Source organism: Talpa occidentalis, unplaced genomic scaffold (genome assembly GCF_014898055.3).
Source record: "Talpa occidentalis isolate TD23 unplaced genomic scaffold, MPIMG_talOcc4v2.1 talOcc4.17, whole genome shotgun sequence".
NCBI classification, from domain to species: domain Eukaryota; kingdom Metazoa; phylum Chordata; class Mammalia; order Eulipotyphla; family Talpidae; genus Talpa; species Talpa occidentalis.
In genome coordinates this window covers 24,666,585-24,738,500 of record NW_023601754.1, presented here as the reverse complement: position 1 = coordinate 24,738,500, position 71,916 = coordinate 24,666,585, and the positions used below count along the sequence as shown (strand labels likewise).

Below are 71,916 nucleotides of genomic sequence, written 5' to 3'. Positions count from 1 at the left end.
TTCCAGAAAAGAAAGCTAAGAGCTCTCCTCTTTCCTAAGAACCACTGATACTGTCCACAGGGGTAGGAGGAAGGCTGAAAAATGGGAGGTTTTGGGGGGGATGGCGGTAATATTTATTTCTTCCAATATGTCCATTGCTTCTTTTTTCCATCTTAATAACAGAGGTTAGACTCCTCCCAATAATCATTTGAGAATGTATCATAACATCTCAGCTAAATTCCAAGTGAGCCAGTTTGTAGCCAGATCCCTGCAGTGCCCAGAGGCCACAGGGCAAGGTCATTTTGTTGGACCTGTGGACGTTCCCCCTCCCCCAACCCCAGTGAGGTTGGCTCCAGCCTCGGCTCTCCAGAGCCCATAGACCCACAAGCCTACCTTGACATGAGTGCAGGCTGGGCTGGGCTTTCCCCCCTCTTATATCTGGCTCTAGGATTCTAAATGGACCAATCAAGTGTGAGCTAAGTGGGCCAATCAGGTCCCAGCTCTCTTAATTATTGGTAGTTAATTGTTTGGATTGAAAATGGAAAATGAGCTGATTGGTGCCAAACACTCCAGTCAGATGCATAGGACTGAAAACAATCAGGCTTGTAGGTTGGGGGAGCTTAAGGAGATATAAGGCAGAGCAAGAGCCAACTTGATTCATTCTGTTCCTGGAGCCTGAAGAGAGAAGGATTTGTTAGACCACCTTTGAAGAATAAGGAGTAGGTAGCTGGCCATTGAAGAGGAAAACTTTGTTAGACTTACTTTGAAGAAGAAGGAATCAGCAGATAATCTCTGATGAGAGAGCAGCAGTTGACCTCTGTAGGATCTAATAAAACTCTCTAGACCTCTAGGCAACTTCAAGATCTTCAGACTTCCATGGACCTTTGCAGAGACTCAGTCACTGCACCTGCTCCAGCCCTGCCTCTGACATCAGCGGCAAGGAGCACCGTCAGACACAGCCCAATGTCTCAAATAGCTGAGCACAGCCTCTGGATCTCTGGCACCGCCTCCTGGTGCCATTGAGTCCATTACTGTCTGGTTTTGTGTCCTGCCCAACCTTCAGACATCTTCTGGGCACTGCTGCAGTGACACATCATCTTCCATGAGCAGCTTTTGTTTGGGACGTCTCGGCACTGCGGACACTATGTGGGGTGAGACAGCTACCATCCATGGCCTTAGAAACTCTTTATTCCCCATTTGTTAAATAAACCCCATTGTTGCTGTTCCATCAGTCTGAGTGGTCTTGCGATGTGTGAGTGGGTGAGAACCCACTGACCATGACCGGTCCCCCACAGTAGCACTGTCCCTTAGTACTGACATGGCACTGTTTCAGCACACTTTCAAGTTTCAGTAGTGTTTCAAGTTCTCTAAAGCAGGTGCATTGTCAGGTAATTCTGACCCAATTGGTCAGCATTTCCTACTGCTGTGTTTCCTTCTGGACATAAAATAATCTTGTATTCCAATTACTCAGCATTCAAAAAAGATAAACACATGCAATTTGCAGCAACATGGATGGCACTGGAAGGGATCATGCTCAGCGAAATAAGCCAAAAAGAAAAAGAAAAATACCGGATGGTCTCACTCATAGCAGGAATCTAGAAAACTTAAATAAGGGACCAGGAAATGAATATAAGAAAGTGAAAATCAAAATCAACAAAAAACTATGAACCAGAGACACTTGTTGGGGGGGGCGGGAGGGGAAGGATTGGGGTCAGAATGGGCGTTTGCAATTGTATGGGGAATATAAAAATAAAATTTAATATTTAAAAAAAAAAAAAAAAAAAAAAAAAAAAAATCTTGTATTCCAGCACCCACCACTGGGCATTGAGGCTGGGATGTGGGATGGGCTCAGCAGGTCTGCCCCCTCTAAAACCACGACAAACCAAAACAGAGCAAAAACACAGAAAACCTCAAAATCCTTTGGAATTTGCTCATCAGAGAGATAGTAGAGGGGAGAAATGCTTGTTTTATTGCATTGGATTTCTGTAGGGCCAGGGAGACTGTAAAAGAAGAAAGCACCAGAGTCTTTGTGGTTAGTATGAAAGGCAGCATCTGGCAGAGGAAATGCTCTCTGATAGGACATGGGTGCAAATGCTTCTTGACAATTCTAATCAAGGAGCATTCTCGTTAGCATTCAAGATGGCTTGGATGATAAATTATATGAATAATTTTGGTTCTTTGTCAGGACTTGGATAATATCTTCCCGCGACACATCTGTAGCTGTGCATACTTAATTACTAACTAAAGAACAGACAGGAGGCATGAAGCGCAGGCACAGCCTTATGCTAGAGAACTGACACACACACTCGATGGGGCATATGATACAGAAACAATGAGAGCACAAGCTTCCCAGCCAGGGCCCTCCTGGGGCCTTTGGACGATCAAGGACACAGCCTGTAACTTAACTTGAAAGTTTGGATCCGTGCAGGATTAATGCAGGGGCTGGGGCTGGGTCTCTGCTGTAGTCACACTTTCTGGCCAGGCTCTCTTCAGACCAATTTTGCATCCCTGAATTCAGACAATACATGAGGACCATGACAAGTTTTGAGCACTTATAATGTGCCCAATTTTATTCAAGTACATCCTAAGTATCACTGTGTGGCCAACTTCAAGGGCAAGCACTTAGAAAAATAATTTCCTTAAAACTCTATCTTGTATGAGGGGTGAATCTCATTGGGTGGAGGGGGTGGGTCTTTATTATATATCTTGGAATTTATCCCTTGAAAAGCCATAATGTGTTGATATTCTGGCCCTAATAAAAATCAGTCACCACACACTATCCCTCCTTATTGTGACACTTGTCTGTTCTCATCCTGTCAGGTTAATATTTTTCTCCTCTTAATATCCTATTCCTTCTTAGCTGTTAATATCAACAGTAAGTTATGAGATTGCGTTTGTTAGCTCCTTCTTGAGGAAACTGAGTCTCAAAGATGTTGGTCAGCTATAGATGGTCACACAGAAGAACTAGACTTTGATTTCTAGTCTATCAGCATGTTCCTTTATGACCGTCTAAGTTTCTGAAGGAGCCCATCTCGATCAGCTCATGTCAAAAGCCACCTCATTCTCCTTGAGACTGTTCCTGGCAGGCTGCTCTTGGCTACTGTTCCCTACTATCGGCTTAACAGTCACTGAGAGCATGCAGGTGTGCACAGACACTCACACACCTGCCCTGAAAATACGTGGTGTGTATGCTGTGGTCACACATTTTTCTCAAAGTTTCTGCACATTGTTTCTGCAGCACATACCTGCATCGACAGGCAGAAGCAGCCACAGTGGCGGGGGGGGGGCAATGCTGCCCAGATGCAGGAGGCGGTTTTGTTCAATATCAGACATTGGTGTCAGCTTCGGTGTCCCAGCAGAACAGATGCTGGCTTCTCACTCCTATTTCTCCAGGAAAGGGCCAGGATGCAGCCTGTATTCACAGCCCTGCTCCAGAGAAACATGAGCCAGTCAATATACCCTGTCAAGGGATGACACTCCTGAGATCCTCAGAATCAGTACCCTCCCATGAGCTTTGGCCATGAGTAATGCCTGTGTGTGTGTGTGTGTGTGTGTGTGTGTGTGTGTGTGTAGGGTGTGGAAGAGAAGAAAATGAAAGAAAGTGCAGCCCATTTTGGTAATGCTTGGGTATAGCTCTACAATTGGTCAATATGGATTGATGTGCAAACCTTTCTAAGAGATACTAAGTGGAAACTCAAAATTTGAATGTGATATACATGTTCATTTCTGGAAAAAACATGATTTAAGTAAATTTGATTCAAACATCTATCCCATGAATAGTAGGAGATCTTCCCACATTCCTATGGAGTCTGAGGGGAAAGCTGACCTGCATTTTCCCTTTTCTCCTCTGTGTCTGTGTTCAGGATTCTGGCTGAGTTATTACCATACCGTTTATCTCCTGTGACATCTCTCCTCCCAACCCTTCAAGTGTCCTGGATGGTGCTGTTACAGGGCAGGGAGAGTGGCTCCCCAAAACCCCCAGGGCTGCCTGCTCTAAATAGGTTCTGCCAGCCACCGCATCAAGACAAAACATAGAAGATCTTTAATGGAAAGGAACTTTAATACAATTAGTGTGTAATACAGAAGAGACAGAGAATATTTTCCAAAGCAAGCACCTGAAATTACCCATCCCCTCATGAAAAGTCCACCCGAACAGGATTGGCCCAGAGCAAGGCCCAAAAGCCTGACACGAATCTAAAGCATCTTCTGGTGGGGACCCATAGAAAAGGCCAGAAACAGTCAGACAAATCTGGAAGAAAAAGAGCAAAATCAAAATCAAGATAAACGCTGCCATTGTTATAACCTCCCCATGGGTTTCTCACCTACATCTGTTCCAATCAGTTCAGGACCAAGAAGCAAGTGCAACTTCTTCACACATCTCTGGCTCCATGTGCCTCCTCCAGCTCTCTTCCTGTTCTCCATCCTGCTCCCTTCCTTCCTCAGTGTCCTCTCCAGCTTCTTCTCCTCCCTGCTCAGCTGCACCGTCTTTTGGTTGGGGCAGGGAACCTGGAAACTCCCCTTTTCCTGGGGACCACCTTGTTACAGAACTAGTCACTTTCCTTGTCCTCCACACCAGTCAGGCAAGGCAGAGACTGACTTGGTCAGAGAGGGCTAGAAGCTGCCTGGGATCTGCAGAGACGGTGGGGCCCTGCTCTAGGTGCAACTGCCTCAGTAGCAAAGACATGCCTGGGCGGAGAGGAGGCCTTGCTCGGGAGAGATCAGTGGGTGGGTGGGGACTCTGAGAGCTGGGGAGAATGGGCATACATAATAAGAACAGTCCCCATTTTGGAGAATGCCTTCCAGGACCAGAGGGAGACAGGGGTTCAGGATACTGGGGCACAGGCCCTGACTTCAGAGGCCCTGAGCAGCAGCTCAGCTTGCACTGTCAGCAGTGCTGAAGAGTCACGGCTCCTGAGCAGAAGGTCCTGCGACTAGGCCTATGCATTGCTGAAGCCAGGCTATGTGGACGACAGTACAGGAAAGAGAGATGGGTCAAAAAGCCAATTTTTTAGCCTGGTGGGAGGAAGAAGGACTTGGACTCAGGAAGCAGAAAGGAAGGTGAAATGGGTGTGCAGGCTGGAGTGTTGTGAACTTGGGAGAGGAGACTGGGCAGAGGGTGGGGTCCTGAGAACCCTGTAGTCTCCGGAGCGAGAGAATAGCTGAAATGTTAGAAGTTGATCCAGAGAGGCTCAAGCAGGATCGCCTGCAATGAGAAAGACTGAGGATAGGTCTTTGCTGTGGCTTCTTGACATTGAGATGCAGGCACCAGCTTACTGGAGAGTTCCAGCCTCCAGGGAAGAGAAAACCAGCCATCGAGGCTGGCCACCTGTGCTGATCACTGGACTGGAAGAGCATATGAGCTGCATGGGGCCTCAGCTGGGAGACCCCCTCAGCTGGAAGAGGAGACAGTGCACCACTGAGGGAAGGGGGTCGGAGCCAGTGCTAGGGAAGGCAATCAAGACCACTTGTTGACCCGGTGCTGGGCCTGGACAATTAGAACCTACTGGGGTTGATTAGAACCTCCCTTTCCCTCTTTCCTCCTCCCAAAAGCTGCCCCAGGACATATCCCTGAAATAAAATGTGTTGCTAAGAACATCTGAATGGTGCACATGATAAACTCAGTTATAGCCTCTACATAAACTTTTAAGATTGTGCTTTTCTTGGGCTGCACAAGTTCATTTCGTTAATAAAACTGCCACCTACCAATATGGAGTGGTCTTCCTTTTTCTTTGGTCTCTCCTTGGTATCCTTGGTGAGGAGGGGAGGGAGCAGTTTTGGATTACATCTGGGGGTGGGGGGTGGGGTGGAGCTGGGTGGAGGGTGTTCTGGGCAGAGGAGACTCTGAGCAGAGTGAGCAGATATGCCAAGGTGTTCTGGGGGTCCCAGCTCTGGCTTCAAATGCCCAGCACGGTGTGGCTGGTTTTCTTCTAAAGTGTGAGGGGAACCTCAATTAGCCCTCAAGTGTAGAGCCCCAGGACCTGGGCTCTGCATTGGATCCATGTGTCCTGGTCTGAGTTTCTCACCCCTGTCAGGTGTGGTGGACACCTGTGCTCCACGTTTGTCGGTTATCATCATCATTAATTTATCAAGAGGTCTCCAAAGAAAGTGAAGAGTGTTCTGTGCATGAAAGTTGTTAAGTGTTCAGGGCATCTGCAAGGACATGCCAGTGTGCAACCAGAGGTGTAGGAAGCAGGATCTGGTACTGGGAGCCAGTTTTCCAGCTTCCCTGTAATTGTTTCTGACTCTATCAAGGACACACACACCTGAAATCTCAAGTCAAATAAGGGGATGTGTGAATGCTGTGGTCCCCGGCGTGTGGACAGAAAGGTTATCTGTTGATTAAATAAGGTTCACGGAACTCCTAATTCTTGTGCCAGTGAGGGAAGGAGCATATAATGTCATAAGGCCCTACAAAGCACAGGCATTGCAACCAGGTTATTTAATTTAGGAAGCCAGCATGCTGGGTGCTTTAACCAGCCTGGCTGTGTGATCTTGGCCAGGTTGCATCGCCTTTCTGAACCTCAGTTGTCCTCATGTTTAAAACAGGGTTTTATATGAATAAAAAAGGTAGTGGGTATTTACAAAGTGGTTAGAACATAAAGCCTATTAATTAAATATCAGTTGCTAAATATTTATTACATGTGTCAGTAGGTACTTCCTCAGGGCCATATATTTAAATTACATGTGTTCATATATTGATATAAACTTCAATTTTGCAACAAATAGGACCACCTTAGAGTGCTGCTTGCTTGGTGAGAAAACCTAGTTTATTCTCTATTTGAAGGAAGAATCAGCCTTCTGAGATGGATCCGACTCCTCCACAAATATCTCCCTAATATGGTTATCCCAAGTCAGGAGGTTTTACATGTTTGTCAAACCTTCTATTTCACTTGCAACCTCAACGTGAATGAACAAGTTTGGGGACATTTTATGCCTGGGCTCAACAGGATTTAATGTTTAAGTCTGCTCAATGTTAGGGTGTCCGGCTGCCGCCCTGGTGGGGCCTGGGTAGGCTGAGGTTGGGGGCAGGTACTCAGACAGAATGCGCGGGCCCGGGCCCCACCTTTTACACTTGGTTGTGAGCTCTGTGGGGAGCACAGTGGTCTTAAGTGCTGGCCGCTCTGAGCAATCATTTCCACACCAGCTTGGCTGCGAAGGAAGGTTTATGAGCGTGAGCTTTCCTGAACGGATAGCTGGGGAAGCCGGCCAGGCCCATGCAGCATCCTCAGCTGCTGACGCCCATCTCTGCGGAGACAGTTAGGGTTAGATCTGCTGTCCTAGAGGAACGAGATCTATTGTCCCAGTGGAATGTGCAGATAAAGGGGAAGCTCATTCCCTTATCTTACAGGTCAGAATATAGAGATCCAGGGAAGAGATTTCTCAAGGTCTGACTTATCTACCCATAAATATCGTGTGAGCAGTTCAGGCAGTAATGGGCTCTGCAGTGTAATTTTTGTGATTTTGTATGAAAAGTTACTTTATTGCCAATGGGAAATTTTCTCCTGGGTTCTTGGAAATGAAGAAGGTCAAATGGCTACGATTTAAAGGAAACCTGAAAGTAGTTCAACAGCTCATAAGGAAGGAAGAGGCCAGGTGGGTATGTGGCCGTGTCCAGGAGCCCAGCCCTTTCTGTCTTCCAGCTGGTCTTCCAGGAGGGGATTCAGGCACAGAGCTAACTAAGTTGGTATTTTTATATTACTCTATTGGTCTGATTTTTCTGCAGAAGCTGAGAATCTAGAATTTTAGGTGAAACACTCAGGTGTGGACAACTCAGTGGACCAAGTAATTCACATCAGCCGTAGCCTGCCAGTCTCCACACCTGGCTCGAACACGCAACCGGCCAGCGGAACAGCATGTCTCTCTGGCGAGTTTCAGGAAGCAAGCAGCAATCACTAAGGCCTCGTGCTGCTTGTCCAGCACGCACAGCCTCCTCCAGCAAGGAGAAGACAGATGATCCCCTATTCCCTCTACATCATTGTCTTATGTCATCAAAGATGACACTTTGCCCATTGATTTTGAAAGCAGAACTTTCAATCATTCTTAAGAACTCAAAGTCTCAGGGTGAGACTGGAAAAGCATGCTTCACTGTCTGTAACGGCACAATATTGTAGAAAAACCTTGCCTTCAACACTCCTTCAGCCCCTTGTACCTTTCCATGATGCCCAGGCTTTGCTCCTGGGCCCTTGCGGGTACAGGTGGAAGTGCTCCAGGGGGATGGGTGGAAACTCAGGTAGAACACTGGACCCTGCTGTGTCCCACTTGATTTTGAGCTGTGCTAAGAATAGTTTGCCAGAGCCAGCGCTGTCCAGAATTCAAACTGGATTTCATGTCCTTGCGTCAGAGGGTTGAGGCTGGTGCTGGAATGGCAGCCACTTCTGTGCTAGTGAGAAAGAGTAATTACCAGAGAATATGCCCTTTGAAAACTGAGGTCCAGCTTACCTGTAGGTCAAGTGCATGTCCCGATCAGTTCTGACACATGTACGTCACCGTAGACTATTCACATCCTCCCAGAATATGTCTGCAGGCATCTTCCCAGGCATTCCTACTACCATCTTGCTTTTATTACATCTTCATTTAAATGAAATCATACAGCATGCTTTGTGTGTGTGTCTTTCTTTCTCTTAGCATATTTTTGAGATTCAGGTTGTACATATAAGTTGTCTGTTCCTTATAAGCCCTGGATGAATTCCATTCTATGAAAACATCCCATTTTATTCATTTGTCAATAGACATTTTAATTTTTTTCAAATTGTATTATTGTGAAGAAAGCTTCTGTGAACACTCTTGTAAAAGACTTTTCTTTTTACACTTGATATTAGCCAAAAGGCTGAGAATCGATAAAAAGCTTTTCTTTTTGAGAATACATATTTTCATTTATCTTGGCTAACTACTTGGAGTAAATTTTCTGGGCCACAGGGTACATGTAAATTTAACATTTTAGGAAACTGCTGAGCAATTTCTAAGTGGTTGCACTATTTTCTCCACATCGCCTAGTATACGAGAGTCTGGCGGCTCCTCATACTCTCAATGGTTACTTCCCTTTCATTCCAGTGATCTCGTAGTGGTCGCTCACTGTGGTTTTTAGAACATGCATTTTTAAAAATAGATTTTTAACTTTTAGGGAAGTTTTAAGTTCACAGCAAAATTGAGTGAAAGCTATAGATTATCACATACATTTGCTGGTCCAAGGTTTCCCTGCTATCAGCATCTGGCGCCGGAGAGGTGCATTAGCTGTAGTCACTGAAACTACATGGACACATTTTTCTTTGAAAGATTTATTTATTTATGCATACAAGAGCAGGGGTGTAAGCCAGAGGTGCGGGGGGTAGGGGTGGTGGGTGAGAGGATTTACCAGAGAGAGTGGGGAGCAGAACAGGCAGATGGACTGAAATACACTGCTGAGGGGAGCAGCGGGCAGGACAGGAGAGGTCTGCTGAGCCATGTGGGTCAGCTCCCTGGCTGGCTGGGGATCAAATTCTTGCAGTAGTGGCTGGCAATAGTTTGATAGTGCTGTCTTTAACCCCTGCACCACCAGAGAGGCCCCAAGGAAACATTTTTATCAGGTCCAAGTTTTCTTTAGCTTTACTCTTTGTGTGGTGCACACTATGGATTTGGACAAAGGTGTAATGTTATATAGCCACCATTATAATAGCATACATGCCAAATTCACTGTTCTTTGCCAAAATTCTTTGTTCTTTGCCTATTGATTACTCTCCCACCCCCAAACTCCTGATAATCACTTATCCTTTTACTGTCTCTATCATTTTACCTTTTCCAGAATGTGACATAGTTGGAATCATACAACCTTTCAGATTGGCTTTTTTCCTAAGTAATAGGCACTTAAGTTTTCTCCATGCCTTTTCATGGCTTGATAACTCATTCCTTTTTAATGCTGAATCATGTCCCATCATCTGAATGTAATACAATTTATTTATTCATTATCTTTCTGGGGACAACTTGGGTGCTCCAAGGTTGAGAAGTTATGAGTGAAGCTGTCATAAATATTTTTGTGCAGATTTTGTGTGGACATAGTTTTCTTTTGGGTAAATCCCAAGAGTGTGATTGCTGTATCATATAGCATGTTTAATTTTTTAAGAAACCACAAACTGTCACCAAAAGTGGCTATATCATTTTATATTTGCCAGCAGTGAATGTGGGTTGGTGTCGCTTTATATTTTCACCAGCATTTGGTGTTTGTGTTTTGGATTTTAGTCATTCTAACAAATGTATGGAATGGTATCTTGCTTTAATTTGTAATTCTCTGATATAGGATATGGGATATCTGCTTATGTGCTAATTTACCAATTTCATATCTCCTTTTTGTTGAGGTGAATAGGTCTTTTGCCTAGTTGGTTTTTTTCTTATTGTTGAATTTTTAGAGTACTTTGTATATTTGGGATAGCTGTCGTTTATTAGATATATCTTTGCAAATATTTTCTCACAGTTGTAGCTTGTATTCTCATTTTCTCGACATCTTTTGCAGAGAAGTTTTAACTTTAATGAATCCAGATTATCATTTTTTCCTTTCATGGATTGTACCCAAAAAGTCATCACTATAACCAAGCTCATTTAGGTTTTCTTCTGCATTATATTCTAGCAATTTTATAGTTTTGTATTTTACATTTAGGTCAGTGTTTCAGTTTTATTGAAGAGTGTAACTCTGTCTAGATTCATTTTTTTACGTGTGGATACCCAGTTGTTCCAATACTGTTTTTTGAAGAGACTATCTTTGTTTCAATTTATTGCATTTGCTTCTCACCAGAGATCAGTTGACTATATATATTTGGGTCTATTTCTGGGCTTTCTGTTCAGTTCTGTCTGCTCTATTGATCTATTCTTTTACCACTGCCACACATAGCTTTACAATACATCTCGATGTTGGGTAGTGTCAGTCTTTCAATTTTGTTCTTCTCTTTCAATATTGCACTGGGCATTCTGGATCTTTTGCCTCTCTCGTTTACTTCTTTCTTAAAATGGAAGCTTAGATGATTGATTTTAGATCACTCTTCTTTTCCAATATATATATATTCAATTTATATATTTCACCCTAAGCACTGCTGTTATTGCATTTCACAAATTTTGATAAATTGTGTTTTCAAATCACTCTTCTAATATATGCATACAATCTATAAATTTCACTCTAAGTACTGCTGTCATTACATTTCATGAACTTTAATAAATCATGTTTTCATTTTAATGTAGCTCAGAATATTTTAAATTTTGTGTTTGTATTTCTTCCATTGCTTCTGTATTACTTTGAAGTGTGTAGTTTAATTTCCAAATATTCAGGGAAATTTCCAATGATATTTCCGTATTGATTTCTAGTTGAATTCCATTGTAAGATATCCCATTTCTGGGCCTTCCCGGTGGCACCCTGGCTTGAGCACAGCACTGTGAAGCTGTCCGCAGCCTCTGCAGTGCTGGTTCGGTTGCCAGCCGGCCAGGAAGAATCCCACATGGCGCGGCAGATCATTCCTGTCTCACCTGCTGCTCCCCTCAGCAGTGTATTTCGGTCCTGCTGCCTGTTCGGCTCCCTGCTCTGTCTCTGGTGAATTCTCTCACCCTCCCGTGCCTCTGGCTTGTACCCAAGTGCTTGTATAAATAAATAAATCTTAAAAAATATATATCGCATTTCATTGAGGACACATTGCATGACTTTTATACTTTTAAATGTGCTTTATGCTCAGAATATGGTGAGTATTATTTTGATGACTATCCCATGTCAGTATCAGAATTATGTGTAGTTTGGTTGAAATAATCTATAGATTACATGTAGTTGATTATGATGCTGGTTGATTCAACTAGTTATTACTGATTTTCTATCTGCTGCATCTGTCCTTTTCTGATAGAGGGGTGTTGAACTGGACTAATAATTTCCTCTTTGTAGTTCTATTAGTTTATGCCCCATATATTTTGACACTCCATTGTTGGGCAAATATTCAGTGGGGATTGTTAAGTCTTCATGACAAATTGCACCTTTGTCATTGTGTAATGACCCTCTTTATTTCTGATAACTGTCATTGGTCTGAAGTCTGTTCTTTCTGGAATTAGCAGCTGCTTTTGCTTTCTTTTGGCTAGTGCTAGTATCCATTTCTTTGTTTTAGTCAATCATTTATTGATCAACACTTTACATATTTTGACTTATTTTACCAGAAAAGGGGTATATCATCAGAGTAAGGAATCTTCTTGATATGTGTCAATTGATAAAATAAAATTTAGATATTAAGCAATCACTAGATAATACATGTATATATCAAAGAATGATTATAATTTTTAGCCAATCTAGCAAAGTTGTCAAAGGAATAAATGAAAACAGTTTTTACATTTTTATTGATTTAGTTTGAAAGATAAAATAGTTTTAATTTATATTTCAATGCCATTTACATGAAAAATATTAAAGGGACTAAAAAGAAATTGCTTTGTATACCAAAAGTATGATATTGCGTTATTTCTTTTGACTGGCTTAGACCTCAAATAGTTTTCTATACTTAAATTTTTTATACTTTAAAAAGAGTACTTTTATTTAATCATTTCAATTTTATCATGACAGGTGCCAGAGAAAAGTTTAAAATTTTTCAAGTAAGACTGCCTTCCTAATGCATTTGTTGCACTCTGTAATTATAGATTCTGTTGTGCAGATTACTTTAAAGGCAATAAATCTTCTCTATGGCATAAGGTACCCATGACAAATAAATATATGCTCTTTTAGGTCTTTACAAGGAAGAGAATTCAGACTCAGTTGACACAATAATCACTTCCTACCATGCTCTGAGGCCAACAGTCCACTCAAATTGTGGATATAGTTCCTCAGATGCGTTTTAACACAATAGATTTCGATGTACATTTTCAAGAAAATCCTGAAAATTCCATTACACTTTTCAGAGGGGCGAGAACACAGACACATTGAAACCAAATAGGAAATAGTTGCACCACGAATGAATGTTCCTTTTGTAACATGTTCATTTTTTAAAGTTCTTTAATATTTATTGAGGTAATGTTGGTTTACAACACTGAATGTAATTTAAAGGTATATGTTCCCTCTTCATATATATGTTACCAGGACAAAAATACACATAATCCTCCATTTTTAGTCCACTGAGACTCCTCCTGCTTAGCTCACCTCCACCCTCCCCTCTGGTAACTTCAGTTTTCAGCCACATTTCAAGGGTTTGTTTTGGTTTCGTTCTATTTGTTCCCTTGTTTTGTTTTAATTCATATATGAATAAAATGATCCTATATTTCTCCTTCTTACTTATTCTGATTAGCATAATCTCCATGTTGTTGCAAATGGCAAGATTTCATCATTTTTATAGCTGAGTATTTGTCCATTGTGTGTGTGTTTTTCACAACTTCTTTATCCACTCATCTGTTTTTGGACACTTGAGTTGTTTCCATAACTTGGCTATTGTAAATTGTGCTGCAAAGAACATAAGAATGCATATATCCCTTCAAATTAAGGATTTTGTATTCTTTGGATAGATACCTAGGAGTGGAATTACTGGATTATGGCAAATCTATTTTTTAATGTTTTCAGAAAATTCCATAATGGAAAACAAATTTTCGTTAAAAAAACCACTTTATTTGAGGTGTTTTTGTCAAATAAAAAACTGTATGTAAAGCCTGCAACTTAATGACTTTGAAGATAAGTACATGCCCATGAAATTATTACCAAAAATATGTCATATGTCATAAACATATCCATCCCCCCTAAAAGCTTCTGCCTGCCTTTTTATTTATTATTATTTCTTTGTATTAAGAAGACAAAATCTCCCTTCTTTGTATATGTTTAAGAACATTATACACACTTTAAACTGTAGGCGCTATGTCTATATTATAAGAGGAACTCCATGGCTTGGTAGTGCAGCAGAGACAGCCAACCCTAGCAGAGGTCAGGTTTCACACACCAGTGTAGTTCAGCTTTTGAAACTTATACCAGTTTTAAAATATACCAATCAGGTTTGAAACCCATGGACCCTGAAAGCCATAAAAGCCAGAGAGCAGGTGGATTTGGATACACACTCATCAGACACTCTCATCTGGGAAGACCTTCTTTTCAGATCAGATCATTGATTGCCACGCTTGCCTCTGGCATGACCATCACCACCTCATGACTGGCACTGCTTTCCTATGTCCAGTACCTCTGACTACTGTCTGCTACTGATCTCTGTCTGGCCCCTGTAAGAGCTATCTGCTTCTGATCTGTGCCCTAACATTACCTGCTCACCAGCACCATCGGCCTATGCCTGGTGCTTCTAAGAATTGTCCACTACTGCCTGATCCTCAGCATCCTCAGCATCACCTGCTGACTAGCACTGCTGGCCTGTGCCTGTGCCACCTCTAGAGTTGTCTACTGTTGCTGTTGCCTCTCACACTACCCAACCCAGCCTCCAGACTGCTGCTGCTGGCTGCTGTAGAGCTGTCTTAGCAGGACCACTTGTAATTACATACAGCTGCATGAATCATGTCCTGTTCCACCACTTATTGGTGTACTGCCAGCTCTAGGCCCTCATTGAAAGGGCAATGCTATCTTTCACAAGCAACTTTTGGTTTGGACTACAGGACACTGTGGACACTATCTGGGGTGAGACAGAGGGCCAAGTGGCCTTAGACGCTCTTTTGTTTTTCCCAATTTCCCCCTTGTAAATAAACTCTGTTGTTGTTACAGTGAGTTTGAGTCATGTCTTGCAATTATAAGTGCATGAATAATGACCTATGAACTGTGGCTTTCCCTAGATTTGCACAGTTCAGTATGTGTCTTTATAGTTCAAATGGGTATCTTCTAGATGACATGTAATTGAGTCTTTTGTTTGTTTTTGGTACAGTTTTTTAATCAGTATATTTAGACTACTGGCATTTAAAGTGATTATTGATACAGCTAGGTTAATGTCTACCATATTTGTTAGTTTTTATTTGTTGCTCATTTTCTTTGCTCCCATTTTTGTCTTTTTCTTCCTTCTGTGATGTAATTTTGGTTGCCCATTTTATAATTTAATTCCCTCTCTTTTCTTAGCATGTCAGTTTTTTTCTTTTTTCAGCATCTTTTGTTTATTCTGGAATTAATAATATACATTTAAAACTAATTCAAGTGCACTTTCAAATAACATTATATCAAATTCAGAGGTAGTGTAAGTTCCTTATAATAGCAAAATATTCCTAGTTCTTATACTGTTCCTTGTGTCATTGCTGTCATTTATTTCATGTATGTATAAAAATAATCATATAGCTGGAAACATAGACAGATGAACAAACTAATTGAACACACTGTTGCTATTATTATTTTTAAAAAACATATTATTAGATAGATCTAATAAAAATAAGAAAGTTTTTATTTCCCTTTGCTTATTCCTTCCTGGTAGCCTCCTTTCTTTTATGTAGATCTGAGTTTTTTAATCTATGAGATTTTTATTTTCTTTAAAGAATTGCTAGTATTTTTATAAGGCAGGTCTACTATCTTAAACTTCACTTGTTTGAGAAAGTCTTTACTTTTTCACCTCTGAAGGATAATTTCATAAGGTAAAGAATCTAAGGTAGTAGTTTTCTATGACAATCTTAAATATTTCACTGTGCTTTTGTATTTGTATAGTTTCTGAGTGGAGTAAAATGTAGCAAACCTTATCTTTGGTCCCCTATAGGTAAGCTACTTTCCCCCTTCTGGCTTCTTTCAATATATTTTTCATTATATTTAATTTTCTACAGTTTCAATATATTTATTTTCAGTTTTTGTTTGTTTGCTATGGCATTTGTCCCATGTGGTATTCTCTGAGCCTCCTGGATTTGTGGTTTGTGTCTAACATTAAAGAAATTCTCAGTTATTACTTCAAATATTTCTTCTGTTAATTTCTTTCTTCTGATATTCCCATTACATAATGTTATGCCTTTTGTAGTTATCCCATGGTTATTGTATCTTCTGTATTTGTATCTGTTCTTTTCTTTTCACTCTTTTGTTCCCTTTGCTTTTTCATTTTGAATGATCCTATTGACATGTCCTCACGCTCAGAGAGTCTATCCTCAGCCATGTGCAGGCTACTAATGAGCCCCTCAAAGCCATTCTTCATTTCTGTTATACTGTTTTTGATCTCAACTGCTTCTTTTTTATTCTTTCTTAGAAATTCCATTCCTGCTTATGTTGCCTTCTGCTTTTGCATGTTGTCTATTTTATCCATGAGAGCCTTTACTGTATCAATCATAAGTATTTTAAATTCCTGAGCTAATATTTTAACACCACTGCCATATCTGACTCCGATTCTGATGTTTGCTGTCTCTTCAAATTGTGTCTTTTCAAGAGATAACAAATGCTAGAGTGGTTGTGGATAAAAGGGAACTCTAGTGCACTGTTGGTGAAACTGCAAATTGGTAGAGCCACCATAGGAAACAGTGTGGAGGACTTTAACAAAATTCAAAATAGAACTTCCATGTGACCCAGTAATTCCACTCTGGGACTATATCCAAAGGAAACAAAGACAGGAACTTAAAAATACATCTTTACCCACATGATCATAGCATGATCATGGAATATTATTCAGCAAAAAAAAATTAGGAAATCTTATCATTTGCAACATGACTAGACTTTGAAGGCATATACAAGTGAAATAAGTCACACAGAGAAAGACAATGCTATGTGATCTAACTTGTGTCTGGAATTTGAAAAGACAGACTCATAGAAAAAAAGATCAGATTCATGGCTACTAGAGGAAGACAGTGCAGAAAGGAAGAATTGAAGGCAGTTGGTCAAAAGTAACATGTCCAGATATAAGCTAAATAACTACTAGGAATATAATGTACAACATGATGGCGGTAACGAATACTACACAGAAACGTTATTAATAGAGTAAATCCTAAGAGTTCTCACAACAAGGAAATTTTTCCTTTATTATTTCTTCTTATTTTCTTTTTATTGTATCTATAAGAGAAGGTGAATATTAGATAAACCTATTATGGTAATTATTTCCCAATGTGTATAAATCAAGCCATCAAGCTGTTCTTCAAACTGATGTATATGGTGTGCATCAATTATTTCTCAACAAAATTGAAAAAGAAAACTATGCTTTTTGCCTGTACATTTTTCTTGGTAGTCAGACATGGCTGCCTCATAATCAGTAGTCATGGTAAAGAGTTCTATTTCAGCCTTTAGTAATAAGGTGTTAAGATGTGGAGGAAGTGAAGTCATATTATTATCAGGTCTCAGTGTTTTCATGCGCATGTGACATTAGATTGTTAAATTCACAAGAACTTTTCAATTGTTCCTCTCCCCCTTCACTAAGTAGAACAAGGAAGTTTCAAGAGAGTGGAGTTGAGTGTTCTTCTCCTTTTCCATGGAAGGTGAGAGTTGGCTGGTGTTGATATTTCCTTTCTTCCAGATTGTCTTGGCTCTGAAAAAAAACAGTAGTTGAGGCACTGGTGAGTGAGTTTATTTGTTGTTAGGGCTTGTTAAGGAGAATGAAATACTCTGGCATTTCTCAAAATGTGCCATTTGGAAAAATGTGGGGATTTTTCTTCCATATTCACTGTGGGACACTGTTTGAGTTTTGGGAGGTAAAACTCACAAAAGTGTGTTGGTCTTTTGGAATGGGTTCCTGGAGTTTTTAACTCTCAGACTTGTTTGCTCTGAGCCTCTGAGTATTTGTTAACTACATAAATATAGTTCTAATCAGTTGTAATTATCTGTATTTGCCTGTCTGTCTCTCCAGTTTTGGAAGGATATTTTGCCCTATTACCTCACTTTTCTAGTGTATTTAAGAACTTTTTCGTTTATTTAGCTTTTTACTTGGTAGGCTGGAAAGCCACTTTCTAGCTTTCTTACATGTTGGGCTAGCAACTAGAAGCTCAAAAATGCATTTTTCAAAATTACTTTACAAAATTTTACCTATAAAACTTTGGGCAAAAGTAGTAAGTAGTAGTAGTTTATTGAATTAAAATGGGAGATAATTCAAAATTTACTTTTGAAAAAAGACAAAGCATCTTATGTTAATTTATTTTTCTGATATTTATGAGTTGGTCATTTGAAGGTTGAAATTCAACTGTGAAGATAACTCAGTGTTAGTTATTTACAGAGGGGGTAAAATTAGCACATTGGAAAGGAAATGACACAAATCCCTTGGAGAATGTTATTCTTATTCAATGAAGAATATGGCAGGCCAGAAAATTCCCTTGAAAAAATATTCCTGGGAGGGGGATAGAGGAAGTGTCCTGTTTACCTTCTGTTTTCACTCAACAAAATGCAGAGGCCCTTGGCTTATGGTTCCTCAGCAAAGGAAATATAGGAGAATTTAAGAAAAAAAATTCTTGCAACAAAAGAAAGAACATGATTAGAGGAGTGAAATATCACCTTGAAGATGAATGGATAAATGATAGCCTTTGGTGAAACACCATATGGGAAAGATTCTCTGTCACATGATCTATTTGGAAAAGCCACTGATTATTTAATGGCTTATTATTTATGTTCCAGCAGCTTTAGCCTCTTGAATATCAGCAATCAATCCATCCAGTTTTATATATTTATTTTTCTATTTTTAAGTTCTTTTTCTCCAGAATCTATTTCACTCAGAGGCGTGGAGTTGGGTTTGTTCAGTTTTTCACTGATTGCCTCTATACTTTCTGGTTGTGATGGCTCTTTATGAAGACTGGCATTTTTTGATGGGTGGTTCTAGGCTATCATATCTCTTTCAGTTAGTTTGTTAAGTTGAAAAACAAGTTATAGACCCTTCTGTATAACTGTCATTGTTTCCTTAAACAGAGAATAATGTTCTCCCAAACTACACAACTGTGATATTTTTTTCTGATCATGCCTTCTATCCCAAGGAAACCAGATGTCAGAAGCTGAACTCTGTTTTCAGGGACAGGCTAATGCTAATAAACCTAGAAGAGTTTCACTAGGAAGAACCTAGAGCATAGCTCTGGGTCTATTTACAGTCCTCGTGGATATGTTCTTCAGACCACACAAGGAGGCTCCTGAGCTTAGCATTGCCTGCTAAGCTACAATGTTCCACTCAGAACACTCCACAGCTTTCTTCGCAAATCAAACCTGCACTTATTTGCTTTTCCTGACAACATAATCCTTTCCTATAAATCAGAATTTCATCTAGCATCATTTTCCTAAAGAATTCCTTTCACATTTCTTACAGTTCAGGTTTGCCATCAGAGGACTAATTCCTCCAGCTTTTGTATATCTGAAAACATCTATTCTGTGTTTATTTTTAAAGAATACTTTTGCTGAATAAAGAATTCTTGGTTGAAAGTTTGGTATTTTCCTCCTTCAGAATTTAAAGATGTCTTCTGACGTTCATTATTTCTGATGAGTCATCATTCTTATCATTTCCCCTTATCGATAATACAACTATTTTCACTGACTATTTTGTTATCAGAAGTTTGAAAATATGAACTTAGTGTGATTGTCTTTACCTTTCACTTTCCTAGGTTTTGTTGATTTTCTTGGCTCTGTGTGAGGTATAGTATCAAATTTGGAAAACAAACTATTTCTCATTACCTTCTGAAACTGTATATATTTTATATCATTTGATTTTTTTAAATAAAAAATGTGGTTATAGATGATCTACTTAGCTTTTCTGTTCCTTCTTTATTATTTTTCCTTCTGTGTCACTGATTCATTTCTATCAATTTACTATAGGTCTAATACTTTTATCTTCTGCTTGTGTCTATTATTTCTTTAAGTTCATTGAGTAGATGTTTAAAACCTTAGGCCAACATAATTGTGCTATCATTTATATGAAATAAGTGCATCCACATTTTAAGTGTTTAATTTGATGAATTCTGTCAGATATATAAGGTTGTGTATCCATTAATCAAATCAGAAGAGAGAATGCTGTCATCACTTCAGAAAGTTCCCTCAGTCCACAATGAAGTCAACCCTCTGAACAATGCAGCCATTTTCTCAATTAATGTAAATTTCACAATCAGGTAGTAAAAATCTTCCAGTGTTTTCCCCAAAATAATTTTTGACATTCTTAGTCTTTTGTGTATTCATGAAAACTCAGAATGACTTCTTTAATTTTGTGTTGAAAAATCCTAATGAGGTTTTCACTAGTATTTCATTGCATCCATATTGTTTTGGGCAAGAGCTGATTAACAATATTGACTCTTGTTTTCTGTAAACATGATATATCTCTATATCTATCTGTTTAAAACTTCTTTTTTTTCTTAATAATATCTTCAGTTTTTAATATATAAATATTGTACATATTTAAATATATTTAATCTAAATATTTCACAGTTTTGAATGCAATTAAATATGCTTTCACATTTTCTCTGTTCATGTATTTAAGAACAACTTTAGTGAGATCATACAATTCATCTAATTTAAATGTACAAGTCAATGTTTTCTTAGCATATTTAGAGTGCAGAAACATTGCCACAATCAATTTTAGAATATTTTTATCACTCACAAAAGAAACCCTGCATCCATTAATACTCACTTCCTAGTTCCGCCTCTCCTATGTATATCACATAAAGGGAATCAAACAATATCTGGTCTTTTATAGGTGATGTTGTTCATGCAGCCTACTGTTTTCAAGGCTTATCAATGCAGTATCATTACTGCATTGATTTTTATTGAATAATATTCCAATGTATGGGAATATTGTATTTTATTTATTCATTCAACACTTGATAGAGATTGGATTATATCCATGAATAATGCTGCTATGAACATTTGTGTGGATACATATTTTCATTCTCTGGTAAATACCTAGGAGTGGACTTTCTGGGTCATATGGTAAATATATTTAACTTCTTAAGGAACTTTCAGATTGGTTCCCAGAATTGTTACACCATTTAACATTCACAACAGTGGAGTATGAGAGTTTAAAGTTTTTATATCCTTATAAATACTTGTTCTTATCTGGCTTTCTGATTAGTGTCATTCTAATGGGTATAAAGTAACATCACCTTGTGTTGTATTTCTCATTTTCATTGATTCATTTTTCTCTGATGGCTAGTGATATTAAACACATTTTCCTGTGCCTCAATAGGCATTTACATATCTTTGGGAAAATGTGTGTTCATATTCTTTACTCATTTTTAAATTGGGTTATCTGTCTTTTTATTGAGTTTTAAGAATTCTTTATAAGTTCTAGATTTAAGTCACTTATATATATGACTTGCAAGTACTTTATCACATTCTGTAGATTTTCTTTCCACTTTCTTGATGGTGTCTTTTGAGTCACATCAGTTTTGAAATTCGATGCAATCTAATTTATTGGTGTTTTCTTTTGTTGCTTTTTTCAGGCACAAGAAACCATTGCTTAATTCAATGCTTAATTCAAGATCATGAAGATTCATAGATTTGATTTTTACATTTAGATCTTTAATTCTTTTTGAGTTAATGTTTGTATGTCGTATGAGGTATGGATCCAGCCTCATTATTTTACCTCTAGAAATGCAGTTTTCAGGCCTCCCTGGTGGCGCGAGGGGCTAAAATGCAACCAAAGAAGCTTGCTGCAGCCACTGGAGCATGAGTTCAATCCCTGGCCAGGGGGCTACCCACATGGCGCAGCAAACCTCTCCTGACTCTCCCGCTGCTCCTCTCAGCAGTGTATTTCAGTCGATCTGCCTGTTCTGTCCCCTACGCTCTCTAGTGAATCCTCTCACCACCCCCCCCATACCTCTGGCTTATACCCCAGTTCTTGTATGTATAAATAAATAAATCTTAAAAAATAAAATGAAATACTATTAAAAAAGAAATTCAGTTTTCTCAGTAACTGAATTTGTTTAAGAGACTATTCTTTCTCTATTGAATTGTCTTTACACCTTTGTCAAAAATCAATTTATAGTAAATGTGAGATACCGCTGCTTTTAAAACTTCAATTTCCAATTATTTGCTTTAAGTATATATAAATACAATTTTTTATATTGATTTTCCTTTTTTACAGTTTTATTGAAAAATAATTGACAGTTCATTGTATAAGTTTAAGACAAACAACATGATGGTTTGATTTATACATATTATGAAATAATTGCCACAACAGGTACAGTTAACATCTATCTTCTGATATAGATACAATTAAAAAAAAGAAAAGAGAAAAGAAAAATACCTCCTTGTGATGAAAACTTTAGATATTTACTCCCTTTACAATTTTCCTTTACATTATACTGCAGGGTTAGCTATAGTCATTGTGTTGCACAATACATCCCTAGTTTTAAGACTTATCTTATAACTGGAAGTGTATAACTTTTGACCACCTTTCTCCAATTCTCCCTCCTCCTACCCTCTGCCTCTATTAAGCACAAATAAGTTACTTTTTCTCAATTTGTTTGTTTGTGTTTTTTAGATTCCACATACAGTTTTTTTTTTTTTTTTAATAGAGGCATGTTTTTATTTATTTATTTGTTTGTTTTGTTTATACATGCACTGGGTACAGTCAGAAGTGCGGGAGGGTGAGAGAATTCACCAGAGCCAGAGCGGGGAGCAGAGCAGGCAGAAGGACTGAAGTACACTGCTGAGGGGAGCAGGAGAGGTCTGCGCACCATGTGGGACCCTCCTCCGGTGGCTGGGGAGCAGCCGGGGATCGAACCGGCGCCACAGAGGCCGCGGGCAGCATCGCAACCCAGCGCTCAACCGCTGTGCCACCGGGGAGGCCCCACATACAGTTTATATCATACATTATTTTTCTTTCTCTGATTGACTTATTTCACTTAGCATAATAACTTTAACTCCATCCAGGTTTTTGCAAGCAGTATAATTTCATATTTTTTTTGGCTGAATTGGAGAGATAGAGAGATAGATAGATAGATAGATCACGATACTGAAGATCGTTAGTTTATATTTTAATAATTATTATGTGTTGTGTGCCTCACATCTTAGTTTTTATTCTCAGAAAAGTGCTATGAAGTATTACTCAATGTTTTGCAGCTGAAGAGTGGAAGCTCTGAGAGTAAACTGCATTTCATATTTTCTGTCTTCATGAACTCCACACACACTTTCATTCTCCACCTGCTTTGTGACCCTTGGAGGCTGATTCCTGTCAACTGCAGTGGCCAGTGGGAGCCATGTCAGTGGACTGAAGTGTGGGAAGGGAGAAAAGTCGAAGTATTTCTGTTCCTTCAGTATTTTGCACCATATCACTAACAGTGGCTAGTGCATGCTTCTAACTTTCACAGGCCCCAGTAACTCTTTCCTCTCCTCTTCCTTTAAGCCTGTATAACTAATGTTTTCCTCATGTTCCCAGGTTTTGACTGCCTAGAGGTGACAATCACTTATTAGCTCCCTTAACCCCATCTGAGTCTCTCATCTCTGTTAATCACTGCATGGTAGTCTGATCCTTTGAACCATCTGAGCTGCACACCTGCATGACAGATTCCTAACAGAACTGAGAAGCAAAGTGTCCAAAATTAGTTAATTAAATCTAATTGTGGCTGAGCAACTTTGTCCCTAAGGACTGGTATGGATGAGCAAATCAGTAGGAAGACAGGGCAGAAAGAAGGTTTCATTCTCTCATTCAGTGGGCACTGAGATAAGGTATTGACCCCAGCAGCACTGAGCCTGTCTTGGGTCTAGGAGGAATATGCAGTGGGGTTAGACTAGGTGTCTGAAAACCCTGCTTCTTTTCCTAGCTTTTTATGGCAAGTTGTCAAGTAACCTCACATTCTTCCTTCCCTGGGCTCAGTGAGTTCTTAATAAGGAAATTATTTTGAAGAGTATAAAGCCAAGCAAGTATATAAGGTAGCTTTGTTTTCATGATTATTAGTAGTGAAAGCTACAGGCTGTGGGGTTAACTATTCTGTCAGTTTCAGTCCTTAGCTTGGAATGGGATGAGAAAAATTAAGGGGAGTGGAGGTTTTCCACCTCCTTCTCCTTCAGGGCTGCCCACTTAGGTGCCATGCTGGGTTGGGGGAGGGGGAGAAATCAACTTGATGTGGCCTCACATGGCCCTCATTTAAGACTTGTTCTAGTCCTGCTGGGCAGAGAGGAGATTTCTAGCTTTTAAGAAGAGGAGGAATTAAATCCACAGTAGCAATGAGCTTACCTTGGCATTTTTTCATGATTTTCTGCAGCGTTAAAAACTTTTGCCAATGTTTGCATTTAATAGCTTCTGCCTTGGTGAAATTATTGAGGTTCCCAACTGTGATTTCAATGGTTCTTAGAGTAGTGGGGCATTTGTAAATTGCAGCCAGAAATTAATAGCAGCCTATGAAAAAGAGAAAAATTAATTGAACAGGAACTAGTGAGTGAAGATCTAAGTGAAGGAAAGGGGAAAATATGTCTGTATGAATAGATAACAGATATGTATACACTTTTACATTTATTTTTCACTTTGATGGTTTTGTTTATTTTATATAGCAGAAAACCTGATAAAAATTTAATTATCTTGTTTGCTTTCCATCGTAGTGATTCTTTCATGAAGAAATGAGAGGAATCTCTTTCACACCAAGGGTCCCTTTGTCTCTCCAACCACTCTAGGAGTTGGTTGGATTTTTTTGTATTTTAGTAACTGAGTAAAGGTTGAAACTCAAGTGTTCACGAATAGAGATCAAGTGTTCTTCCCCCCATGCTTGTGACTGGGGTCAGAAATTTGGAATTTATTATAAAATTTTCAATTTTAAAAGTTGGAAAGAAAGTTTTTGTTAAAAGCACATGCTTTGCAAACCCAGCACAGAACATTAGGTTAACCCTAATAAACTCTCATTTTGTGGGTCCATATGTTGTCATATTATCTTCAGTCTGAGATAATAAAGTTTTGTGTGGTGCTGTTACAGGACAGGGAGAGGAGCACCCCAGACCCCGCAAACCTGCCTGCTCTACATGGGTTCTGCCATCCGCCGCATTAACACAAAACACATGAGACTTTAATGGGAAGGAACTTTAATACAATTAGGAAACAATACAGGAAAGGCAAAGAATCTAGTTTCTAAATGAAGCACCCAAAGTTACCCGTGCCCTTGTGGGTAAAAGTCCATCCAAATGGGATTGGCCCAGAACAAGGCCCCAAAGCCTGCCACAAGTCTAAAGCATCTTCCAGTGGGGACCCACAGAAAAGGGTCAGAAACAACCAGACAAGCCCGGAAGGAAAAGAGCAAAATCAACATCAAGATAAAAGCTGCCATTGTCACCTCTCCACGGGTCTCATCCACATCTGTGTCACCCAGCCCACGTCCAAAAGACAAGCGCAGTTTCTTCACGCGTCTCTAGGTTCCATGCACCTCCTCCAGATCTCCTTCGGCGACATCCTGCTTCCTTCCTCAGTCTCCACTGCAGCTTCTTCTCTCCCTGCTCAGCTCCACCCTCCCTTGGGTGGGGCAGGAAACCTGGAAACCCTTTCCTGTGGACCACCCTGTTACAGTGCCACATTTTTTAAAGTGAGCTATAACACACACATAGTGCTGGGTGTCTGGTACAGCAATACTAAGAATGTAGGTGCTTGAATTTTGTGTTTTCTCACACCTATGTCTGCATAATCACTGCCTAGATGGGGATATAGAGCATTGAGCACATAGAGGTCCCCTGTGCCCTCTGTCTACAAATTCTCACTCTCCTATGAAAGGGATCTTAAGGGAGGAAATGGCCTAGTTGAGGAGAGGGCCTGCGAAGTTCCCTTAGAAGAGGAGAGAGGGTTTGGGGAATTTGGGATGGTTGATGAAGACCTGTGCTGCCTTGCACATACCCTGGGATTTGGGGGAGGGACATAGTGTTCCTAGGGGAAATTCCCAGATATTGGGTACCCTCAATCTGGAACAATCTTGAGGCTCTGGGGCAGGCTAGTGTGAAAAGACCAGGAGGACAGTCTTGGACCTAACTCCAGAGTCCACGGCTGTGCAGGGAGCCTGGAAACTGAGCATCTCTGGGGACTGAAGACATTTGAGGGCAGGGACTATGCAGGAATCCAGGGTTCCTGCAGACCCCAGGGGCAGGGAGAAGCCCCCAGGGCACTCTGGAGGGAGGTGCTATAGTTAACACCAACAATGGTTGGTGAGGAAGTGGGTGGGGAGGTGATAACTGTGCCAGATTCATTTAGTTAGGATAAAGCAGACATGCTATGATCTGTCTCTTGCTCTGCATATCAAAGAACAAAATCATATGTGTTTTATTTATTTTGTTTGAATTTTTGTTGGCAGAGCCCAGACTGCCAGGCTGTGCGCCAGGCTGGATTGGCTGAAGTTCTGGTTCAACCGGAGTCCAGCCTGGGGAGGGCTGAACAAATGAGGTAAAATTTCTGCCTCTTCTCAGCCCATCACTGCGTTGCTTCCAGTGTTCATTTTCCCCACAGGTCTTAGAAGCTTTTGTTCTAATGCACAAAGGGAAGGCCTTGGGGAGGGGAGGCCTGGCAGGGGTTTCAAACCCATTTGTGGAGAGGACTAAGGGTTGCAACTTTTTTCTAATCTTGGAAGGAATTGGCACCCTCTGTAGTGTGAAGAGATGCAAATGCCTTTTCCCCTGTGAAGTCAGTGATGGCAATAGAGGCCCAATTTTCACCTGGTGACGGCTTGCTCTGTATTAATGATGCTTTGGAACTGTCTTCTGAACCTCCTCAGGCTACAGGTTGGCCTCTGTGAGCCTCACAGATGAAAGCTGCTTTGTTTAGGGGAGTGCTAATGGCTCCTGTTCTCACCCTGGCTGCTGTCCGCTTCCCTACATTCTCAAGGAGGAAATTTATAGTCTGTTCTTTCTCTCAAGGGGACTGAGCAGGCAGGGTGTCTCCCCTGCTCTCTACAGGGCCCTGAGAGCTCTCTTGGCCTGGCCAGGCTGCACTGGTCCCTCTCAGGCAGGCTCCCGGGAACTTCACTTCTCTGTCACTGGCATCCCATGAGGCTGCAGCGGCCTTGTTTAAATGAGGGCAGAAGGCTGAGAGCCCATTCCCAGATCCCGTAGCACAGACATCCTATGCCCCTGGCTTTGACTGTCAGACTCGGTCTGTCTTCCTGCAGCTGTAGTAGGAACAGGATTCTTGAGGGAAATGGAAATCTCATTCTAGTGGCCATTGAAGTTAGACAAGAATAGAAAAAAAAAAAAAAAAACTGAAAAGGAGGCACCACGAGACCAGAAACCTGGCTGACATAAAGAGGTGGGGGTAGAACAGATTAACATAGCCAATGACACAGCTATGGGAACTAGGATCCTTAGGCAATGACTACACTGTTGCGGAAACTACACAGTTGCGGAAACTAGTATCCTTAGGCGCAGATTACTATCCTTAAGCATGGACGCCTAGATTACAAAGCACAGCATCCAAGCAGGTATCAGACTGCTGTCTAGAGCACAGGACCCAGGGTAAAGACATGGAGATTGAGACCATTGTGGAATCTCTAGTCCCTTTCAAATTCTTCACAGGTATCCAAAATTAGCAACCAACTGAGGACTCCCAAGGAGTGACCCTGCCCAAAGAGAAGACGACTCTATCAGTTCAGTCTCTGCACAGACTCAGGCAGCAGTCCAACTGCCTACCTGTGCCTATGCAGGTGATTCCTCTCACCAACCCTCTCCCTCTGCAGAGCAGCAGCCTCCTGCCTGCCCGTGACCTGTCCCATGCTGGGGTTTCTCCTCACTGACCTCCCTCAGCGGAGGCAGCTCCCCTCAAGGCTGCCCGCCTGCGACCATGCAGGCCTCTCCAGAGCACATCTGTTCCTTCGGGGCAGCTCTTCCTGCCCGTTGGTGTCTCTGCAAGTGTCCTTCATTCTTCTGTCCCTTTCCCTAATAAGCCTGCCCTTTAAATATAACTAACATCTCTGTCTCGTGGAGAAACTTGCCTGGCAAACTGGCTGCAGGCCGCTGAAACGGGAGCTCTGGTGAACACCTTTCCCAGAGTGAACCCAACGACCCTGCACTCCAAACCCCCAGACTCCAAAAACCACAACAGCTGTGATTGTCCTGGGGTCACAGTGTGAACTTTCCCCTTTATATCCCGGATTGAATCCTCAGCACAGTCCAGGGAGGAAAGTGACCTTATTTCTCTTAACAGATGAGAAAACCATGATTAGAGGATCTAAATAACTTGCTTAATAATTCCAAGCTCAGATTTTGAACCCGTGTCCCTCTGGTTCCTGAATCCACATGCTTTCCAGGTCGCCCGGAGCCATCAACACAAAAGTGTGCGAGGGCTGGCGACATTATCTGTGGCATCCAGGGCAAGACAAAGTGCAGGGCCCTTTGTTCAAAAATGTAGATATTTTTGTTGTCAAAAATGACAATACAGCATTAAACTAAGCATGGGGCCCTAGGAATCTGCACAGGTCACCCTGGAAGCTGGCCCTGGGTGAAGGACCTGTGTATGACCCTACACATACTGTTAGGGGGAAAAGGATGTCCCAAAGCTAATTCCATATAGGCTTTGTGGACTCCACCCCCACCCCAGGTCAAAGCCAAAGACACTGGGAACTCCGAATCCCATCACCACCAAAGGGAAGGTGGCTGGGACCTGAGGGTGGGGTTAAGCAGCCAGGTGGATATAAAAGGCAGACACGTGGGTTTTGGGGGAAATCCCCATTTTTTGGCTCTCCGCCAGCTCACAGCGTCCTGCCAGCTCTGAGAGTGACTTTGGGTTTCCAGGTCGTCGGATTGGGTAGGACGCATTAAATACTTTATTTCCCTATTTTCTCCCTGAGCTGTACATTTTCCTTATTTCCTTTTCTCTTGTAAATAAAGCTTTTATTAACCTTTTGTGTGTGTCTGTAGTAGAGTATTCATAAGTCCCTTTAAAGTGCGCGGGTGAGGACCCACAGCCAGGAACTCATTTAATATTGGGGTTGCTCTATAACAGCTTGGCGCCCAACGTGGGGCATTTTGAGTAAGCAACATATGGAACCGCAGAGCATGCTCTGGAGGAATCTGTAGGTGAAGCCTATAACAATACCATGAGCAAAACTGCCCTTCCCAGGGGAGCAGGCAAAATTCAACTTGGCAGACTTTGCCATTAAAAATGCAAGTCCTGGGCCTCCCCGGTGGCGCAGCGGTTGAGCGCTGGGTTGCGAAGCTGCCCGCGGCCTCTGTGTTCGATCCCGGCTGCTCCCGGCCACCGGAGGAGGGTCCCACATGGCGCGCAGACCTCTCCTGCCGCCCGCTGCTCCCCTCAGCAGTGTCCCTCGGTCCTTCTGCCTGCTCTGCTCCCCGCTCTGGCTCTGGTGAATTCTCTCACCCTCCCGCGCTTCTGACTGTACCCAGTGCATGTATAAACCAAACAAACAAATAGCATGCCTCTATAAAAAAAAAAAAAAAAATGCAAGTCCTGGGGGCCTCCCTGGTGGTGGAGGGGTTAAGTTTCAGCACAGCTCTAGCCTGAAATGTGTTCCCTGCCAGGGAGCTGACCCATAAGGCGCAGCAGACCTCTTCTGCCTTGCCCGCTGCTCCCCGCAGCAGTGTATTTCAGCACATCTGCCTGTTCTGCTCTCCACTCTGTCTCTGGTGAATCCTCTCACCCCCACCCCCCACCTCTGGTCTATACTCCAGCTCTTCTACGCAAAAATAAAATAAAATAAAAAAAAAATGTACATCCTGTCCTATCAGATCTCAATTTTCAAAAGATTCCAATAGAAATTTGAGTTTTGATGGGAAGTTGCCTAATATTTAACTGATAATTGGCCTACCTAATCTCCACATGCCTCTTCTTTCTTGATAATAGAATCACAATTTCTTCAAGGAACAAGAAATATACTCAGCAAAAAAAAAAAGTTTTTGCAGACTTCACTGTGGTGAGAATGATCATGTGACACTATCTTGACCAATGAGATGTAAGCAGAGATCTGCTGGGAACTTCTGGGAATGTTTTGCTATCTTGAGGGAGGCACCACTTCTTCCTTCTAGATGCTCCACTTTCCTTCTGTCTTCTTGACTGAGGAGGAACTGCCAAGGAGGGCCTATGATGATGTTTTGAGAATGAAAATACAAGCTGAGGGTGTCTTCTGGGGTCCAATCTGGACTCCAGATAATTGCAGGCACCATGCCAGCCCTGAATGGCTTCCCCTGGATTTCTTATCACACCAGAAAAATAAACCCCATGGAGTTAAGCTGTGTCATTGGGTCTAATATACATGGAACCTTGATCTCTGGCAATGCAGCAGCCAGTTCAAACAATTTTAAATTCCAGGCAGCAAACCAAACTACACATAGCCACAGGCTGTATCTGTGCCCTGCTGAGCAGTGATGGGCCCTGACAGGAGCCAGTGGTGCCTGCCTCATCCCTTTTGGGCCTCACTGATTCTTTAAATGACCAGCCTTTCCCTTGAGCATCACAGTTCATTCCTGCACCCACTGAGGTAGACATCAGCCACACTCCCCCATGACCTACGGTCCTTTCTCTTTCTAGGTATGTGAAAGTCACACTTCTAGGAACACTTGCAGCTGGGCAGGGCCTCGTGATGATGGCTCTTGTCTGACTGATGTGGGTCACGTCTGGACTGAAGCTCAGAGGCATGGATGTGAGTGCCCCGCCCCTGTGTGTGTTCCCTGACATAGATGGCCTTGTGTTGAGCTGATGGATGCGTAAGGTCAGAGCAGCCTGGATCACTGAGTCACCACATGGAGGCCAGTCATCCTAGAGAGCTGACTAGTTTCATAGTGAGCTTTGCAGGGATGATAAATATGTGTGTTTTAAGCCACTGACATGGGATTTATTACTTTCCCAGTGCGGCCCAGTCTAACTTAACCAGTTCACTAGTTCACTTCCTTCCTCCAGTGTAAAATCTGTACTCAGGTGAAGACTGAGGAGCTACAGGTGGGATGTTTACTCTCAGGATGTACTCCTTAACTGGCGGTCTTTACCTAAACAGTGAGATACGGGCAACGTGAAAGGGAAAGTAAGGGCTTGGGAGGAAGTGATCTATCTTTAGGTATGTCTCACACTGTAGGCAATGATTATGAGCTAAAGGCAAAGAGAAACAGCCCTGCATTTCTGAACCAGGGCCTCAGCTTCCACTTGAGACCCCCACAAAGCTCATTCCTTCCAGTTACCATCTCCTCTGTCCATCATTCTGTTTATAGTAGTAAAGTCTTACTTTAACCAACTGGTGATAAAAAGGATTAAGTGGCTCAGTAACCACATTCAGGATCCTAATGCAATGAAATGAGATGCTCAAATGACTCTCATTTTGCTGCTTCTGGGCTGTTTTCTTTTGGGTCAGTGTCACTCTCGTGCAGTCTCGATGCAGTGGTTCTCAGCAGCCTAGGCTTTCATCTGACCAGATTGAGAGTCAGCTTGACTTCCCCAGGAAGGGGCCTTCCCAGGAGGGGCCCCCAGCTCCCCAACACTTGGAGACCCAGTCCTGGGAGCCTCCCAACACTTGTCCACAGAGGGCTCCTCCTCTCCTGATTATCCTGCCAGTTGCTCTCCTTGTCCCACCCAGCTTTGCCCAGGGTCCTGGTAAATCAAGGGAAATATAGTTGTTACAGGTGATCTTATGGGCACACTGGGAGGTTGCCAGCTGCATGGTGCCTGGGTAGAGCAGAACAGATGACTTGGTTTTGTGCTGGGGGACAGGCTTCAAAGGAAAGGGGACTAGGCTCTGACATGAGCCTCACGGTCACATTTCCATAGGGCCACTGGACATGACTTGGAGGAGAATGCCGCCTGTGTTTGCAGGGCATTTGCTGTCTCTCCCAGGAATGAACTGTGAGTGTGTGTGTGTGTGTGGGTGGGTGGGTGTGTGTTGGCATCACATGTGTGTGACCTTCCTGGAGTTTGTGCTCCGCTTGCCCTTGTGGAACTAGTGCTGGCCATTGGCAGGCACTCTAACAGCTGGGCAACACTCACTGCTGGAGCACAGTGAGGTGTAAGGTGCTTTGGTAGGCATTAGACTGTGATTGGTGGGTGCTGTCTTCCAGGAACTCCAGTAAGGAAATGGGAAGTTGAATTGAGCAGGGAGGGATGAGGTTGTAAGATCCCACAGAAGCTAATTTTGGTAACACTGTGATCAGATCTCAGAGCTGCCCAGATCTAAGGCAAAAGGCCTGGGGCATTTTTGTCACTCATTTAATCCTGAGAAAATTCAACCCAACCCATTCTGAGGTGCTCATGTCTAATACTTGTTATCCCATTATATGTATGGGGAAACTGAGGCTTTGAGGTGAAGATACAAAATGGCATAGCTGGTGAGTGAATAACTGGACTTTGGACCAAACCTCTCTAACTCCCAACTCTCTTCAGGTATAACTGGAGCCCCAGGGGAGAGGTGATTCCCTGAGGCTGATCTCCTCTGCATGGAAAGGGACATGATGACCTTGAGCTGTGTTTTCACAGAGCCTAAGGGTTACTCTGGCAGACAGGACATATGCTTGCTCTCAGATGTGTGAGCCAAGTTTGGGCCTATACTGGCCCCTGGAGGAGGGGCAGGGGACCCCACCTCAACGTGCACAGTCTCAGTGCTTGAGGGCTGGGTGGGACAAGCAGGGCAGGCTCTTAACTGTCCATGGTCCTTCACTGACCATTCTGCTGTATCTTCTGGGAAACATAAAGTCCAAAGAGGGTAACCAAGGCACAGAGAGGAAATGAGTCTTAATCAAGGTCACACAGTTGCCAGGATCCCAGATTCAAAAGTAGAGAATTTCCTAAAAGCTGGTATTCACCAGACCTTTATCAGGGATATCAGCCAGGAGAGGGTCATGTGGTTCCAAGTGACTGAAACTCACTCATCTCCTGGTGGCCTGAGGCTTCTCACTAGCTAATGCGACCAAGCTTAGATGACTGACTGGGGCTCCAATGCACCTGTCACATGTCTTCACACTCTGGTTTCATGTTCTGAGATTGTCTGAATCTCAACTGGAGATTCTTGGGCAGAGGACTTTTAGCATCCTCTGGCTTATTTCTTGTAGATTATCACCTCAGTGCAAAGAGAACATGCACATTTCCCCCAAAGGGACCAGCAAAACCTCCAGGGTAGAGGCTCAGGGACTCAGTGTGGATCATGTGCTGACCTCACAGCCACTTCTTGATTCTGATTATCCAGGCCAGTGTGTGTGTGTGTGTGTGTGTGTGTGTGTGTGTGTGTACACACATGCAAATGTGCATGCATGTGGCATGTGTAAGCTTTATAGAGAAAGGGAATTTGATTCCCCCTGAGGAAAATCAAGCACTAGAGCAGCATGATTCCAAGCTGCTTCGAAACCGCACTGGAGTGGCTGTCTCACCCATGGAATCCGTCGGCTTTCCAGATGAGGGCAAGCCTGGGGTCACCACAGCCAGGTGGCCCTCAAGCCTCAGAGCTGGAGGGTGCGCTGGGCTGAGAACAGTGCCTGTGGTGAGGATTCCTGTGTCTGGAGAGCTCCAGGAGAAGGAAAGGGGAAGAGAGGGCTAGAGAGAGGTGGGAGAGGGAGAGAAGAACCAGTGGTGGCTGTTGGTCCCTGCTCAGCTTCCTTTTGATCAGCAGGTCTATGGCTCCCTCCACTGCTATGAGTGTGGGCACCTAATGCCTCCCTGGTTTCTGGAAAACTGCCCTGGGTTGGCATATTATACGTCCCTGGGGGCTGACCATAGCCAGGGTCTAACTGGTATAGAAATATAAGCCCAGGACCTCGCCTCAAAGTGAAACAACTGGGCGGTGCTGCTTATCTCCTGGAGTACCTGGTATGATTTAGGTGGAGACCAGAATCCCGCTGACCCCACAGCTTTGCCTGGCATCTCCCTCTGCTCCTCCCTGCTTCTTTTTAAAAGAGTGCCCTTGACCAACCCTCAGCCAAGCTCCTCTGAGCCCTCTTTTCTGCCAGCTTCATGTTTGGGCCCTGTCTTGGCTTTGCCTCCTCCAGTTGTAGTAAGAATCCTGCTAAGTCAGCTTAGTAAGAATTTAATAAGAATCCCCCCACCCTTGCTATCTGGTCACCTGGCCTGCCTTCAGCAAGAATCTTGTTGAGTCAGATTAGCAAGAATCCTGCAATTCCTGGACCTATTCTTGATAATTTTCCACCCTGGGTGGATCGTGACTCTGTTTGTTGTCTATAAAGTCCTCATGCCCTTGTATTCAGAGCCTCAGTGCAGACTTAGTGCAGGCTTAGTGCAGACTTAGTCAGACCTCAATCCATGCAGAGTTCTGAAGCATAAATTACCCCTTAGAGTTTGTCTTACTTCTAGGTAAAGGACACATACACCAGTCACCAACTATAGGTTGTTGGAGTAGGGGGCGCATCACCTCCCAGGTGCCCCTGACTGGCTGGCTGGCTCAGAACCCGAGGTGCCTATGGGTCATTACAGGTGGGAAACTTTAGCAGCAAAGTCCAGGAAAGAGGACTCAGCAGACTGAGCCAGCAAAAGGGGATTCAAGGGATGGATGTGTTACCAACTCTGGTTACCACGTGGGGCAAAGAAATCAGGCTTCAGATAACTTTGACAGATAAAATTCTAAATTGGTACCAATGCAGTTATTGGCAGCCACAGAGAGTTCTAATGAGCTGACAACAGGTTGCTGTTTATCAATTTGTTGCTACTTATGTAACAAGAAGTACAGAATACAGTACTTACGAATCCTTGTAATGAATATTTTCACTTTATTGAGACAGTGTTTATATAGATGCACATTAGTTTAAACTTTTTGACCTCATTTGCATTCTAAAATTACAGCACCATAATTTCCTTTTCCCAAATGCATTCACTCTTAATTAATCTTAACCACTCTCAAGATTTTCTGATTTCTATTATCACTATTTAAAGTTGAGAAGACTTTTAATGGATCTAAATCACATATTCAAATTAGTTTCTTTTTCTAAAGTTATAATGACTTGAAATTTTATTTGATTTGGGCCCAAAGAATTACCTGAAAAGTAATTTGATTGTTTTACAATTTAAATCATCTGTGTGGAATAAAATTCATTAACCTTATTTACATGTGTGTAAAAATTATGACACTCTAACCAATTAACATTTTTAAGAAGTGTGGAGTATTTCACAGCATAAAGTTTTTACTTCAGCTCTGTCATCTCCATCTTTGAACCTACTTGCTGCCAGAAATCAGGGGGAGGTGTTGATTTCCAACTTTGGTTAAAAGTTGAGTAATTTAGTTTGTGCCCAGACAATGTTATATATGGAAACTGTGAATTCTCTTCCAGGGCCTGAGAAAGCAGCAGCCCAAGAGGCTAATCTCCATAAGACTTGGGGAGAGCGGACCCCTACTGGATCTGGCCAGGAGGCTATGGCTTAGAATGTTAAGCTTTGGGGATAGACTCTCTCTTTCAGAGTTCCACTCTGGAAAGGCACAAACACGGGATTCTCTGGGCAATTCTTCCCAGGCCCTGTGCTGGAGAGCTTTGTTAACAGGCCTCTGGGAACAGACACAGCAATTCATAGAGCGGGCAGCATGTGGGCCCATGAGACTGAGGGCAGGGCATCGACAGTCCAGGCTTGGGTTTGAGTCCAGGCTTTGTCTGTTGCTATCCAAGTGATACTGTACTTTAAATCCCCATCATCTGGACTACTGACATGACCCTCGCTGGTCCTCTAGCCCATTCTGTGTACATTGCCATGTTATCTTCACTTTAGAACCAGGATGATTATTTTGAAGCAGGGGGCTCCTCACGGCTTCCCCATCATTACCTCTGTAGACAGAACTCTTTCCTTGACCAACAAGGTCTGCTCCCCCAGCCATATTGTCCTACATCGACCTTTGCACTGATCATTCCTTCATGGGCTTCCAAGTCTTCTCACACACTGTTTCTCTTACTGGAACCCAGCCATCTCAGCGATGGGAGCTGGCAGGAGCAGTGGTGTTTCAACCTGCTGCTTCACCACAAGTTGGTTATGGCAGTTGCTCCTCAGAGCTCAGTAACTGCCTTTTTGTCAGTTGTGGCTGTTGCTCCTCAGAGCCCAGTAACTGCCTTTTTGTCAGTTGTGGCTGTTGCTCCTCAGAGCTCAGTAACTGCCTTTTTGTCAGTTGTGGACGGTGCTCCTCAGAGCCCTTTTATGTAACAGTGTACTTCCTGGATTGTGGAATGGACCAATCAGTTGTGAGCTGTGAACTAATTGGTGCTAGATTGTCCAATCAGACTTTTGTTACCAGGACCCAGCCTCTCACCACATGTCAGTTGCTCCTCAGAAAACTTTCATGTAACGTGTACTTCCTAGATTGTGGAATGGACCAATCAAGTGCTATGGGCTGATTGCTAAATGGTCCAATGTCCAATTAGCCACAGGTTTGAAAAACAGTCCAGTCAGACTTGTGGGCGTGGCACTCTGAAAAAGGATATAAGCCAGGGTTGAAAGGAGCTGGAAAAAGATGAGAGATGACTCCGGCAGAGGAAAAAGATGCCAACCCCCGGAGGAGGAGAAGATGACGCCAGCCCCTGAAGAAAGGAAGACGGCTCCAACCTTCGAAGAAAGAAGAAAAGAAGCATCCAGCAGCCGCCCTCCAAGGAGGGAAGAGAAGCTGAAGGACTCTGTCGCAGACTGGGCCTCAGTCTCTGAGATTTCCTGAAAGGATCACCAAAGGCCCTTGGGCCTGGCGTCTCAAATAGCCATTTGTTGTTGGTATAACCAGACAACGCACAAAGAGCTGGTAACACTGGGTGTCCCTGACACCACCTCTGCGAGACCAGTAGTGACCATCACTACTGGCCAGTGCTGTCCAGCACTCCTGGTGACTGGTGGTGACCATCACTGATGCTACCTGGGTGAGCTAGCTGCTACTTGTGGGTGCAGTGAGCTCTTTGTTGCCCCTGTTTGTAAAATAAACCCGATGGTTGTTGTTCCTGGAGCCTGAGGTCTTGCAATTGTGCGTGGGTGAGAACCCACAGACTGTGACCTGTCTTCTTATCGGGCACTGTCTTTTGTGAGGCTCTAGCTCTTGGTTTTGGTTTTTGGCCTTTTGGGGCTTTTTGGTGGCTCTCTGGTCTCAGAGACCCTGTTACCTCTTTTGTGGCCCTCTCCGCCCCTGTTTCATTTCTTCTTTGGGGGCTGGCATCATCACCCTTTCTTCTCTTTGGGGGAGTGCACCTCTTTTTATTTTGGGGGGCCCAGTCCTCCTCTCTCAGGGTTGGGGTCATCATCTTCTTTTCTTCAGGGGCTCCCCCCAATTCCCTCCAACCCTGGCTTATATCCTCTTTCACCCACAAGTCCGATTGGACCATTTAGCACCAATCAACTCACAGCTCACACTTGATTGGTCCATTACAAAATGGCAGTTACTGAGCTCTGAGGAGCAACTGCCACAACGGACTTGTGGTGGAGCGGGGTGGGGGTGGGGGTGGGGGACACCAGTGTTCCTGCCGGCTCCCACCACTGAGGCAGCTGGGTTCGGTAACACATCTCTCCCTTCTTTGCCAAGTCATCTCTTACACATCATTTTGGTCTCAACTTGAGGGTCACTTTCAAACTAATTTCAACCTGATTCCTTTGCCCCATGAGGTAACCAGGCTTGATTGGGTCAAACCCCTGGTGCAGGCTCACCCGGAGCTCCTGCTGGGAAAGTTACATGGTCCATTCTCTCCTGGTCCGCACCCATTAGCTATTATTACATCATCTATCCCATAATCAAAGGCTCTGTGAAGTCAGGAGCCCCTTGGTTTGTTGTTTACTCTCCTCTGCTACCACACAGCTCTGTGTCTGCTTCTGAAAATACATGAATTACCTAAGCAGGACTTCAAGTTCCCTTAAAGACAAGAAGTCATTCTTACAACATTCCTAGGAGGTCAGCAGTAAACAAAAAGATACAAGTAAGGCATTTAGCCCTGTGCCCCTTGCTATTTTCATCCTTCCTGGGGAGTATTTAGGCTTCTGAGTTGGGAGCTGGCAGAGGTGGGGGCAGGGCATGGTTCTGGGTCACAGAAGTAGGAGAGTAGAGAACCACAGCACAGCAGCCTGACTCATCACTCTGGCTTGATCGTTTTTATTTCTAATCTTCTGGGCAGTGAACGCAGCAAGAAGTGAAGAGAAGGCAAACATTGCATTGCTCTTCAAAGCTTTCTCTTGAGTTTCGGTTTCTTCTTGAGGTCAGAATTACCCATTTGAGATGCGAAAGCTGGATAAAATTCTCCCAACCAATAGGATTTACCCCTTAAGACCCAGCCTTTCCTGGCATCTGGACAGAGTTTAGGATCTGGTTTGTCAGTGAGCTGGGTCAGTGGAGCCATTAGGCAGGTTCTTCACTGACAGGGATTTCTGTCACTACTTCCTTGCCTTCTGAATTTGACTGATGTGCACTTTGGCGGTGAAGGCTATGGGACACTGACAGTGAGTCCTTGGAGAAATCCCCACAGTCTCCGGGACATAACTTTCCGTCTACCAACCACAAGAGTGGTGCTTGACAAGAAGCTCATGAGCATATTTAAGGGAGTTCATGAGCATATTTTGGGGTAAATTCCTGAAGGTCAAAGGACTCTGAGGATTATTACTCATTCTGGAGACTTCATAGACTCTGTTGGTTGCACTTTCCTTCAAAGGGGAAACGGCAGCTGGTGGCCCCGTTTCTACAGAGAACCTGGACTTGGTTGGGTTATGCTGATGGCCATTTCCATGTTTTTGGCCTATCAATCTCCTTTTCCTGGCCTTGGGTTGTCTTTTTTCAGAATGAACAAGCTCATGTTGTGCTAGGTGTCTTCTCAGATCCTCTAGTCTATGCTCACTCTCCACTGTACTCCGATTTTGTCATTTCCACAGTATTTCAGAAAGTTCTGGGCCTTTGAAAGTTCCCCCAACCCACTGCTAGACCGTGTGGGTAAAGCTGGGGTGCCTTGGCTGGCCTCACAGCCTTGAGACCTGATGGCTTTATCTGAGAACTTATAGACTCTGTTCTTTTTTGCCAGTGGACCCAAAGCAACTCACTTCCCATAAGGTCGCCTAAGGTCCTCTCCCTGTTCACTGTGATGGCTCAGAGCACAGGAGAGCCCACTATGTTCCACACAGTGCCCGGTACATGAAATTCATGCCGGCTCATTGAGAATGATATTCAATAGCAACCCCCAGAGCTCCTTGTGCCATTAACTCTGCTGATGCCTCCAGGCCATGCTCCTCTGCTGTTTGGTTTGCTTCAGTGTGGCTGAGCAGAAATTATGAGTCTGAGATCTTACTGGCATTTCCAGGTCTTTATTAGTTTTGAAGACATGCACGCTTTATAACTCAAAGCAACAGAAAGCTGAGTTTCTCCAAGCCTCACAGCTTGTGGGTAATAGTGGAGTTGCAGGAACAATAATTCAGACCTCACTGGACCTGAGAAGGACCTTGGTTCTCTGAAAACTTTCCTGTCTTGAGTAATTTGGCAAATATTTGTAGGAAGCTTCACGGAGACCTAGAAATAGCCATCCATGTTGGTAGAGTTGAATAGCATCCTTTCTGCCCTGATCTGTCTTCCCAGAGTCTCAGAATGCTACCTTACTTGGAAATAGGATCTTTGCAGGCCCTATTAAGGGGAAGCCCTACAGGATTAAGGTGGATCCTAAATCTAATGACTGATGTCTTCCTAAGAAGAGGGCAGAGTCACAGAGAAGCTGTGAAGACAGAGAGACTGGGGTGATGTTGCAACCAGCCAGGAAGCACCTGGGACCACCAGAAACTGGACAAGGCATGAAAAAGTCTTTCCTAGATTCTTTGGAAGGAGCATGTTTTGGCTGACACCTATGGATTTTAGACTTTTGGCCTCCAAACTGCGAGAGAATAAGTTTGTGTTGTTAAAGACCAGTTGGTTTCTGGCATTTGTCATGGCAACCCTGGTGCAATAGTGTGAGATGCTTACTCACCAGGCCTGCATCAATATTCTCTTCCCATGATTCACTTGAAGGTGGGGCTCCTGATGCCACTGTTGCAGCCCTGTCAGCTCTATAAGCCTTTTCTCATGCTCTGTCTACATTTAGTTGTAAGTAAAGTTCCTGGGATAGTGGCTTAAACAATAAGAATTTATTTTTCTATCATGACAGTAAAAACAGAGGCAGAAGATCCTAGTGGATTTTCAGCAGTTTAGAGGCTTCTGTGTTCTTGTGGCTTTTTAGCGCTTCCCCTTGGGGTTGCAAAATGGCTTCCAAAATGGTTGCCAAATGGCTGCCAAATGGCTAGGCATTTGGTCCTCATAGCAGACCACCAGCAGGCATGAAGAATGGGGCCACCCAGGCATCTCTCTCTCAGTCAGAGGAGAAAATAGAATCCAAAGCAACCAGCATATGACTAGAACCTGGTCACATTTTCTTGCCTTTATTGTAAGGGAGGCTATTTACAAAGAGAATTCCTGTAATTAGTAGCCGTTTTAAATATATACATATATTTATTTTTAAAAAAGAACTGGGGTACAGGCCAGATGTGCAGGAGGGTGAGAGGATTCACCGGAGAGAGAGCAAGGAACAGAACAGATAGATTGACTGAAATACACTGCTGAGGGGAGCAGCAGGAAAGACAGGAGAGGTCTGCGGCACCATGTGGGATTCTCGCAGGCCGGTCAGGATCAAACCCGCGCTGCAGAGGCTGCAGACAGCCCCATAGTGCAGCACTCAACCAACTGCCTGCACCACCAAGGAGGCCCTAATAGCCTTTCTTACAGAAGGTAGGATGTTAAAGCAAAATCGGGTGGCAGATTCAGGGTGCCGGGTGGTGGGTGCCATACCTACCTTGGCTGTTGCCTCTCAGGGCTGGTTGGGCCTTGCTCCCTGTGGACTCCAGGCTTGCTCTGGGTCTGCTGTGCCTCACACATAACCAAGGAGACGCTTCTTGCTCACACTCTGAAGTCACAAAGTCTCTGCAATAATGTGAATAAAGTTCTCCCCAGATACCCACGTCCTCATCCCGGGAACCCGTGGGTATGTTACCTTACATGACAAAAGGGACTTGGCAGATGTGGTAAATTTGACAATCATGAGCTGGAGCTACATCCTCTTGGGCCCAATGTAATCACAAGACTCCGTGTCAGTGGGAGGCAGGGGATAGAGCTAAGGAGACGTGACCTTGGAAGCAGAGGCTGCAGTGATGTGGCCATAGGTCTCCAGGAGCTGGCGATGCAGGCAGCTTCTAGAATCTGGAAAAAGCAAGGACCAGATTCTCCCCTAGAACCGGAAAGAACACAGTTGTCCCAAAACCCTGACTTCAGGCCTGTAAGACTCATTTTGGACTTCTGACTCCCAGAACAGTAAAATAAGTATGTCTTCTGTTTGAACTCACTTAATTTGTGGTAGTTTGTTACAAAAGTCATAAAACCCTAATACCACCCCAGAATCCCGCTGCCTGGGTCCCCAGACCTCACAGGGGGCTGGGCAAATGGGCCTTCATCTTCTTGTGGAACCCCCCTCTTCCTCTGTATATCCGTGGGCCTGAGCTAGAAAAGGAGCTCACGCCCTGCCCTTCCCCTCAGCTCCACGCTCTCCATCCCTCATCCTCTCCAGCCCAGCCCCCATCCCTCAGTCCCTTCCCCCACCCCATTCCTGCCATCTCATCCCCCATCCTCCATTCCACCTTCCTCGTGCTCTACACCTCCTCTCTTCCTCCCCAATCTGTCCATCCCTACCCCCATCTCCTTGCACCATCTGACATCCTCCAAATCCATTCCCTACCGCATCCCCTACCATCCTCCCCTCATTCACCGCCCCCTCTCCCTCCATCCCTCCCCTAGACCCCCACTCAGACATTGTCTGTCTTGCTTAAACCCTCTGTTGGTGGACTCTTTGGGGGAGGGGTCTATGCTCCTCTGAGGGGGTGCTCAGCCAGCCTGTCTCTGCTGAGGCTGCCCAAGACCTCATCTCGTCATGCTCTTCCCCTGTGGAGTCTGGTCTTTAATTTTCACAGCATAGGCTCACAGTGACCCACACTCCCTCCCAACCAGAGAGGCACCTGTAATTAGAAAGCCCCGGGGTGTCACCAGAGTCAGCAGCTGGGTCCCTCAGGCTTCAGCTCTCTAGGGAGGCAGAAAGCTGCTCTCCAGCAAGGCTGGGCCCTGAGCCCAACAAGCCGAGAGAGAAAACCCAGTGAGGGTGGCTGGACAGATGGCCTTCTCCGCGCCACCCTCCTGTGCTTGCTCCCACCTCTGGAGCATAAGCGCAGTAATGCAGTGGTGAGGTGCTGAGCCCAAGAAGAAAGCAGCGAACGCACAGCTCTGCAGATGTTTGTATTTGGTTCTCAGCATGTGCCTCAAGGGAGCATTGAGGAAAGGGTTTCCTCAGGCTCTTTGGCACCATCCCTGGGGTCTGTGACCCTGAGGAACAGAGTTAGAAGAGGCTGATGGCTACACTCTGCCTCAGAGAAGCAGGACTCCTGGAGCACACAGTATAGGGCATCCGGAAACACTGGTCTGCAGCGTGTCTTTCCCAATAGGCCTCTGGGCACACCTGTTTGAATCTGAGCTCCATTCTCCTCTTCCTCTGCTCACTCACCCACTTGCTTCTGGTCTGAAGTAGAAATGGCACTGGGTCCTTCCTAAGTCGTAAGTGTTCTGCTGCAGGTCCACTGCCCACCACCAGCTCTCACTGACCCATGCAGACTGCTACAGAAGCTTCCATGAGCCAGCTCACATGCCTGCAAGGCTGGGGCTCACCCCACCAGACCATTCAGTGCCAGATCACACACCCAACAGTGTCAGTGGTGGGGGCAGATTCTGTGAGAACAGGTTGTGCTCAAGGTTGACACGCAGGCATATGTCCAGTATAAAAGCTTGTCCATCACCAACTGCCCAGAAAGAAGATGAAATATCCAGAGAATGCACAAGTACCAACCAGCCTGACTAGAGGATTAGAGGGTTTATCTCTCTTCCTTAGGTGTGTTAAGACTAGAGTGAAACAAACAAAAATATTAAAAGGTACCTGGGCAGGGCAATGCTTCAGAACATCCATCCTGTCTCAGCTAATGAGCACTTCACCCCCTAGTCTCAAAATTCCACACCTCACCTCATAGTTTATCCAAATATAGGGTGTGGTCATCATTAGGGCACACTCATGGACACGCTGCTGGAGCTCCAGAGAACATTCCTGGAATTTCTTAGAACCCAAGGGAGGAGGAGCAGGCTCCCCAATGTGCACCACAGCACCCCTTCCACCAACAAAGGATAGTGGTGCTCAACTGCCCCCTCCAGGGACATTTTCTTGACTGAAGAACAACCTTGCCCAAGATTACCTTTCCCAGAGCAGCCCCCATACAGTGACCAGTCAGCAGATTGACAGGTCCCGGCCCCTCAGCACAAGCAGGGCACCTACAGGATGGTTGAAGGGGGTTGCCTGATTGGCCAGAAGCAAAATCCATGCTCCCATCAGTGCAGCATCAGTGCAGATGCCTGTGAGCTTAGTGAAGGGGCAGCATGGCTGCCTGACACAGCCCCGGCCCCACATGAGTGCTTCCTGTTCAGCCTCTTCCAGAAAGAGTGATCAGCAGGGACTGCCAGGAATGTTGTCTGCCCAGTTCCAATTGGCTGAGATGGTGTAATCTGGAGGAGAAACACAGGTTTGTGCTGTGATGTTGACGCCATGAATGTCCAAGGGAAATGGTGGTCATGGAAGGTCAGCCTGCTCTGTACTCAGCCCTTGGTGAGTGGACATTCACAGTCTTCTGTGGGCTGACCCTTCAGCAGCATGACCCTTGATCAAAAAGCTGGCCTTTGAGATGAATTGGTCAGTCCCTTGACCCAGGCAGGTAGAAAACTCCATATTGGGAGTCCCAAGGGTGTGACTTCTGCAGAACCCCAGAAATGAAGGGTGTTTTGGTGGAGTATTTTGGCCTCTCAGTTGATTACAGGGAATTAAAATTCTTCCTGACTGCACATTGCTCCCCTGCCCCAAGTAAACTCTTCCCACCCCCACCCCCAAAAGAAATATGTTATAAAGGTCCAAGAATTTTCCATTCATGCTGCATGATTTGCAAAATCAAGATAAGGACCACCTAGGGTCTTTGTTATTTTTATGTGACACCAATAAACCATTTTTACTCCCCTATGTCACTCCCCCCCACAACCCACAGCCACTCATCTTTTTGCACACAGAAGCAACTTTCTGGAACTTCATTCCTTTATTATAAACAGAAACTACTCCCAGTTGGTCTTGGTCTTTAAACAACAGTCTTTAGTTCCCCACTCTTCCTGCAGCTTCGTCTCCTCTATTTTGTATTTATGAGGCCATCACGGGACACTACACTGGAAATGAATCTTAACTGTTGTTTTCTGAGAATGCTCATCTTAATAATTCCTAAAATATAAAAGGTCTGAGTCCTTATGAGACCGGAAATATACATTCCTATAGTTCTGAGACTCACAGCCCTCACTGAGATTTGAAGAATGAATTTTTAAAAAATTTGGGTGTTGGTGAAAAGTAGCATCCCCCCAATCTGCTTCTGGCTTTGGGGAGTATAGCTGCATTCTCCTTCGGACCTGGGCCTTTGTCTTGGAAAGTGTTTTATTTAGTCTGGGTTCTCCAGAGAGATAGAACCAGTGGGAAATGTTTTTATCATAAGGAATTTGTTCACATGATCATGGAGGATGGGTTCTACATGATCAGATGTAGACCCAGGAGAGCTGAGGGCCTAGCTCCAGTTGGAGTCCAGTCGGAAGGCAGGAGAAAATAGTGGCCCAGCTCTAAGACAGGCAGGTAGAGAACAAGAATTCTCCCTCACTCAGCTCTTTTTTCTATTCAGGTCTTCACCCACATTGGGAAGAGGACGCTAATCAGTTTTCAGACTCAAATGAAATCCAAAAACACCCTTATGGACACATGCAGAAATAATGCTTAACCAAATATCTGGACACCGTGCCAGTCAAGTTGACATAAAATTAATCATCACAGGAAGATTGAACTGATCATAGGAAGGATAATTCCAAGAAACCCACACATTCACAAGTCCTTTGGCAAGACTAGAACCAGAGAAGCAAAGAGCATCTGCGTGCAGAAGCAGCACTAGGCTGTAAGTGAACAAGTGGGAGTATGGTGGGTGCCTCTTAGTGCCTCAAGCCAATATGGAGGTGAAGCAAATAGAAAGGCAGGAAGGGAGAACTTGTGTTACAGTTCACCTTTGGAGAACTAGAGGGCCGTTCATGTCACTTCTCCAGGATTGAACCCATCTTCAAGCCTTGTAGACCCCCTGGCTACTCTGGCTGAAAGACCTCTGTCAGTTCCTGGTCCTGGTCCATGATTCACAATCAGATTGGGATTTTCACATCTGCTGGGTCCACTCTGTCCATAGAAAAGACATGGAAGCTGGGGGCCTCTTCCTAGGGTCTTCTGGAGAAGTTAAAAGTCAAGATTTTCATTTGGGGGCCTCCCTGGTGGCACAAGGGATTGAACGTCAGCGCTATGAAGTTATCCATAACTACTGCAGCACGAGTTCGATCCCCAGCCAGGGACCTGACCCACATGGCACAGCAGACTTCTCCTGACTTGCCCGCTGCTCCCCTCAGCAGTGTATTTCAGTATATCTGCCTGTTCTGCTCCCCACTCTGCCTCTGGTGAATCCTCTCATCCCCTGTACCTCTGGCCTACACCCCAGTTCTTGTGTGCATAAATAATCTTAAAAAAAGATTTTCATTTAGGAAAAAAGACATCTAATAAGAAAGCAGGCATAGCTGGATTCTTTGTTTATCAATTAGGAATTCTGATCAGCTCTGAATAGTTAAGACTTGAAAAACAATAGCTTAAAAAAACATAGAAAAATAAAAGCACTGTAGGCAAAAATAGTAATGGAGATGTAAGCAGCCCAGTACTGTGTGGCGTGCTACACTATCGTTGCCCTTAGGGACTTAGCATCCTTTCATCTTGCAGTCATGCTGATCCCTGCAGAGGAGTCCTCAAGGTCATGACTTCAATATGGCAGCCGCTTTTCTGGATGGCAGCAGAAAGAAGAGAGTGTGGGGATATCTGGGATATCTGGGTGGTGGGTCAGTGTCACCTCAATCTTCTCTCCTCTCTTCTAAAGAATTTCCCAGAAGTTCAACCCTATGACTTCAGCTTGGGTACCCATGTGAGGGAGATGGACTTTCTTGGTGAAACAACAATTCTTCACTCCATATGCCATCCATGCTCGCTGGTGCCATTGTCTATGGGGTCACCTGACCTTCTGTGCCCTTTTAAATTCTCTTAGTCTTAGCAAAAGATTAATATGTCAGGCCCTTTGTTCTCTGTCCTGCTTGTTCAGACAACAGCTGTGTTTTAGTCATCATGGACAAAAGTCTAACATAATACTATAAGCCAGAGGGAAATTCATTGGTTTAAGCAACCACACTGTGGAAGAGCTGTGCAGGGGTTCTCCTTCGTAATAATCCCTGGAAGACTGGAGCCCGAAGTGTGCTCGTCCTGCCTTTCTATTTGCTCTACCTCCATATTGGCTTGAGCTTTGTCCTGTCCCACTAAAAATCAATTTCTTTTTTTTTTAAAGATTTATTTATTTATGCATACAAGAACTGGGGTATAGGCCAGAGGTGCGAGGCATGAAAGGATTCACCAGAGACAGAGTGGGGAACAGAACAGGCAGATCTACTGAAATACACTGCTGAGGGGAGCAGCAGGTGAAACAGGAGAGGTCTACTCTGCCATGTATGTAGCTCCCTGGTCGGCTGGGGATCGAACTCGTGCTGCAGATGCTGTGGAGAGTTTCACAATGCTGTGCTTAATCCCTTGCACCACCAGGGAGACCCTAAAATCAATTTCTTTACACATCAGCCGTCAAGGAAAAGGGGTGCATAGACTCACTTGTTAACAGCTCTATAACTAGAGCAGAGGACCATGCCACACCTACTTCGGTATGAACAACCTTGGGGAGACTGCCCCAACTTGGTGAAGTGTCCTTCTTTTGCCTACTCATGATGGGCAGGGAACGATGACCTCTTCCAACCCCATGGCTAGATCAGGCCTGGGGAAGGGCAGTCAGGAGGGAGAATGATTTAGGGTCCCAGAGGCTGAGGCACAGGCAGAGCTACCAGTGGTGCTTGGCCAGACAGCACCCCTGTGACCCGTGTCCTAAGGCTTCCTATGTCAGTTCTGTGTCTGTTTTCCCATCAGTTCATATTTCATCCTCCCACTGTTCCTTTCTCTACTGCAGGAGGCCTGACTCCTGCAGGCTACTTTTCCAGACTTCCATATCAACTTTCACTGGACTTCAGTCAATGGAGAAAGTTCTTTTCTCTGGCTCTGGGCCCTGGTTGGCTTCTCTGGCAGCAGTTGATTTCCTCTGTGGCCACAGCTCTGGGGCGCAGCTCCCGCAGTGTGGGGCCTGAGATTCACAGGGTGACCTTGGTCCCTGAGTGTCCCAAACTGCCTCCGCCCTTGGTCCCATCAGCCTAAGGGAGTAGTGACTTTCTGTTCTTGCTAATCTCTGGGTTTATGTCATTTATGCAATCGGTTGACTGCACTAACTTTCTCCTGTTGTAAAAACATAAAGGGAGTTGTTTCCTGGTGAGACCTGATTTGCAGACCTCCTTAAGCCACACACTCTCCCCCTTCCCTCCAGTGGACATCTGCAATAGAAACCCTGTCTCTAACCTGGTCACCAAAGGGCTCCTCTTCTGGGAGCAGCTGCAGTGTAAGGGCTGGGAAGGGGAGGCTGCTGCGTGTACCCCATCCCTACTAGGCAGTCACCTATTCAAGTGCTCAGGGAAATGCAACCAGTTCTCAATTAGTTGTGAGTGGATGAGCCCAGAGAATCTGTACAGAGACCTGCATTCCCTACCTGTCTCCACCTGCCTGTCAGTGAGAATGAAGACTTTTTAATGTGAGCAGAAGCAAAACCAAGAGCAGAAAGTAGACTAGCTGCAGAACAGCCAGTGTATATGGAAATCACAGCAAAATGGTTCAAGGGATCCTGTGTGACCTGCATTCTCTGTTACACGAGCAATTGAAAGTTGACACAATAATGGATTTTTTTTACATTTGATTGCATACACCCTGGGATGTCACTCCAAGTAAAGATCACACTCCTGTTAAACCAGCTGGGGAAATAGCACTGGAACATTTTCCAGCAGCTGGCTTCAGGGAACAGAAATGGTACTTATACTGTTTTTCCTTCTGGAATATCACTACATGTGAACTTATTTATTTTCTCAACATAACACCCCAAAACTACATTAAATTATGTCCCTCGCCGCCTTCTTTCCTCCTATTTTAATTAAGGGAGGATTTCTCTACTAGTCAGGATAATCCAGTTACTGCTGTGGTAACAGCATCCTAAATTCTAGGAGGCTTATAACAATAAAGACACTTAGTCCATTGAGGTTTGGGGCACTGCTCCACGTATCCTCATTCTGGGCCCCAGGCTAGTGGAGCAGCGGCTGTCTGGAATAGCAGCAGCGGTTGTTGTGGCAGACGGAAGTGACAATACCATTCTTACCACAATTCAAAGTCATAGAATGCCATCGAATCATGCAACTTCTAATGGCCATTTTATTTTCCCAGAGTTGTAGCTCTAAATTTCCATCTTGGTCTTAATAAAAATCTCTGTTGTTTTATATAATCTCAAATGTAATGTCAATAAAATGGTGCACATGATTTTTTTTTTCACCTCTAATTACCCCACCTCAGTTAATTATATCACTTTCTTTTTTTTTTTTTAAAGAGGCATGTTTATTTTTTTATTTGTTTGTTTTGTTTATACATGCACTGGGTGCAGTCAGAAGCGCGGGAGGGTGAGAGAATTCACCAGAGCCAGAGCGGGGAGCAGAACAGGCAGAAGGACCGAGGTACACTGCTGAGGGGAGCAGCGGGCGGCAGGAGAGGTCTGCGCGCCATGTGGGACCCTCCTCTGGTGGCCGGGGAGCAGCCAGGGATCGAACCGGCGCCGCAGAGGCCACGGGCAGCTTCGCAACCCAGCGCTCAACCGCTGCGCCACTGGGGAGGACCAATTATATCACTTTCTACCCAGTTGCTTAAGTCAAACTTCTGAGCACCTTCCTGATTTCTCTATTTATTTCAGTTGCCACATTTAACCCATCTATAAGACTTATTGATTCAACCTTCAAAGCAATTTTAGAGTCTGCCTACTTCTCCCTGTATACATGATATCCATTTGTCTTAGTTTAGGTTTTTCCCAGAAGTAGACCCTGATGCAAGGATTAAAATGCATCCAACTAAAGCTTAATCTTATAAGGAACCTCTGGGAATTGATGTAAGGCGTGTCTTAGCATTATTCCACTGAAATGGGAGAGTATCACCAATGGAGAGATGCTCCTGGTGGCTATTAAGTTTTTGACTTTCAGGCTGTGCTTCAAGCAGGCAGAGTAGCTTCACATGGTTTGGAGGAAGCCTTCCAGAACCAAAGACAGAGCCATTGGCAATTTGAAGTCAGCTGCTTCATTGAAGTAACAACCAGAAGGAGGAGAACACAGCAGCTGCTGTGGCCCCAGACCCACTTGTGAGTCATACTAAGTTTACCCTCATACAACTGCTCTTCAGCATGATGGTCTTTGCCAGCTGATAACAAAAAACAAGACAGGAAAGCTCGTGGGACAAGCTACAGCTCACCAGTTGGTCCTGAGACTGTTCAATCTCTCCACTACCACTTACAGTTTCTCTTTGGCCTTCTGCTAGCACTTCAATAGGTTAAGGCTGTTTTCTGGTAACCTAGACTTGCATGCTTGATGGATTTGGCAAGTTATGGTTCTGAAGTTGCCCATTTGCAGTAATTAACAAATAATGAATCATGAAGAGTTGTCACCCAAGTAAATTCCCTGTGTTTCAGACAACCCCCTGCTGGCTCCCATTACTAGTAGCAATTCTATCATTCATGATAAGCAGGGCCAATTACTTCACCAGGTTAGTAATTCCTTTCTTTGCTTACAGGTATACTAGTGTGAGGCACACCAAATGACAAGGCGGTAGCTATAGCTTTAGATTTAGTGGAACCTATACTGTGTCTCCAGGTAGAAGTGTTCCCTTAAGGCTTTCTAGTCTAGCAGAGCCTGAAGTGTAGAGGACAGGAAGCATAAATTCCCCAAATGGGCCATTGGGCTTAATAGAGAGAGGAGTTACTTCTTTCCACCCTTTGGTTCCAGACAGATATCCCCTGCCTATGTGAACACAACATAGCATGTCTTTGATTCAAAATAGGTGTTGCATTTTGAAAAACACCATCTGAAGCCCCCAAAGGGCTATCCCCAATCTGGTGTCCTACCTGTATCCTGTAGCAGCCATTCCAGAATTGTCTGAGGTTGCCAGAAGCTCTGAGTGATGCAGTAAATTGGCACCACTGGTTTCAGTGCTGTGTTGATAAGTTGGCTTGTGTGTAGGAGGTATCTCTGATTTGTAGAGTTAGCCAGAGTTTTGATTTGCAAATACTTTCACTTTGGCCAATTTCAATCTACCAATGTTTTAAACAATTGCTTTAACAGCTTCCTGAAGGATCAGCTCTCCTGAGTCAGTACTAGCTGGCTCTAACAAGCATAATGCCTGGAATCCTTGCTCGGCCATTGTTGATCCTCTTTCATTATAAATCCATCCCCGTGGATAGAGGCAGTGTTATATGTCTCTCCCAACAATTGTGAGACAGCAGACAGAGGGGATAAGTTCTTACCAGGAGTCCTTACCAGGAGTCTGTGGCCATCTTAGGTAAAGGTGAGCCACTGCCCTTCTTGGTACAATGTGCCTGATGTGATTGATAATGAGCCATTATCAATTGTAAGGGAGCTTAGCTCTCCTGTCAAAAGGTAACCTGTGGTTAACTGACAGTAGCCTCCATGGGTGTGTGCCCTCAGACTTTGGTTTCAAGCTGGAGCACCTCAGTCTGAGACACTTCCTCCTCACATTTTTTCCCTTAGTTTTCACTGATGCAAGATTCATATCACCATTGGCAGGCTCTTCATGCCCACACTGCTCCCTCTCCCTTTATCTGTCATAGGCATCACCACTCCTCACCCCCATAAATCTATTGTGTTTTTAACTCCAGCTTGATGTCTGCTTCCTGGAAAACCCACTGACACAGTATGCTTGAGTGATGGTACCATATTTAGGCCTTAGTCTTAGTATCTGCTTCTGATTTGTCAGACATTCCATAATGGCAGCAACTAGATCAGTCCTAGCAAGAACTAGCTCAAGCTGTTGAAACTGAGCATAACTTTTACCATGGCCACATGGCTATTCTGTTCACTGTGCAAAAACCCTGTTGTGGCCAAGATGAGTCATCTGGTCTACCTAGCCGAGCAGTGCCTCTTCTATGATCGGAGCTTTACAGGGATATTTTCATTTGATGCAAAGATCCTCACAGGCCACTCTCATACATCCATCTATGTGCTTCTTCCCCAGACCCCTTTTATCTCTTCTCATCCAATGACCTAACACTACCCATGTTATAAATAACTAGCTAAGTCATTAAAAATGAATGAAAGTCTGGATTATCCCTATTTTGGGCCATTATTCATTCAAGTCCAGGTTAATAACCAAGTGTATTGCTCAAAGCTCTAACCACTGAGAAGTTTTCTCTTTGACACCCATGAAATGGTACTACAGAGTAGTAACAGCCCATTTTAGGCTTGTATCAAGATATTGTACTAACCAATGGTGATAAACCAAAAGTTTTCTTCCTTTTTCAGCTGGTCAAAAAGAAAAAATCATAAGGTCATAGGTATGGAATGACAGGTAGGTGACATGAGGGACTGGACCATTTGTGTTCTCTGGATCTACTCAGTCTGATTCCAGATGCATCATTGTCATATTCTGATGAAATTATGTTCTGCCTGCCCAACCTTATGAATTAGTGGGTCTGACAATACCCCATGTAGGAAGCAAAGCTAGCTCAGACTATGCTGAAACACAATTTATTCTGCTGATCAGGTATCCAGTCTTTACTACAGCACCCAGTAGCATGCAGGAGTTATTGTTCAAAAGGTGAATTTATTACTGAAGATATTTATGGATTGAATTGTGTTGTCTCAAAATTCATTTCTTGCAATTCCAGACCCAAAAATGACTGTATTTGGAGATAAGACTTTTAAGATGGCAAAGAAAATTAAATGAAGCCATAAGCATGGACTCTTAATCTAGTAGACAAATGTCCTTACAAGAAGAGGAGAGAGACCATTCTCCCCCTATACACACACCTTTCCATACGCATGGAGGAAAGGCCAGTGAGAACACAGTGAGAAGGGAGCTGTTTGCAAACCAGGAAGAGAGTGCTCACCAGACACAATCCTGGAAGCACCTTAGGATTGGGCTTCTGGTCTCCAGAACTGTAAGAAAATTAATTTCCGTTTTTTAAGCTACCTATTCCATGATATTTTGTTATAGTCATCCTGGTAGATTAATAAAGGATATCATGGATGTGCTGTAAAACTCTGCATATGCACTAAGACGCTTCTGTTATGACTTTCCCAGACATAGCACTGTCCTTATTTACTGTGGGTGACCCCAGCACCCAGCACCAAGCACCAGGACCCATTGTGGTACCCTGCAGAGCTGACCATATTGCAACCTGCATGTGACTAGAGCTCTTTTAGCTCTTTTTTTTTTTTTTAAATCTCTGGGTTCCCTTCAAATACAACATCTTCCTAAATCATTCAGTTGGATTGGTGCAATTTATCCAAGTGTGTTATTTGCTACTTCCAAAGTTATGGGGCCTATTAACTCTGCACATTTTCCTTATTGGTAGAAACTACAGGGTGTAACTACTGCCCAACAATTCTCAGATCACCTTGAATCTATGTGTTTATTGTACTTGTCACTTCATACTCCCCAGGTTTGACTAAAATTATGTCAATGATGTAGTTAAGTGACTATGGACTGGGAGGCAAAAGTACTATCATCTCACTATTGAGACGCAACATGACAGTTAACCCAAACTTCTACCAAAACTGTAGATATATGTTGTTGTGCATTCCAAGTATGAAGGATTTTTTATTCTTCTTTGTGATGAGAATTGGAAAGACTGCATTTACCTCCTCAATAGTTATTACTTATGTGAGTGACATATTACTTATGTCAGAGAATGTGTTACCTATTCTAGTCAAAATATATCTGCTACAGCTGCTAAAATTGGGGCTACAATTTGTTTAAAATGTATTAGCAGTTTTATTAATTTCTGTGACTGTTACTACAAATTACCATTTGTTGACGTAAAACAACACACATTTATGCTCTTATTTTTGGTTTTGAAGATCTTAGTTTCACAGTTCTGAAGACTGAACTTAGCATCAAGGGACTAAAATCATGATGACTATAAGGCCCTGCTTCTCAGTCTCAAAGATAATTTCACTTGTCTTAGATTTTTGTTAAAGCAGGATGACATTTTCGATATGAAATTGTATTTCAGTTAGTTTTTGTTTTTTGATAAACCATCTCAAATTTTCATGACTTAAAATAACATTTTTAAAATCACATTCTTTGAGTTGTTTGTGCTGATTTTGGTGAAGCAAGCTGCCTTACTGGGCAGGCCCATGGCGCAAGGAACTGAGTACAGTGTGAAGAAATGGTGTCCTCATCATCCTCACCGCCATCATTACCACTGCTATCCACCACTGCTACCACTCTCCTTCATAGTTTCACTGAGGATGGGTTATTCTTCACTGTTAATTGACCAATAAGCAGAACTGGGTTTTGGGTCCTTTTGCCCAAATCCTTTCCTTTTTACCCAACCAATTCTGTGAACAAAGGGGCCTCCCTCCAACTTGCCCTTTATTGCTTTAACTTCTCCAGCTCTAAGCAATCGGCTCTGGACTTGGCAGCCAGCACCAAGGTTAGCTAGGATCTTGTTTCTGCATTAGAGGGAGGAGATTGGTTCTCAATTTACATGCTGGTGCTTGGTTAACAGGAAACTTTGGCTATGTCCTTCCTAACTTCTCCTATGCCCCTTGTGTAGAGATACTCCCTAGGAATTCCTCCAAACACTTGGCATCGGTCTGTTGCGTCCCTGGGACTTAGGTCAGTAGTGATGCGCCTTGTCATGAACTTACCTGCTGGCTAAGTTCAATGATACTGGGGTCCTGGGCTCCAAGTTGCCCTGGCTTGAAGAAGAGGCTCTGCAACACAGCTGTGACTGTCCTGAACAGAGGCATTTCCCCCACTGTCAGACTTGGAAATCCAGCGAGCCATATAGGGTGGCCTAATGTTCTAATGCTGCTCAAAGAAACTCTAGAAATCCTTTCTTTCACCTGCTGCCTGCAGGCAGGTGTGAGGGGCCCTGCCTCCTCTCAACTGATGGGTCGCTGTTGATGGTGAGAACCTGGGAAGAGAGGCTCAGTTCATGTTCTAAAGAGGAAATCTCTCTCTATGAGCCCTGCCCCGTCTCACACTCTTCTCATTTTTCTTCCAGATGTCTTCCTTTGCATTGCATTAGACAGAAACATGGGGGAAAAATAGTGGCACTGTGAAACAGAGAGAAGACAGGGTGCCAGAAACTGGAAACCAGTGTGGGACAGGAGCGGAAAAGACACCCTGAGAGCAGAGCAGATATGATGTGGCCCCCAGGAAGGCCTCATTTGTGAATTGTCAAGGAGGTCAAGGTCAGGACACAATTGGTTTCAGGAATACTTCAAATGCGAATTTCATTAGGTTTTTAAGATCATTAAATGACCGATATAATTAAGTTAATACAAGTATAGACATTCATAAAACTAGTTTTCAAATTCATGAGTCCTTGATATTCACTTATGAAAAGCTTATGATTTTCTTGACTTGGCCAATATACAAGCAGACAACTCATCCCTCATAGGCCTCTCTGTATCAGGTTGAAGGAAAAGAAAGTCACAAAGTAGCATCTTAATGGATCTTCCCTGACCACCCTATTCAAAGTGGTGCCCTGAGCCACCCTTAACCCATACTCAGACTCTATGCCTGAGTCATTAATGTAGGTAAAGAGCCTGGACCAGTGCCTGGCATATAGTAGGTAGTTAATGCATTCTCCTGAATGAGTTAAAACATTTGGTAAGCTGTTCCATCCCCTGACTGTGAAGAAAAGGACACTGGGAGCTAAGGTGATGCAGCGCTGGAGGACAAGCAGCTAGAGCTTGCATGAGGACCTGGTGTCCCAGCTCCCATAGCGCTCCTCGTGTTTCACAGGGAGAAGCCAGCTATGCTTCCTCCCTGCAAACCCTGCACAACTCTCCCCATCACCCTGGTGATTGTGCCCCAGCGTCTTGCACCTCTGGGTCATCTAAGGAGTGAAAGACACTCTGTGACCTGCAGAGATACAACTACCTAGAGAAGCTGGAGGGACTTCTGAGCACGTTCCCTTAAAGCGACATCCTTTCAGTCAGGCTTTGAATGGCAGAGCATCAGCACCGCAGCTGTGACAGCCACAAGGAAAAGTCTATAGAGGAAGCAGATTGAAATGAAGATCAGAAGCCAAGAGAAGTTGGTCAAAGGGCAGTGCTGACCAAGGTGCTGAGATCCAGAGCCCTCACTGGGCTCTGTCCCCTGATGTGAGCACCTGGGAGGCTGCTGCCTGAACTGACCACCCCTGCATACTCCTCTGGCCCTGCCTCTCAACTCTCCCAGCATCTGCTACCCACTGTTCATCCTGTTCTGTCCTAGCTCTGACAGGCTTGAACAATCTTCAAGAATGAGACCTCCTGTGACCTTCCTGGACCTCTGCACTTACCTTATGGGCTATAAAAGGACCCATTCTGGCTCGGGCAGCGTCCGGAGGACTCGGAGACTGCTTTCTCAGGACTGGTCCCCTGCTGGGAAGTTGCCCAGTGCTGCAGTGTGTGGCCTAACACACCACGTGCTCCAGGGTTGCTATTTCTTCACTAATTTCTAAAACTTGGAAAGGAGTCTCAACCTACATACATGCCTCTTGTGCCCAGGCCTGTGGTAGGCACCAAGAGCAGTGGCCTGGCCCTGGAGCTGGAGAAGTGCCAATCAGGATGAGACAGGTGAGCAGTGCCTGCCAGAAAGCAGAAAGGAAGTTAAAGGGATGTGATATGAAGCATTCTGGGAAGGCTACCTGGGAGTAGTAGGCTACCCCAAAGTTCTGACTTTCCATGAAAGCTGAGTCCCAGTAGGTTTAACCATGAAAGGAAATACCCTTCCCCAGCTGTGTAAGGGGTGGTGGCAATGAGGCCCCAGCTTTGCTGGGCCTGGTGGCTGGGCCTGGCCTCACCAAGCCCAGTGCAGCCCATAGGTTCTCAGAACCTATGTTGGGGACCTCAGTGGAACCCTGGCTGCCTCCTGGAGCCATGGCATTGGGAGGGAGAGGATGGGGGCAAGGCTAATCCCACACTGGGGTGCTGGACTGGAAGGCCTGGGCAGGAGAAGGGTTTAACAGCACCTTGTATTACACTGAGCCACCTAAATCGTCCCTGCCAGAGGGAAGGCCTGACACATAGTAGGCTCAGACTCATCCTGAGCTCAGTAGGCTCAGTATGTCATTGAAGGTGTGAGAGCAAAAGTATATCCCTACATATGGTCCTTGCTCTCTCTCTCTCTCTCTCTCTCTCTCTCTCTTTCTCTCTCTCTTGCCTATCTATCTATCTATCTATCTATCTATCTATCTATCTATCATCATCATCAATCTAGATGTTTCAGGTAGGTCAACTCACTTAAATTAAACTCACCCCTGACAACTTTCTTTAAAAAACAATGGTGCTCCAAGAAGTGGGGACATGGCCTGTAATGCCTGTTGGCAGATGTGAGAGCAAGGGATGGGAGGTTCAACTATAAATGTCTGCAGTGAGCTGCAGGGTATGTGGCGGGCAGCAAGCCCCCAGTACAGTGGGGCAGATTCTCCTGTAATAGTGGGGCAGCAGTATCAGAGGGAGCTTTGTGTGGTGGGGCAGGTTTTCATGGAGAGGCAGAAGGGACCAAAGTTTGCTTTCAAAAGGTTCTATTTTGAAAGCAACATCCATCCTGTAGAGTGATTTAAATAATTCAAAGATCACCCAATCTTTTTCTAGAATTTCTCATTTGCTCCTGACAACTAATGGTGAGACAGTAGAGAAGAGATTATTGGTCCCATTTTACAGAGGAGAACTCTGAGCCTTAGAGAGTTCGTGTCCAGCAGAAGTGGAACTCAATCAAAAATTCTTGACTCCCAGAAGACTGGGGTTTGAACTGGGAAGATCAGGAAGTGATTGGGAGAAACCTGTGCCTTCATGGAGGAGCCTCATGGGAGTCCTCACTAGACAGACATGGATAAAGACAGGACTCCATTTGTAAACTTGTCTGCAAAGTGTGAATAAACAATGGCTGGTTGACCTTTCTCTGAAAGGCTGGTTGCTAAGGGGAAGCATAGGAACTGCGGGTCTTACAAGACATGACCAGGCCTCAGCAGCTAAGGTCACTATATTTAACAAGTAAAAAATACAAACTGCCCTATTTTAATCTGCATTTCATATAAATAATTAATTTTAGTAAATGTCAAAAATAATGCTAATCCTAACCCATCTTGCATTTTACTAGTAACCCAATCAACAGGTTGAGGTACTTGAAGAACTTTGTTTTCCCTACTGCCCACTATCCCTATCTAGTGCCCCACATTCTGGATCTTTCTCACCATGATCTGGTGGTATGTCCCACTTTGACAAGGGCCCTGTGGAGACTGTGGGCTTAGCTAAGAATGGCACGAGCCACAGGAGACTTCAGTCAGCCCAGCTCAGCACAAGGGTTCCTGGGAGTTTGAATTTGCATCTGAGGAAAGAAGGGCCCTCTAGCCACTGTCTGGGGGATGCGGGTTGTCTAGGTAAAAGAATTAAGCGGGGGTGAGGTCACACACCTCTAAACTCTTCCCTTTCTCACTCTGGAAACTGCAGGTTTAAAAAAACCACAGGACATCTAGAATTCCAGGGATCTCAGCTCCGGTGGGCCAGGCATCACAGCCTGGATCAGAGCATGCATGCCCCAGTCAGCAGGGCTGGGTGCTGGGGCTCCCTCACCCTGCACCCTCCTCCAGCAGCTGGTGGGGTTAGCCTGCTCTCACACAGGGCCCTCTTTCCATTTGCAGATTTAATTTAGATTAACATGAAAAAAGTCCTGGGCTGCTTTTCTGCAGGCTGAATGAATGCTGTTAATTTCAGGGAGAGATAAGAGAGGGTGGGCTCATCTTACTCTACTGTCTGAGGAAAGGGAGGAAGCAGATGAGCTCCTGGCATGATGGTGGGCATCCTGGGGCTCTGCCCACACTCTGCGGTAAGTGTCAGAATCAGGGTCCCCAGGGTGCTGGCAGACTGGGCCCGTGGCCAGGGCAGCCACGAACAAAGAAACCTTCTGTCTCTATATGGACCAGTAACTCAGGGAGACTTAGGCCTGGGCTGTTAGCTTCCTACTGCCTGCCCTTCTACAGCACACTCTGCTTCCACAACTTGGGTTTGTGTGCTGGGTCCTGGAGGAGAAGGCCCAGATCAGCAAGTCCCAGGAGTCAGAGCACTGCCCCCTGGTGGCTGGAGGCATGTGTGTCAGAGTGGGTCTTCTGGGGGGGAGGGTGGATCCATGCCATGTCCCCCAGACTGGACAATCTCTCCAGCTTCACACAGTTGCCAGTGGTCAGAGTCTATTTTTAATACTACGAAGTTATTCCTGTCCTTCTTCCCCTCCAAAAGAGGTGAATTAAAGCGAAGCAAGGCTGGCCATCCTTCCTCAAAGCCTCCAAGACTGTTTCCATTCTGATCAGTGTGATTTTGAAATGCAGCTGGGTTTTCACTTCCATCCTGTAATCTTTCCCCTGCCCAGATTCAATTTAGATTAAGAAGAACAAAGGCAGGGCATGTTTGCCCTCAGCTCAATCAAAGGTGCCGGAGTTCAGCTGTCATCTCTCCTGCCCCGTGCTGCTTAGCCCTCCCTTCTGGAAGGGGCAGACAAAGAGGAGGGTGTCCAGAATGGTGGGTGGGAGGCTCTTGGAGCTATTACACCCCGAGGCTAATCCTCTCCTCCTCACCATCCCTGCGTGTATCCTCATCACTCTCAGCTGTCTTGTGGTCTGCATGCCTCCTGCACTTGGAGAAGGGCTTTCTGGGTCTTCGCCTTGGCTTTCTGAGCTCAGCAGATCCAGTGTCTCCACAGTCCCCCACGGTCTGTTTTCCTGTACAAAACTGTGCAGGACCAGTTGGCTTGGCGAGGAAGTCCCAGGTCCTTACCCCTTCTTAGCACCTTCACTGCTTTCTGTCACCACCTAGAAACTACTCTCTTTTTCCCTTAAATTTTATGAAATTTTCAGTTGCTTGAATAGCTGTAAAACACATTTTTAATAAGGATTTATTTATTTATTTATGCATACAAGAATTGAGGTGCAAGCAGAGTTGCAGGGGGTGAGAGGATTCACCAGAGACAGAGTGTGGAACAGAACAGGCAGACTGACTGAAATACACTGCTGAGGGGAGCAGTGGGCGAGACAGGAGAGGCCTGCTGTGCCATGTGGGTAGCTCCCTGGCTGGGGATTGAACTTGTGCTGCAGTGGCTGCGGAGGACTTCACAGTGCTGTGCTTAACCCCTTGCGCCACCAGGGAGGCCAGTCTGCACACTCCTAACTCATCTTCCTCAGTCCTCCACCTGAGTGGTCACCCTGCCTGCCCAGCAGCTGTGATGGAGGGTGCCTGCCAAGAGACTGCCACTGAGCAGCTAATGTGTGCCCTGGGATGCCCTACAGTGTGTTGACTAAGAATGTGTCCTCTAAGCACAGGGAGTCTGTGGGAGATGCCCCACAATTACAAGATGTGCAACCTTATGCAAACCATTTATTCTCTGTACCTTCTTCTATCAATTAAGAAACCTGAAGAGGTGCATTCAGCTACAAAACTCCCTGGTCTTCATCTTGCTTTCAGAGTCCAGATGTGGCAGAAGCTCACCCTTCAGTGTGTGACCACTTAGATCCGGAGAAGCCAGAGTCCTTGTCCTGCCTGAACTCACACCACAGATGCCACTGTTCTTGCCTCTCCACTTTTCACAAGAAGGGTGCAAGAGTCTAGAGGATCTGTCCACTCAAGCCCATGCTCCCCTTGCAATCCAAGCTTTGTCCACTCAGGACCCTGGGGTTCCCTGGTCCACAGCCAGAGTGTTCCTGCCACCTCTTGGGGCCCGTCCTCTGGAGGGTGGACTGCTCTGCCTGCACATGCCTTAGGCTGGGGGAGCACGCAGAGGCTGGACAGTGCTTTGCTGGACCCACACGCCCCATGTGAGATATCCCGCTACACACACACAGAGCAGCAGAATTGGGAGTGGAAAGTGAAGGGAGGTGGGCAGCGAGCTGAGGGAAGGGGCCAGTGGGCAACACTCCTTGTCTGCACCATCATGCTCCTGCCAGAAAAATTTCTAAATTCCAACCTGGTTGCAAGATCATGAAAGGGTAGGATACCTTTCATAATAGAGTTTGCTGGCTTCATTCACAATTTAAAAAGTATTTAGACATGTGGTATGTGGGCCTCTACTTGTACTTTTCCTGGACTAGGATATTTCGTCTATGTCGGGTACCCTGGTCCTCAACAACGAGGTTGTTTTGTCTCAACATCTCCTGCACAGCCTGGGGAAGTCTTAAGTCTCCCCAGGATTTGTAGTAAGACTCTAAGACTCAGATCTTAGGAAGCCAGTTCCATCCCAAGAAGTGTCCCCGTTGTGGTCTAATAAGAAATGAGCATTTGATATTTGTCCCTGGTTCCTGACACGGACCTCCTAAAACTCAGGTACTCTCCTGTGCTGGGGATTATAGGAATTTCTTTTCTTCTTGACATAGAGCTCCTGCATTCCTGGGAATTCTCTGGGTGATGGGAGCCTCTCACCCTCGGTGGCTTCCTGGACAGCTTCAGGGTGGGTGTTGGCTGCCAGAAGATTGAGTTTGATTAGAAGCCTAGAACTTCCAACTGCTCTCGCCCTCCCAGTGGGGAGGGTAGGGAGTAGGATGGGGAGTGGGGAGAGGCTGGAGATTAAGTTAAGCACCCGTCATACCCGTGTGATGGGGCCTCCAAGAAGGCCACTACATGGCACTGTTTGGTGAACTTCTGCATTGGTGGATGCAGCCCCTGCCAGGAGGGCAGCTCACCCCAGGGTGCGGGGATGGAAGCTCCTGGGCTCAGGGAGCTTCTGGGTCTCATCCTGTGCTCCTCTCCCCGTGACTGATCCTCTGGATGCTTCATAGTGTCTTCTCGAAGAAACCTGTAAGTGTAAGCAAGTGCTTCCAGAGTTCTCTGAGCAATCCTAACCATTCATCCAGCCTGGTGACTCAGGGGGTTACAGGAACCCCTGGCTTTCTGCTGGCCCCTCAGAAGCGCAGACGGTCTGGAACTTGCAGTTGGCGTCTGCAGTGGGGGTGGTCTTGTGGGACAGAGTTCTCAACCTATGGGATCTGATGCGAATGCCAGATAGTTCATGCCAGCATTGATTTAAGTTGTGGGACATCAAGCAGGTACCCAGAGTTGGAGAATTGACTATTACTAGGAACCCCCACTGCCATGCCCAGTTTTGAGAAATGAAATGGTTCCAGGTCCCGGTCTCTTGGAGGTGAGTAGAGGAGGTGAGAATGCAACCCACACATGTTGGTTTAGGCTGTTCCCAACCAGCAGGGCTGCCCCTGGCATGGTGCGTGTGCCCCAGCGGCCCTGGCGCTCTCCCCGCTCTGCGGGCCCCCGGGCCACATCTGAGAACACTTTGCCTGTGGAGGAGGGAACATGAGACCTTCCCTGGAGCAGCGTTTCCGCATCGAGTGTGTGCAGCTCAAGCGTGCACAGTTAAGCCATGCACCCCCATCCCAGCAGCAGGAGAACCTCACGTCCCAATAGGAGCACAGGGTTTTGCAGCCTCTTTGATTTTGATTTTGAAACCTCACACCCTGGAGAGATATAAAAGAGCTCAATCTGACTTTCCTGGATTTGCGAGCCAAATGACAAATGTTTACCCCCAGAGTTTCTAACTCCCATAGAACATTCTGTCCTCACTCCCGTTTGCAGAGCGGCGCTTGGAAGCACAACTCCAGTGTGGCTCAAGGTGGAGGGCGGGGCTGTCTTTGCGGCAGTCAAGGCTTCAACCTCCAGGACTTGAGACTCACAATAGATTAATGATCCCGGCTGGTCTGAAGGGAATAGAATTATTAATAATCTATTCCTGATAGAACCGGCTCTGCTTTCCTGCTCCCAGCCCTGTCGCTGGCTGTGGAAGGCTGGGGAGGCCCTATTAATCAGGCTGTTCTGATGTTCTGCCTGCTCAATCGTCACAGGAATGAATGTATTGCTCAGAAAACACGTGAGGGATTGTTACAACACAGACACTATGAAGGCATTATTTTCATTGTCAGGCTGCTTGATGGTTTCATAATTTTAATAAAAGAACTGGGGTTTAGACTCAAAGGAGCAATTAATAAAGGAGTCCACAGACAAGGTGACGGCTGAAGTGCTCTCTCTCCAGGAGCCGGCTGAGTTCTGGCGGGGCCTCAGAGTGCAGCCTCCCTCTCCTGCTTGCTCTTCTGGAAAAAGATGTGGGTTCCCAAGTCAGCCCTCCAGCCCCCCTCCCTGCACCCACAGCACCCAGGCTAGAGGTCGCTGTATGAAATATACAAACAAGAAGATGGGTAAGTAAACAAGAAGCTGTCACCCACTCACAGGAGGCGGGATTTTCTCTGAAGTCTACAGTAGAAACCCAATTCTGATTTAAGAAAAAAAGAAAAAGTGGGGTGAGTGGGGGAGGTGGTCTGGTTCTAAGAACTATAAAGACCAGGAGGGTAGCTGTCCCCTCTGGCAGGGCTGAATCCAGGGACTCAAAATAAAGTCACCAGAACTTGCAGCCCTTAGCTTGGCTCTCTGCCTTGACTGCCCCATAGCAAGTGGCACCTCTGTCACCTTCGAGGAGACTTCCCAGAACTCCTGGGTCACCCTCTGCTCTGCTGCCTTTGCTCCTCAGCCCTATTCACTTCTTTGTCTGTCTGTCTTGTGGAAAAAGCAGGGACTGTGCCAGGGTTATTGCTTTATACCCCGAGCCTGGAATAGTGCCTGGCACAAGAAGCCTTTCAAATACTGGCTGAATGTGAAAAAGAGCTATAGGGGGGCTATCTCAGGTCAAAGGACAGGGCGCAATAGGGGACAGATCCCTGTCTGTGGGTTCTCATCCACATGCACAATTGCAAGACCACTCAGTCTCAGGGAACAGCAACAGTGGGGTTTATTTAATGAAATAGGAAAGCAGAGTTATTAAAACCATAAGTGGCCCGTTACCTAACCCCAGACAGTGTCACAGTGTCCAGAAGTCCCAAGCAAAAGGCTGCTCATTCAAAATGGCCCTGTCCCATCAATGGGGGTCTGCAACTCAGGGCAGCTGGCAAGAAGCAGGCCAGGATCCAACTCACAGTGACAGCTCTGGGTGCTTACAGTGGGGGCTGCTGAGATGACATGACAGCAGCCACAGCCACAGTCTGTAGGTCAGGATGGACAGCACCAGTTGCTGGACCAGACACCAACTGAGGCAACAGCACTGTGAGGCAGTGCTGGACATTGAAGAGCAGTGCACTGCTCTCAAAGGTGACCAAGACACTGAGTGCTGGTCACCGGTGCACAGTGATGGGCAGCACTGCCCAGTAGTGCCAGTCACCAGTTCATCAGCAGTACAGCTCTTTGTGAGTTATCAGCCCACACCGTTAACAAATAGCTCTTTGAGACACCAGGCCTGGGGCCTTTGGTGCTCCTCTCTGGTGGTGTCAGAGGCAGGCCAGAGGCAACTGTGATGCTCTTCAACTTCTTTCTTTCTTCAGAGGTTGGCTTCAGGATCCTTTTCCTTTCTTCAGAGGCCATAAACAGTGTTCTCAGTTGGCTCTTGCCCTGCCTTATAGCTTCTTTCAGGGCCCCCCACCCTACCTGCCTGATTGGACCATTTCCAATTCCAAGTGACTGGAGAATTTTAGGACAGTCAGACCATTCTTGATTTTGGAGGTGAATAATTAACTAATGAGCTGATTAAATACAATTGGTTCATTTTGCTTGCACCTGATTGGTCCATTCTGCAATCCAGGCACCAAATACAAAAAGGAAAACTTGGTGCCTACACAGACCTGGCCTGCCCTGACCTCAGGGCGAGATCATGTACTGGTGGATTCCAAGAAGCCACATCCAGAGCCTGTCTCAGTGAGGTGGGAGGCTCCTCCCTACAGCCCTGAACTAGGGGCTGCAGGGCTGGTTGTTGATGCCTATGCCAGAGCTTGCTCCTGCACTGGGCAACCTGGCTTCTACAGTCCTGGAAGGGCTGCATGCACTGGGTCCTCCTGGTAAAGGAACAACTGACTCCTGCCATCCCTGCCCTACTCTACCCGCAGCCTTGGCCCCAGGGGGGTCACTGGTGGCAAGCAGTAAAATGCCAGGACACCCTCTACCTCTTGCACTGCCTGTGAGCTGTTTCTGGGACTGGGCTCCAGAACCCTGAGGGGGATGGGGCTTCTGGCACTCCAAGGAGGCTAATGCCTGGTGCTGGGGGCCATCAAACCTCGCCCTGTCTGTCCTGCACCTTTGCAGCAGGGCAGCCTGGGTGCAGCCCAGAAGTAGCACTCTGGGCAGCCACTACCACTACCAGCAGAGCCTAGGGGCCCCGGACTCCTCAAGTTGGGCTGCCCAGACAGGGGCTGCCCAAAGGCAGCAGTTCTACAAGGTTGGTAGGAACCTTGACTCCCTCCTGCCAGCTCCTGGAGGGGAGCTTTGATTGGATTCTGAAGCAGCAGGGAGGGAGGCCACCTCTACTCTCGGCCTTTAGGCTTGCAGCTGCCCAGGCAGCAACCTTGACAAAACCTCCCATTGTGGCCTTGGGGTGCTGCTTCAGTTGCCCTTATCCTGTGTTTAGGGGACAGGGAAAGAGCAGGTCTTGCCCTTAGGCTTCTGCCATGGGGCTCCGGTTGCAAATAAATGATTGAGCCCTCTGAGCTGCATGTGTGCATGCACTTTCCCTTTTAGATGGGGTGCATAAGATTCAGAGAGAAGTAAATCCCTCCGGTCACACAGCTAATGTGTGGCAGAGCTAAGGTTTGAACCCAGATCATGTGACTGTAGGCTCTCTGCTATGAGCAACGCGGGGTGGAGGCAGGTATCAGTGTCCCTGTGAGGGTCCTGGGCTCCAGAGAGACTGAGAGAGGAAGGGAAACATAGGAGAGAGACGTAGAGACACAGAGGGAGATAGAGACAGAGTGGAAGAAAGAATGAGAGAAAAAGATAAAGAGAGAAAAAGAGAGGGCCTCCCCAGTGGCGCAACAGTAGAGTGCTGAACTGCGAAGCTGCCCGCAGCCTTTGCAGTGCTGGTTCGATCCCCAGCTGCCTGCGAGTTGTACCACGTGGCATGCAGACCTCTCCTGCCGCACCCACTGCTCCCCTCAGCAGTGCAGCAGTGTACTTCGTCAGTCTGCCTGTTCTGCTCCCCGCTCTGACTCTGGTGAATTCTCTCGCCCTCCCGCGCTTCTGACTGTACCCAGTGCTTGTATAAATAAATAAATAAAATCTTTGAAAAAAAAAAAAAAAGAGGGAAAAAGAGAGACAAGGAGGGAAACAGAGAGACAGAGGTGAAGAGAGAGAGAGGATGGACAAGAGACAAAGACAGCAGGAAAAAACAGAGAGGCAGAGAGAGAGGAAGAGAAAGCAAAAATGAGAGGCTTAAGGAGAGATGGACAGAGAGAGACAGAGGCAGAGACAGAGAGAGAAAGAGCAGAGTGGGGGAGAAGAGAGGGAAGTAAAAGGGGGAGAGAAGGGGGAGAGAGGGAGAGAGGCCGTAGGGAGAAGAGGGATGCAGGGGTGGGAGGGGAGCGGGAAGAGCAGTGCCTCGGGCAGCTCGGCACTCCATTCTGGAGGTGGCGCTGGCTGGGTGGTCACAGCTGCCCTGGGATGCCTTAGTGGGGGAAGTGAGAGAGGGAACCCATTAAAGGAACATTTAAAATCATTAGCAAAATCTAATTATCGAACAATTCTATTTCCCCAGGTCCTGCTTGATCATTTACCTCAAAGCGAGGATTCATTTTATATCTACCTCATTATCAGACAACTTGAGGCAGCCACCCCCCAGCCTGGTTTGTCTCTCCAGGCCTCAGAGGGTCAGGGCTGGGCAGGATGGCTACGTGCTCTCCCACACGCCGAGTCAGCAGCCAGCTTGGGTGTCTGACGGCCTGGAGCCCGGCTCTGCCTTCTTGGGAGGTCCTGTCTTCCGCCCTAAGTGCCCAGGGTGCTGTGAAGGCCAAGGAGACAACAGGGACATCCTCTTTGTGCCTCCATCTCTCCTCTCATGGAGGTTTTGGGGGCATCGCCACACACTACAGGACTAAGTGCAGGTGGCATGCATGTCAATGCCAAGGCCCTGTTGTGTGCCAGGACACCCTCTACCTCTTGCACTGCCTGTGAGCTGTTTCTGGGACAGGGCTCCAGAATCCTGAGGGGGATGGGGCTTCTGGCACTCCAAGGAGGCTAAAGCCTGGCGCTGGGGCCCATCAAGCCTAGCCCTGTCTGTCCTGCAGCCCTTTGCAGCAGGGCAGCCTGGGTGCAGCCCAGAAGTAGCCTGGGTACAGCCCGTGGCTGCAAGTGGCCAGGACAAATCCCCCAAGCTCCTATGCTCTCCCTCCCAGGCACAGCATAGCCACAGGGTAGCCCATCTCATTATGCAGCCATTACACACACATAAAGTGGTTGCTACAAAAACCATAGTTAATTATAAAGTCATCGCAAACACGTAAAGTAACATCTGTTTGATTTATTCTAATTGCTTAGACATGCTTAAGTTCTCCCAATTGGATTTTGGACCTTGGTGGGATGACACTGAGCGGGGAGAGGATCCCAGGCACAGGGACCTACGTGGGGAGGCAGGGGAGGCACAGGTGTCTCTCATACAGCCTTCTGGGGCTCCAGGATGGACCCATCTTTGAAGTCTGCTGGTGCATATGAGCTGCTGAACAGGTGCCCGGAGTAACACATGGGGAATGTGCCCGCAGAACTAGCACAATCCAGTACCTCGCCCCACCTGTCCCATCGCACAGCCCCTGGCACCTCAGACACCTTCTTCCAGTTTTGCTCAGGCTGTTGGGACAAACTGCTATAAGTTGGCTATGAATTTTTTTTAAAGATTTATTTATTTATTTATACAAGCACTGGGTACAGTCAGAAGCACGGGAAGGTGAGAGAATTCACCAGAGCCAGAGCGGGGAACAGAACAGGCAGACTGACGAAATACACTGCTGAGGGGAGTAGTGGGCATGGCAGGAGAGGTCCCTTGCCTGTGGCCGGGGATCAAACCAGCGCTGCAGAGGCTGTGGGCAGCTTTGCAGCCCAGCCCTCAATCACTGCGCCACCAGGGGAGGCCCCAAACTGTTATAAGTTGGGTAACTTAAAACAAAAGAAATGTATCGTCTCTCAGTTCTAGAGGCCAGTGCTCTGAAGTCAGGCCAAGCTCTCTCCCAAGAAGGGGGAGGCATCCATCTCTCCTGGTTTCCGGTGGCCCCAGGCTGTCCTCGACTTGTGGCCGCATCTCTAGGCTCTTGCCTCCACCCTCACATGACCATATCCCAGTCTCTGTGTCTTCACAGGGACACCATGACTTTGGATGGCGCCGAATCCTCCCCCATGAGACCTCATTTGCACTAATTAACCTCTGCAGCAGACCCATTACCAAATGAGGTCACATTTAGAGGTTCTTGGAGCCAGAATGTCAACATTTATTTTTAGGGGACATAATTCCATTCATAACACTTACAGTCGTCTTATTTGCTACAACACATATGTCATTGCACAGCCCTTAAAACCAAAAGAGAAAGGAAATGCTCTTATAAGTGTTCGCTGGTGCCCAAAACATACTGCAGGAAATGTTTCGTACTAAATGTTGCGTCTCCCTCTCCTCTCCCTGCCGTCAGTCCTGCCCCATCTGTAGCATGAAGGAGTCGACTAAGATGAGCATCTAGACCGTTCAAGCTTCCAGTGCTAGGATGTAGGTCAATGTGAATATGGGATCTGTGGGCTCTTGTCTTTACTTGTTCCACAGTCTTATAATCCTGGACTCCCATATTGTCCCAGAAGGGGACTGTCCTTACATCCTCAAGCCCTTGTAGGTCCCTGTAATTGATTACACTTTATCAGAGAGGAATCTGAAAGGATAATAGCAAGACTTGCGGCCCTAATGCTCTGAATGCCCTTGCTCTGTCCTGATAAGTTGCAATGCCAGGTTGGGCTTTCAGAGGTAGCTCCTTCCCAACGACAGTGTGATGCCATGCAGGCCAGCAAAATGGGTCTTCTAAGACCGAAAGTTCAGATCATGTGTTACTTTCTAGATCAGGTAACTATTCAATTAAAATAGCCACCTGACATTTTTTTTTCTTTCCTTATATGTCACCTGTGTTTGGAATGATGTTGCAGAATGAAACAGGACATCTACTCCTGAAATATTAGCTGCAAATTGTCTTGTATTTTCTCATTGGCTTTCATAATCAAGTCAGAGATGTGTTCTCTGATCACCTATCAGGCTGCCAGATTCCCCATCTTGGCTTCTTGCTCTTAACTTTTTCCCATGCAGGGCATTAATTTTGGGCTCACAAGTAGTCTGTTCAGATAGGATTCCAGAAGATGCTCTCTCCATTATCAATTCTGCCCAGTGCCCCACTCCCACTCAGGCCTCCCCTTTTTTGTGCTACCCATCCACCATTCCACTTCCCCATTTTCTGTCATAAGTGTTGCCTTTAATAAATTCCATACATGCATAATTCCATTTTGGCATCTACTTCTCAAGGACATGAACTAACATCATCTCAAACAATGTTAGAAGAAAATGTATGGGTGTGTGTGTGTGAGTGTGTGTGTGTGTGTGAAGGAGAGAGAGAGAGAGAGAGAGAGAGAGAGAGAGAGAGAGAGAGAGAGAGAGAGAGAAAGAGAGGACAGGAGACCCACAAGCTGAGCTCAGCATAAATTTTCAGTTAGGAGATACAGACCCTGGGGGTCACCAACATATTGGAAATCCTGGGGAAAATATTGGTATGTTCACCCACGTATGTTGATATGTTTACCCAGGGAACATACCATAATGAAGAAGCTAGGAGGCTGGGATGAAATGCTGAGAATCATCAAGTTTTACAGAACAGTCATGGGAAAATAAGCCTCAGAGGGATGGGAGAAAGGAGAGCCTGGAGGACAACATTATCCCAGCTTCTGGGGAGCTACTGATCCAGTTACACATGTTCTCCAGAGTCTTGGCTGAAAGGTTGACCTTGGCGAGCTTCTAAGAGAGTTGGGGACAGAGGCAAGATGCAGTGAGGCAGGATATGAATAAAGAGGGAGATCTGGAAGTTGGGCTTGGAGGCTGGTATGGAGTTGGGGGAAGGAACCAGTGTGGGGAAAGGATTGGAACCCATGGAAGGAATTAATTTTAATGAAGATGAAGGAAGGAAGTACTGCTTTAAGACAAAAATTCAAGAAGACTTTTACATGTTGATACATTTCCAGGAGACTCTGGGGATGAAAAGCAAAAAGTTGAGGGTATTCCTAACTGGAGTCTCTATTTACCCCATATTTTTTTCTGTGGATTATGAACGGAGATCATCTGCTGATCAGTATGGGAAAGTGAGGGTGGGAGGTGGGGTCAGTGCTTGGGGTGGTGAGAAGACAAGGAGAACAACAGAGGGAGGAAAGGAGGTTTGCAGTGGTCAATTTTATGTGTAAACTTTACTAAGACAGAGGATGCTCACGTACCTGGTTAAATGTTATTTCTGGGTGTGTCTACAAGCATATTTCTGAAAGAGATTAGCACTTTGATGGGTAGACTATGCAACGCCAATCCCCAATGTGGGTGGACCTCATCTAATCCACTGAGGGACTGAGGAAGGCAAAGAAAGGTGAACTTTGCTATTTTTCTTTTTGTAAAGATTTATTTATGCATACAAGAACTGAGGTACAGACCAGAGGTGAGGGAGGGTGAGAAGACTCACCAGAGACAGAGTGGGGAGCAGAACCGGCAGATCTACTGATATACACTGTTGAGGGAGCAGTGGGAAAGACAGGAGAGGTCTGCCGCACCATGTGGGTATCTCCCTGGCCGGCCGGGAATCGAACCTGCACTGCAGAGGCTGTGGACAGCTCCACAGCTCTGTGCTCAACCCGCTGTGCCACCGGGGAGGCCCAGAATTTGCTCTTTATGGAATCAGGGAAGTCAACCATGTGAGCCAATACCTCATAATACAATATACATATATCTTATTGGTTCTGTTTCTCTGGATAAATCTAACACAGGGACATAGCAGGACTCCTAGGTAGCTCAAGAGGCCCAGGCCCACTGATATCACTCACCAGGTTTGACTGGTGCAGAGCTCGGGTTTGAGTGGGTGGGCATAATGGAAAGAGTCAGTTCCCCAAAAGAGGCAATTAACATGATGGACTATGGGCTGTGGACTCTACAGAGAGGGAGGAAGTAGAGACTTGAACAAATGTGTGGTTGGGGCCAAAGCGAGGGGCGGGATGATGAAGACTGTGGACTGATAATAAAAAGTGTGAGTCTTCTGAAGACAGAGACACTGCTAGGGGTGGTTACATTCACTGTAGGCCTGGGAGTGGTCTCAGATTGGGAGAATGAATGGGCCCCTGGGAAGGGGCACACACTGAGGGCTTAAGGAAGCTACTTAGGGAAACTTCTTCCAGTACTGGTTTCTGATGGAGGAACTGCTATCAGGGCTTTTATGGACTGTTGCCTCAGGTGGAGTGTGTAGTAATTATTTTCTTATGACTGTTTGTAGATATAATTGTATCCTTGCTACTCAGGAATTTATGTTCAGAAAATAATTACTATTGGATTAACTGCATTGACAATCTTTTAATTCTACTATCAACACTGTTTGCATTTAAGCTGAGCTTCCTCCTTGCCAATCTGATGTGTCTGTTACAATGAGTGTTTCAACTCAATTAGCGTCTCAGTAACAATCAAATTATCTTTAATATGATGTAATTACTTTTTTTATTAGGCTAAACTGGAGATCTTTAGCTGTGAATATCTAGCATAGCTTTGAGAAGTGATTAAAATGAACTCAGAAGCCTTTCTAAGATATGAATATATTTTCCAAAGTTCTATTTAAAACCCTGCTGGTCCATTCCAGACCTGAAAACACATGGCTTGTACTGAAATTGCTTCCTGGAGAAAATCTCCCCTATGCAGTCAGCCTGCAGCCCTCAGTCACGTGGTGACCTTCTGGCTCTCATATGCAGAGTTTATGTCTGCACCTCCTGGGTCATGACTTTGTAGCTTCTTCAAGCTGGTCACATGTGGACCTCACTGCCAGACTGAACCATGAGACTTGTCACCCTAAGAGGAAAAAAATGTTTGTTGAGCCTCTTCTATGCCAAGCACTATACAGGTTGAATTGTATGCCTCATCCAAATTTGTCTGTTGAAGTCCTAAGTTTCAGCACCTTAGAATGTGACCTTGTTAGGAAATAGTCTGTGGAGGTAATTAAGTTGAAAATGAAGACATTAGGGAGGGCCCTAAGCCAATATGACTGCTGTCCTTTTAAGAAAGAGAAATCTGGAAAAAGACATGTACAGAGGGAAAAATGATGTGCAGACACAGGGAGAAGACAATCACTTACAAGTCAAGGAGAGAGGTTAGAACAGATTCAACCCTGACAGACCTCATTAGAAACCAAGCTGGCTGACACCTTATCTCCGATTCCTCACCTCCAGAACTGCAAGACAATAATTTTCTGTTGTTTAAGCCACCTAGCTCATGGTGTAAGGTTAAAGCAGTTTTAGCAAACCAATACTTGCACTAACCAAACTAATGTGGATGAGAATGAGCCAGTCCTTTGAGATGTTTCAACTAGGAAGAGAAAGCTAAGTGATGCCTTAGCAGATTTTCAGTAATTTGAATGTAGCCTAGGAGCTTTTGCAGTTTTTAACCTTGAACATAAGAGATAATTAATTTTGTTTTTATTCCCATTTTCAGTATTTTTCAAATCAGAAATTTAACTTCAGAATATCATTATAAAAATCCTTATTTTCCAATTATTTTGTTGTTATTTGGGCATGCTAGTTAAATATGCTATCTCTGCTGCCTTTACTCCTCATCCATCATATCCATTTTCTCTATTTTTCTTGTCAACAGTTTCCTCTTTATTTTGTGTGTAATTTTTCAAAGCTATTCTGTACATTATAGATTTCAGCTTCTCTAATTGTCTCCTTTCCAGAGCCTCAAATTCTATGTAAAGTTCTCTGGTGGTGTTTCAAATTGTATATATTTAAGTTATGCAATTTGATATTTTGACATACAATATGAAATCATCACCACACAATTACATATCCATCATCTAATTAACATATCCATCATCTCAC

At 45.1% G+C, this 71,916-nt stretch overlaps 2 long non-coding RNA genes across 3 annotated transcripts; one reads left to right on the top strand and one right to left on the bottom strand.

Annotated features, from left to right (window-relative positions):
• Positions 1-16,857: 16,857 nt before the first annotated feature.
• On the bottom strand, positions 16,858-40,474 carry LOC129146070 (uncharacterized). Its single transcript, XR_008552465.1, has 3 exons — positions 40,424-40,474; positions 23,958-24,119; positions 16,858-17,348 (listed from the first exon to the last, which is right to left on the bottom strand). It is a non-coding gene; the product is annotated as an uncharacterized LOC129146070 (long non-coding RNA).
• LOC119249188 (uncharacterized) lies at positions 37,387-56,882 on the top strand. 2 transcript variants are annotated; one of them, XR_008552464.1, is made up of 6 exons: positions 37,387-37,546; positions 44,418-44,684; positions 51,657-51,929; positions 54,006-54,195; positions 54,945-55,569; positions 56,590-56,882. It is a non-coding gene; the product is annotated as an uncharacterized LOC119249188 (long non-coding RNA). The 2 variants fall into 2 exon arrangements; XR_005126093.2 differs by lacking the exons at positions 54,006-54,195; positions 54,945-55,569; positions 56,590-56,882 and having other exon boundaries at positions 51,657-52,213.
• The last annotated feature ends 15,034 nt before the right edge of the window (positions 56,883-71,916 follow it).